Source organism: Schistocerca cancellata, chromosome 5 (genome assembly GCF_023864275.1).
Source record: "Schistocerca cancellata isolate TAMUIC-IGC-003103 chromosome 5, iqSchCanc2.1, whole genome shotgun sequence".
In the NCBI taxonomy this organism is placed as follows: domain Eukaryota; kingdom Metazoa; phylum Arthropoda; class Insecta; order Orthoptera; family Acrididae; genus Schistocerca; species Schistocerca cancellata.
In genome coordinates this window covers 200,512,383-200,584,471 of record NC_064630.1, presented here as the reverse complement: position 1 = coordinate 200,584,471, position 72,089 = coordinate 200,512,383, and the positions used below count along the sequence as shown (strand labels likewise).

The 72,089-nt window shown below is 44.1% G+C and overlaps 1 protein-coding gene across 1 annotated transcript; it reads left to right on the top strand.

Annotated features, from left to right (window-relative positions):
- Positions 1-24,132: 24,132 nt before the first annotated feature.
- LOC126188443 (uncharacterized) lies at positions 24,133-53,227 on the top strand. The gene is made up of 2 exons (XM_049930048.1): positions 24,133-24,315; positions 52,562-53,227. The coding sequence occupies exons 1-2, from the start codon at positions 24,133-24,135 to the stop codon at positions 53,225-53,227; spliced, it is 849 nt and encodes a 282-aa protein (XP_049786005.1).
- The last annotated feature ends 18,862 nt before the right edge of the window (positions 53,228-72,089 follow it).

Genomic DNA, 72,089 nt, shown 5'->3' with positions numbered 1-72,089 from the left:
ACATACAGTTTCTACAAACGCTGACATACTGCCAACTGTAATCTGTAATGTAAATGTATGTATAATAATTTATTACTTTACGATAGCCTAGATGCATAAAAAAATTCACAATACCGGTTTCTGCAAATACTTGCCGTCTTCAGATGTGCTTAATCCGCTAAAAAGCTTCGTTCGGATATACAGGGTTCATCATAATTAATGGCGTAAACGCACACGGTGAAAGTATACGATACTGGACACAAAACTATTTGCGAAATAATTGCTACTTTGTGGTTACCAGCCACAACTGGCTCTACACTGTGTAAAAGTCATCCCAATTAGAAGGTAACAATACAGTACAACATTAAGAAAAGTATTTTATCTACCTTCAGCAACTACTTCCCTATTTGTTGAAATAATCGGGAACGATTTGCACATAAGAAATTTTATTCCTTTACAGTTTCAGGCACCTAGTGCCTTTCTTCAGAAGGTTATAACCATCGCATCATTTGCCAGCGTCAAACGTAAATTCTTTGGTCCCACACAATTACTCCTAGGGTCTGTGCTAATAGCTTCATTTCCACTGCCATTACATTCTGTATCTTTTTCGTTTCAGCTCTAGTTTGTTTGGCGTAAGTCAAATCAAGACGCACTATTCTTTTATATATTTTTATTTTCCTCTCAGTTGTCGTAAATTTGTTTCTCCGTACAGTATTTTGCAGGCATCCGGCTATCCTTTACTACCTTTGTCACTTGATTTTTCACTACCACGGTTAAGTCTTTATAGCTGGTGATAATAGTCTCTAGACAGGAACAGATGTGTCGACAAGGCAAGACTGTGGAATACAAAGTATGAGTAAATGGATGAAGACGACAAAAAGAAATTAGAAGGATCATGTGGAAAGGATGGGCCCTTCAGGACTAGCTAAAATTTGAAAACATGGGCGGCCGCAAGGGAAAACGACTGGGTAGACGACGACCCAACAGGTGGGACAATAGTTGTTCGAGTACATCCACGGAATGAACTTGTCAGCATTAAAAAAAATCAAACATAAGTAGATGTAAGCTGCTTACATCTGCTTACGTTTAACGCTCGCAAATAATGCGATAGTTACTCGTATAACCTTCTGAAGACGGGCACTAAATGCCTGAAACTGATAAAGGAATAAAGTTTCTTCTCTCTGTATGTTGATCTTTTCAGAGATGGGTGCGGGATTTCGGCTGTTCAGTTCAGAATGTGAGATCAACAACCATGCAGCTATCTAATTTGCAAACTGTTATTTTACTGGGCTAACAGTTTCTGCTATGTATTACGCTGTCTTCAAGTCCCGCGATTGACGCGTCGGAAGATTTCAACCTCGGTTCCGGTCAAAACTATTTTTTAAAATTTTATTTTAAAGTGGAGTCGACTATCTTTCTCTGTGTATATATATATATATATATATATATATATATATATATATATATATATATAACCTCTCTCTCTCTCCCCCTCCCTCCCTCCTAGTTGGTGGAAAATATAAGCAATCGCAGAAGTATAGCAGATGCTTCCAGTACTATCAAAACAAAGAAAAGGTGAACGCATCCCTCAGTAGTAAAAGAAAACACGTGAAATAGCGAAAGAACAGTGATACGTGAAATGGCGAGAGGACAGTGATGCTTCCCAACGCAGGAATGTTAATGTGTTAATTGCAGTGACAGTGGTGTGTGCAAAAACTCAATAATACATGGAAAACTAACAGGAATGTAATAATAAACTGTGAGTAACGAAAAGAATAAAGACTAGTTATGATAATAAGAAAAGAATGTGAACTGTTAATTATCGTAACAAATAAAATTGTAAGAGAAAAAAACATGTTGTTATAGTGACCACTGAAGATGCTTTAAAATAAACCAAATCGCGTCTGGTCTTAATGAGACTGTTATTACAGTTCCTAAACGTGTCAGTTAACCTATACAACTTGATCGTTAGACACTCGAACGTTATGAACATGTCTTCGGGCTGAAATTTTACTGGCTAGAATTCAATTGTCTTCAGTAATGAATTCCGCTCGAACAGAGCCCTGATGACAAGGAACGATACTTCTGGAGACGCCTCAGACAGCGGTCGGATACCAACCTGACTGTCGCCTGCTATGTGACGCGTCAACCACGAGTGATTATCTGGGATGACATTTCTTTTCATAGACAGACCTCTTTGGTTGTCACCAGCCTACCCTTAGAGCATAGCATTGCGTAGACGGTATTCTACGCCCCGTTTTGTTGCCTTTCATGGCAAGCCATCCTGGCCTTAAATTTCAGCAAGATAATGCCCACCCACACGCCACGAGTGTTTCTGCTGCTTGTCTTCGTGCTTGCCAAACCCCAACGTGGCCGGTAAGGTTCACGGATCTTTCCCCATTTGAGAATGTTTGGTGCATTATGGGATTTTCAAGATCCAGTGCACCAATTGGACAGAAATTGGCACGATATCCCTCAGAAGGACACGCAGCAACTCTGTCAGTCAGTGCGATGCCGAATAACAGCTTGCATAAAGGCCAGTGGTGGACCAACGTGTTACTGTCTTGCTCAATTTGTGAAGTTCTTTCTCTTGAATAAATCATCGATTTTTTTTCTGAAATTGCGATCATTTGTTCGTCGTTACATGTACAGCACATGTACCGACTTCCATTCGGATATTTCCTTCGTGGTGCGTCTTTTTGTGTGTGTGTGTGTCCTAGAATGTAGCGTCCATCACCCCGTTTTGGAGAAGGTTTCGGGAGATTTTCCTCAGCTGTAAGCCAAATGCTGGAAATGGAACTCTACTCTCAAACATTCCCTGCGCCACAGTACGAAAAGTGCCTGACACTACAGTGAATGAGAAGTCGAACAAACCGCGTTGCCTAGAGAATAATAAGAATGATAAGCACTCACATTTCTAATATGAAAGTGGAAGATCGTAAACTAATTTTCCAAGGTAAATGCAAATCTGGAACCAGAATTTCGTTTTCAAGATTACTTTAGGGACACTTCACAGGGAAGGAGACTTCTCATAAAAACGTCAAATGACATCTCAGTTTTGTTGTTTCCACAATGGAAATAAAATGTCCTCTTTCGCAACTGCGTACACCAGCTCGACTTAAAATGTTTACGAGTTCTTAGGAAGTATGTTAATATCATTGCAATGCACTGAAAACGGAGGAATAACGCTTGGCGACTTCAAAGTAATTGCAGTGGTAGGGCCTACTGGGAATACAAGGGTTCACAGAGTATGCACGTTTATTTTGTGAGATGGGATTCATAACAAAAAATTTGGCTATGTGACAAAGAAGTTGACTAAGTGAAGTTGGAAAATGAGCAAAAAGAAACGTACCCATTTCCTACCTCTACCGCTTGACACTAAATTTGGCGTAATGAAATAGTTCACATTACCATTCACCGAACAGGCAGACTATATGCATATCTAGCGGACACAGTCGCCCATCCTTCAGCTGCAGAGATAAAGGAGTCCGCGAATCGATGATCCCGCATTTCCACTGCTCTCGACCCTCGGCTGACTGCCTGATTCTCAGTGCCTCAGTGGTCAACCCTGTATCAGTCACTGCCTGAGCGCCGCCGTAAATGCTAATGGAATACGAGTAGCAGTTCGACCCTCCACTTCCTCGGAGCGCGAAAAGCTTTGCGTGCCCGGTTGTCAGCAACACACGCGGCGGCGCTACGCGACCACTAAATACGAGCAACCGTTTGCGTTAAATGACCTATACAGTACTAAAAAAATTATGATATTTTTCCAAACATGGGACATCTTTATAATGTTACGATATATCATAGTATCTTTGACACTCATATGTTTGTAAGCACTTTGTATGTATCAGAACATGTGGTGCATGTTAGAAGTCTATTCTGTGACAAATCTAAAATGTTCAGTGAGAAAAATTTACGTGTGCAACGATAAGAATGCAGTGGGAATGTATTCACATCTGTTGGACGAAAACTATGAAAACAAACACTCCAAACCGACATTTCACGTAAGTCACATCCAATGCAAATCTATAACGCAACCATCTGTGTGGCGTGCGTGTATTATTTATGTTTTAGGACAATTAATCTGTAAAAAAAACGCACCACATGTTGTAATGAAAGCATGAAAACCGTCTGAAGATGAATCGTAATGATTCGAAACCGGTAGCGGTACCTTCTGAATAAAGGAACTGAAAATTTTGTGGCTGGTTGCTGTCTCAATACCATCAACATTTGTCTTCAGATAACAGCCACGGTCTCCAAACATGTCATCATGTGACAAAATTGCATTATTATTCGTGTTCTCACTATTACCAAGTGATCCACAAATGACTATCGAAATCCTTCGATGTGCGAAAGCCGCAGCCAGTTCGTTCCCCCCTGCTGGCCGGTACCTGCCAGACGCGGGGTGTAGGTGTGGAAAGCGGCGACCCCCGGCCTTCCCTCCCCGGTCACGCCAGGCGGCCATTAGCCGGGCTGACAAGTGGCGCCCCTAATCCGGCTATCGCATGCCGGCCGCCCGTTTCCGCGGCCTTGGCCCTGCCTCCACTTCGCGCCCGGCTCACCCCAAACTACGCACTCCCGAGGGGATTACACGGACGACCGAACTCGCTTCCGAGCTCTCTGGTCCGGCGTCCGCCCACCAGTCGACACCGACTCTGTACATCACCTGCCCGCATACCTGCAAAATTTCATATTCTGCAGAGCGTATTGCCTTCGTAATGCGCTTCACGCATCAGTTTTTATAAGGCTTTCAGTACTGGTGTCCAAATTCTGTTTTATCCTCGTGTATTTTCCGAACCGAAGCTCGACTTCTTACTTATGGAAATACAGGCGCTTTCACGGGCAAACACAAATGTTGTGTGTGGCGTTGCGCGGGAAGCTATTACGAGAAAATACACTACTGGCCATTAAAATTGCTACACCAAGAATAAATGCAGATGATAAACGGATATTCATTGGACAAATATATTATACTAGAACTGACATGTGAATACATTTTCACGCAATTTGGGTGCACAGATCCTGAGAAATCAGTACCCAGAACAGTCCACCTTTGGCCTTAATAACGGCCGTGATACGCCTGGGCATTGAGTCAAACAGAATTTGGATGGCATGTACAGGTACAGTTGCCCATGCAGCTTCAACACGATACCACAGTTAATCGAGAGTAGTGATTGGAGTATTGTGACGGTGAAATGTAGGGTTTCGCAGGGATCGAATGAAAGGTAGAGCCACGGGTCGTAACACATCTGAAATGTAACGTCCACTGTTCAAAGTGCCGTCAATGAGAACAAGAGGTGATCGAGACGTCTAACCAGTGGCTCCCCACACCATCACGCCGGGTGATACGCCAGTATGGCGATGACGAATACACGATTCCAATGTGCGTTCACCGCGATGTCGCCAAACACGGATGCGACAATCGTGATCCTGTAAAAAGAACCTGGATTCATCCGAAAAAATGACGTTTTGCCATTCGTGCACCCAGATTCGTCGTTGAGTACACCACAGCACGCGTTCCTGTCTGTGATGCAGCGTCAAGGGTAACCGCAGCCATGGTCTCCGAGCTGATAGTCCATGTTGCTACAAACGTCGTCGAACTGTTCGTGCAGATGGTTGTTGTCTTGCAAACGTCCCCATCTGTTCACTCAGGGATCGGGACGTGGCTGCACGATCCGTTGCAGCCATGCGGATAAGATGCCTGTCATCTCGACTGCTAGTGATAAGAGGCGTTGCATCCAGCACGGCGTTCCGTATTACCCTCCTGAACCCACCGATTCCATATTCTGCTAACAGTCATTGTATCTCGACCAACGCGAGCACCAATGTCGCGATACGATAAACCACAATCGCGATAGGCTACAATCTTACCTTTACCAAAGTCGGGAACGTGATGGTACGCATTTCTCCTCCTTACACGAGGCATCACAACAGGCAACGCCGATCAACTGCTGTTTGTGAATGAGAAATCTGTTGGAAACTTTCCTCATGTCAGCACGTTGTAGGTGTCGCCACCGGCGCCAACCTTGTGTGAATGCTTTGAAAAGCTAATCAATTGCATATCACAGTACTTTCTTCCTGTCGGTTAAGTTTCGCGTCTGTAGCACGTCATCTTCGTGGTGTAGCAACTTTAATGGACAGTAGTGTATGTTCCGATCGTCACAGAAGGTGCTGTTCGTTTCTCAGAGTCTGGGAAGTGGTGCATCAATTTCAGCCGAAATGGATGAGTTAGAAGCAGCCCTGCAGAGAAGTCTGAGAAAATACAGGGCTATTCAAAAGGAATAAACAGGTTTCAAGTATTCATTGCTTCCAAACTACAAAAGATAGAAACTCAATTTCAGCGTTCCTGGAAAGGGATAAGTTCAAATTGTTATGCATTTAGTATGAACACCATACGTCACACGACAAATATCAAAACGGTGGATCTTTTCCTGCCACACACGGAGCAGCTGGTCTCTCTTTATCGAATTCACAGCCTCAACAAGCGAGGTCGGAGACTTTCAAGAGTTTCAGGCATAGGGGGAATGAAAACGGTGTCTTTTACGTAACCCCACGAATAAAAGTCACAAGGTGTGAGGTCTGGAGACCTGGGAGATCACCGGCGATGAAGTTCATCTTCTGCTCCTCCTCTTCCAATCCGACGTTCTGGAATAGTGTCATTCAGATAACGTCGGACGTGCTTAGAGAATTTCTCATTGTCAAAGCTTCACCCTCCAGTACCAGTATTGGAGGGTGAAGCTTTGACAGTGAGAATTTCTCTGTGCGCGTCCGTCGTTACCTGCATAAGAAATTGAACTTTTCTCGTCCCTTGAAACGTTGAAGCTGTGTGTCTATCTTATGCAGTTTGGAAGCTATAAATATTTGAATCTGTTCCTTCTTTTTGGATATCACTGTAGTTACAAACTGAAGTGTTAGCAAAATCGCCTCACAGAGCTAATTTGAATCTGTTCCTTCTTTTTGGATATCACTGTAGTTACAAACCGAAGTGTTAGCAACATCGCCTCACAGAGCTGTGTAGGGCCTACAAACTGGAACTTAGAAATGAAGGTGGATATTCGAATTAACAATTCAGATGTTTTTGCTCGACATCAGTATTGCAAGTGGCTCGTGCAGTTTGTGGGAGATGGAAATAATTCTAAGATGCTTTTTTATACCACGTTTTTGTTAGGATACTTTCTTCTCTGTCTGTTCGGCGCAAATTTCTCAGCTTATTTTAAACTAACTTCCCAATGGGTTAGACGCTTGAAATTTTAAACATAACCCAGAAATGGATGACTGTGTAATATTAACTCGCTTTCTTGTCGGTCTGTTCAGAAGAGGTGGGAGTAGGGGTGGAAAAGGTTGGTACACCTGACACATAGACTGCCCAGCACGACTTGCATGTTTATGCACAACTGCTGTTTCCCCTTTTTCCTGTTTCATTCGCGAATGATTCATGGAAAGAACGAAAGCTGGTAAGCGTCTACGTGAGCTGGAATCTCTCTAATTTTTACCTTCATGGTCTTTACGTGGGATATGAATAGGAAGAAGCAATGTATTGGTTGGGTCAGCTGAAGAGAAACTGAAATATATCTGAAATTTACCACATGTTTCGTCCGCAGCTCGTGGTCGTGCGGTAGCGTTCTCGCTTCCCACGCCCGGGTTCCCGGGTTCGATTCCCGGCGGGATCAGGGATATTCTCTACCTCGTGATGACTGGGTGTTGTGTGATGTCCTTAGGTTACTTAGGTTTAAGTAGTTCTAAGTTCTAGGGAACTGATGACCATAGATGTTAAGTCCCATAGTGCTCAGAGCCATTTGAACCATTTTTTACCACATGTTTCTGTTGTGTTCTCATCAAAATTTTCGAAATAGGTTCAAAAATTTTACATACGCAAAACTAAAAAGCAGAAACCTGTATGGGGTTAGGAGGAATTATTTTATACTTTTTAGGCCGATTGAGAAACATGGTAAATAAAAATTTATTTTAATTTTAATGGTTGTTTCTGTGGTACGTCCACACGCAGAACTGTCGACACTGGAGAGTTGAAAATACTGAGCAATCAAATCAGGAATCTCTGTTGACATGAGAAAGGACTGTGGTGTGGAACTTTGGTGAAGACGAACTGTTGAAATGATCTTTTTTGCACCAAACTATAGCTTCTGATAGGCGCGTGAACAGAGTGTTGCAACCTTTCTTTAGACAACTGACAGTGACAGTTCCTTTCATCAAAATCGCTTCATAACAGTGTCATAGACGCACTGGCTGTGTTCTGTTGCACGTTCTGCGTGGAGTAGCTGTAGTTTTAGGTAGTTTGTGATATATTCGCCCGTAGATGTCAGGCAGCCAGCATACAATGACCGCACTCTGAGGAAGGAGCTCGACGCCCTCTGTGATAGGCACGTACCTCTTGCAGAGAGGAGTCCTACAGCGCGTCACACAGCTTCTGTTGTACGTGAGGAGAATAAAAACGCTTCGCGCCCTACGAGCGGGCTGTCCGCCATTGAGAAGTGAGAAAAGGGTGCGGACTCTGAACACATTGTCAGGCTTTAGATAAGAAGACGTATATGTATGTTGCCAAGGGAAGGAATGCTTGCTATGAATGGCTTTTTTAATGTTACTGCGTGATCTTCTGTAGTTAGAATTGTGGGATCCATATACACATTGTCAAGATGGATTGAAAGCAGCTGTTTGCAGGTGCAGGGGTAGAGGTGGCGGTGATTCGGCAGGACGCACGACGTCTACTCTTAACTGACAGTGCAGTTTGACAGGCGAGGGAAAGCTGTGCGACAATAATCCTGCGTGAGTTTATTTAACAAGAACGTTGAACAGTAATCTGATTGGCTGGTACGTGAACATGAGGTGGAAAATCGGGCGTATCTACATCTACATCTACATGGATGCCCTGAAAATCACATTTAAGTGCTTGGCAGTAGGTTCATCGAACCACCTTCACAATTCTTTATTATTCCAATCTCGCATAGCGCGCGGAAAGAATGAACACCTATATCTTTCCGTACGAGCTTTTCCCTTATTTTATCTAGGTGATCGTTCCTCCCTATGTAGGTCGGTGTCAACAAAATATTTTCGCATTCGGAGGAGAAATTTGGTGATTGGAATTGGGTGAGAAGATTTCGTCACAACGAAAAACGCCTCTCTTTTAATGATGCCAGCCCAAATCCTGTATCATTTCTGTGACACCCTCTCCCATATTTCGCGATAATACAAAACGTGCTGCATTTCTTTAGACTTTTTCGATGTACTCCGTCAGTCCTATCTCGTTAGGATCCCACACCGTGCAGCAGTATTCTAAAAGAGGACGGACAAGCGTAGTGTAGGCAGTCTCCTTAGTAGACCTATTACATTTTCGAAGTGTCCTGCCAATAAAACGCAGTCTTTGGTTAGCCTTCCCCACAACATTTTCTATATGTTCCTTCCAATTTAAGTTGTTCGTAATTGTAATACCTATGTATTTAGTTTAATTTACGGTTTTTAGATTAGACTGATTTATCGCGTAACCGAAGTTTAACGAGTTCCTTTTAGCACTCATGTGGATGACCACACACGTTTCGTTATTTATGGTCAACTGCCACTTTTCGCACCATTCAGATATTTTTTCTAAATCGTTTTTCAGTTTGTTTTGATCTTCTGATGACTTTATTAGTCGATAAACGACAGCGTCCTCTGCAAACAACCGAAGCAGGCTGCTCATATTGTCTCCAAAATCGTTAATATAGATAAGGAACAGCAAAGGGCCTATAACACTACCTTGGGTAACGCCAGAAATCACTTTTGCTTTACTCGATGACTTTCCGTCAATTACTACGAACTGTGACCTCTTTGACAGGAAATCGCAAATCCAGTCACATAACTGAGACGATATTCCATAAGCACGCAATTTCGCTACGAGCCGCTTGTGAGGTACAGTGTCAAAAGCCTTCCGGAAATCCAGAAATAAGGAAACGATCTGAAATTCCCTGTCAATAGCACTCACCACTTCATGTGAATAAAGAGCTAGTTGTGTTTCACAGGAACGATGTTTTCTAAACCCATGTTACCTGTGTGTCAATAGACCGTGTCTTTCGAGGGAATTCATAATGTTCGAGCGCAGTATATGTTCAAAAAACCTACTGCATATCAACGTTAACGATATGGGCCTGTAATTTAGTGGATTACGCCTACTACCCATCTTGAATATTGGTGTGACCTGTGCAACTTTCCAGTCTTTGGGTACGGATCTTTCGTCGAGCAGCCGGCCGCGGTGGCCGTACGGTTCTAGGCGCTCCAGTCCGGAGCCGCGCTGCTGCTACGGTCGCAGGTTCGAATCCTGCCTCGGGCATGGATGTGTGTGTGATGTCCTTAGGTCAGTTAGGTTTAAGTAGTTCTAAGTTCTAGGGGACTGATGACCACAGCAGTTAAGTCCCATAGTGCTCATTGCCATTTGAACCATTTTCGTCGAGCGAACGGTTGTATATGATTGTTAAGCATGGACATAATGCATCAGCATACTCCGAAAGAAACCTAATTGGTAAACAGTCTGGACCATAAGTCTTGCTTTTATTAAGTGATTTAAGTTGCTTCAATACTCCGAGGATATTTACTTCTGCGTTACTCATGTTGGTAGCTGTTCTCGATTCGAATTCTGGAATATTTACTTCGTCTTCTTTTGTGAAGGCATTTCGGAAGGCTGTGTTTAGTAATTTTGCTTTGGCAGCACTGTCTTCGATAGTATTCCTATCGTGCAGAGAAGGCATTGGTCACGCCCAAGGATATAGCTCTGGAGAAAGGAAAGATAACGTCCTCGAAGACACTTGTCGTGGAACAGGCAAAGGGGACAGTTGGTGTTCGGCGTCTGAACGGCAGCTGGCTGTGCGCCGCCAGACATCCAGCGCAGGCGACTGACAGGGAGGGACGCTCCGCCCGCCGCGTGCCACCGCCGAGACCTGGCCACCCCCAGCACGCGTGCCCGCTGCCTTCACGGTTCACACCGCTACAGCTTGAAGCTAACCGATTGCAGCGCGTCTACAGTTTTGCCACCAGCAGCCCGGTCATCGCCCGATAAAAGCACTACAACTTCCTCATCCAAGTCCGTCCGACAATTCATCTACATCTACGTGATTACTCAGCTATTCACAATAAAGTGCTTGGCAGGGGGTTCAAGCTGTCTCTCTACCGTTCCACTCTCGAACAGCGCGCGGGAGAAACGAGAACTTAAATTTTTCTCTGTGAGCCCTAATTTCTCTTATTTTATCGTGATGATCATTTCTCTTTACGAAGGTGGGAACCAACAGAATGTTTTCGTAATCGGAGGAGGAAACTGGTGATGGAAATTTCATGAGAAGATCCCGCAGCAACGAAAAATGCATTTGTTTTAATGATTGCCACTCCAATTCACGTATCATGCCTGTGGCACTATCTACCCTATTTCGCGATAATACAAAACGTGCTGCCCTTCTTTGAACTTTTTCGATGTCATCCGTCAGTCTCACCTGATGCGGATCCCACACCGCACAGCAATACTTCAGAATAGGGTGGACAAACGTGGTGTAAGCAATCTCTTTGGTAGACCTGTTGCACCTTCTAACTGTTCTGCCAATGAATCGCAGTCTTTGGTTTGCTCTACCCACACCATTATCTATGTGATCGTTCCAATTTAGATTATTTGTATTTGTAATCCCTTTGTATTTAGTTGAATTTACAGCCTTCAGATTTATGTGACTTATCGCGTAAACGAAATTTAGCGGATTTCTTTTAGTACTCATATTGATAACTACACACTTTTCTATATTCAGGGTCAATTGCCACTTTTCACACCATACAGATATTGTATCTAAAGCATTTTGCAATTAGTTTTGGTCATCTGATGACTTAACAAGAAGTAAAAATCACAGCATCATCTGCAAACAATCTAATAGGGCTACTCAGATTGTCTCCTATGTCGTTAACATAGACCAGGAACATTAGAGGGCCTGCAACACTTCCTTGGGGAACGCCGGATATTATTTCTGTTTTACTCGATGACTTTCCGTCTATTACTACGAACTGTGACCTTTCTGACAGGGAATCACGAATCCAATCGCACAACTGAGGCGATATTCCATAGGCACGCAGTATGGTTAGAAGACGCTTGTGAGGAACGGTGTCGAAAGTCATCTGGAAATCTAAAAATATGGAATCAATTTGACATCCCTTGTCGATAGCACTCATTACTTCACGAGTATAAGAAGCTAGTTGTGTTTCACAAGAACGGTATTTTCTAAATCCGTGCTGGCTATGTGTCAATAAATCGTTTTCTTTGAGGTACTTCATAACGTTCGAACTAAGTAATGTTCCAAAACCCTATTGCAAATCGACGTTCGTGATATGGGCCTGTAATTCATAGGTACGGAACTTTCTGTGAGCGAGCGGCTGTATATAATTGCTGAACATGGAGCTGTTGTATCAGCATACTGTGAAAGGAACCTGACTGGTATACAGTCTGGACCGGAGGCCTTGCCTTTATTAAGTGATTTAGGCTGCTTTGCTACACCGAGTATATCTGCTTCTATGTTTCTCATATTGGCAGTTGTTCTTGATTGGAATCAGGAATCTTTACTTCGTCTTCTTTAGTGAAGGAGTTTCGGAAAACTGTGTTTTTAGTAACCCTGCTTTAGTGGCACTGTCATCAGCGATTTCACCGTTGTTATCGCGCAGTCAAGATACTGATTCTATTTTCCTCTTAGTGGTCTGTACAGTAGTTTCTCGCTGTCGTCGGTCATAGTCTATATTAAAGAGTGGCACCATTCCTATACTGAAAGTGTTTTGCGAAGTGCAGTATGAGTGAGGTACAATGCTCCATTTACTTTAAAAGATTAAAAACTGGTGGATGCACAACAGACTGCCGAGATCAGATGAAGAGAAAATTAAAAAAAAGAAGCTATTCATAGTTTAAAATAAAAGTAGAAAGTAGTCTGCTGCCTGTGTCTACATAATATGCCTTTCTGTGCTTGTAATCCCTGAAAACGGACAAATTAATACGAAGAAAAGAGTTCTTCAACCTCAGTTTTCACCCTTTAGTGCTGACTATTCCTAACGCCAAAATAGTGTTGCGATCCTCAGTTACAATGATTATTGAGCGGAGTTTCAAAAAATTTGAATCAGCAAGAGAATACTGGTGACTTTTTGTAGTATATCACCTTTTACCACTTTTACAAGAAGAGAAGAACCATGGACGGACTATTTTTCTCTTTTATTTGCGTATTTAATGTAATATTTTGATCCTATGTATCTTGAAACAGAGGAAGTCAAAATTTTTCAACCTTTGTTCGATTTCTGCATTTACTACAGGGGAATAAAGGAAGGAAGATAGGGTTTAATGTCCCGTCGACATCGAAGTCATTATAGACGGAGAACAGGCTCGAATTGTGTCAAGAGTGGGGATGGAAATCGGCCGTGTCCTTTAAAAGAAATCGTCCCGGTATTGGGCTGGAGTAATTTTAGGGAAATCACGGAAAACCTAAATCTGGGTGGCTGGACGCAGGTTTGAACCGTCGTCCTCACGAATTCGAGTCCAGTGTGCTAACCACCGCACCATCTCGCTCGGTAATAAGAAGAATTAAAATAAATAAATAAATAAATAAAAGAACGAAAATCATTTACTTCAGAAACTATTATTATGGGCCATTTTAGCAGTCAGGTGGAACTGGCTTTGAAAAAGCGGATATAACCTAAAACCGGTTGTTTCCGCATTAACTGTCATCTCTACCGTACAACGCACCACCGTGGTTTAGTAAGGTTTCAGTTTTAGCGGTGGACAGCTATGAAAGTATTTCCTGCCTGCCTGTAGTGTTAAATGTGTCAATGATTTCCTCGAGCTTCTTTCCAAATCCACCTCTAAGGTGACTCCAGTATAAACGAACGATAAAGAACTAATTCACAAAATTACAGACCAGCACCCTTAACGCCAGTTTGATGCACAGTTCTCGAACATATTCTGAGTTCGAATAGAATACATTTCCTTGAGGAAGAAAAGATTCTGTTCACAAATAAGCACGGACTTAGGAAACATCTCTCGTGCGAAACTAAGGGTTCACTTTTCTCGTAAGACGTCTTGCAAATCATGGATAAAGGGCATTACCATATTCGTAGATTCCTGGAAAGAGTTTGACACAGTGCCCGTCGCACAATGTTAACTAAGGTGCGAGCATACAGAATAGGTTTCCAGATATGTGAGTGAACTGAAGACGTTCTAAGTAATGCAAACCAGTATGTTATCCTGGACAGCGACTATTCATAGACGAGGTTAAGCAGCAGTTTGAGTGTATGTAAGAGGATACTGGATGACTTCGACATAGTACAGGGCTATTACAAATGATTGAAGCGATTTCATAAATTCACTGTAGCTCCATTCATTGACATATGTTCACGACACACTACAGATACGTAGAAAAACTCATAAAGTTTTGTTCGGCTGAAGCCGCACTTCAGGTTTCTGCCGCCAGAGCGCTCGAGAGCGCAGGGAGACAAAACGGCGACAGAAGCCGAGAAAGCGTATGTCGTACCTGAAATGCACTCACATCAGTCAGTCATAACAGTGCAACGACACTTCAGGACGAAGTTCAACAAAGATCCACCAACTGCTAACCCCATTCGGCGATTGTATGCGCAGTTTAAAGCTTCTGGATGCCTCTGTAAGGGGAAATCAACGGTTCGGCCTGCAGTGAGCGAAGAAACGGTTGAACTCGTGTATCTGGACATGCTGGAAAATTGGCTCATGCCACAACTGGAGACCGACAGCGCCGACTTCATCTTTCAACAGGATGGTGCTCCACCTCACTTCCATCATGATGTTCCGCATTTCTTAAACAGGAGATTGGAAAACCGATGGATCGGTCGTGGTGGAGGGCATGATCAGCAATTCATGTCATGGCCTCCACGCTCTCCCGACTTAACCCCATGCGATTTCTTTCTGTGGGGTTATGTGAAAGATTCAGTGTTTAAACCTCCTCTACCAAGAAACAAGCCAGAACTGCGAGCTCGCATCAACGATGCTTTCGAACTCATTGATGGGGACATGCTGCGCCGAGTGTGGGAGAAACTTGATTATCGGCTTGATGTCTGCCGAATCACTAAAGGGGCACATATCGAACATTTGTGAATGCCTAAAAAAACTTTTTGAGTTTTTGTATGTGTGTGCAAAGAATTGTGAAAATATCTCAAATAATAAAGTTATTGTAGAGCTGTGAAATCGCTTCAATCATTTGTAATAACCCTGTATTATTTGACGCGATGACTGTCAGCTTGCTCTAAATGTGGTAAAAGTGTAAATTAAGGATGGTGAATAGGAAAAATAACCTTTTAGTGTTCAAATACAGAATTAGTGCTGTGGTGCTTGTTAAAGTCGCGTCGTTAGATTGTTGCAAAGCGTTATGAAATGGTATTAGCACGAAAGGGCGATTGTAGGGAAGATGAGTGGTCGATTTCGGTTTATCGGGAGAATTAGTATTACGGAAGTGCTCCATTAACTCAAAAGCTAATTTCTGGAGGGAAGAAGACTTTGTTTTCACGGAACAGAGTTGAGAAATTTTAGAGAAGTAGCATTGGCGACAGACAGCAGCGCGATGAGACTTCCACCAAAATACATCTTACGAGTGTATTAGCGTTCTGTTTAACATACAACGCACCTCTCATTGCCACAAGCTCCCCTAACTGTAACTCACTCACACCCACTAGTCCATCGCTGTAAGTCGTTCATACCCATTCACTCGCACTTGACGATTCTCACAAACTCATTCAGCCCAAATCACTATCACTACCTCTTTGTGTATCCGTGCACTGTCTCCACGTCACAGCCACAGTGCCATTCCTCATGCCCTCCTAGTACTGTCTCCTCTCATTGTCACTGTCTTCCCCTTGCTCTCTCGTTCTGCTATCTCTTTCATTCCTTCCCACTTCTGCTGTCTCTTCTCAGTGTCACTATCTCTCTCTTCCTCGTTGTCATATTAGATGAAGACGAAATGGGAGATATGATACTGCGTGAAGAGTTTGACAAAGCACTGAAAGACCTAAGTCGAAACAAGGCTCCGGGAGTAGACAACATTCCATTAGAACTACTGACAGCCCTGGGAGAGCCAGTCCTGACAAAACTCTACCATCCGGTGAGCAAAATGTATGAGACAGAAGAAATACCCTCAGACTTCAAGAAGAATATAATAATTCCAATCACAAAGAAAGCAGGCGTTAACAGATGTGAAAATTACCGAACTATCAGTTTAATAAGTCACGGCTACAAAATACTAACGCGAATACTTCACAGACGAATGGAAAAACTGGTAGAAGCCGACCTCGGGGAAGATCAGTTTGGATTCCGTAGAAATATGGGAACACATGAGGCAATACTGACCCTACGACTTATCTTAGAAGCTAGATTAAGAAAAGGCAAACCTACGTTTCTAGCGTTTGTAGACTTAGAGAAAGCTTTTTAAAATGTTGACTGGAATGATTGGAATACTCTCTTTCAAATTCTGAAGGTGGCAGGGATAAAATACAGGGAGCGAAAGGCTATTTACAATTTGTACAGAAACCAGATGGCAGTTATAAGAGTCGAGGGACATGAAAGGGAAGCAGTGGTTGGGAAGGGAGTGAGACAGGGTTGTAGCCTATCCCCGATGTTATTCAATCTGTGTATTGAGCAAGCAGTAAAGGAAACAAAAGAAAAATTCGGAGTAAGTATTAAAATCCATGGAGAAGAAATAAAAACTTTGAGGTTCGCCGATGACATTGTAATTCTGTCAGAGACAGCAAAGGACTTGGAAGAGCAGTTGAACGGAATGGACAGGGTCTTGAAAGGAGGATATAAGATGAACATCAACAAAAGCAAAACGAGGATAATGGAATGTAGTCGAATAAAGTCGGGTGATGCTGAGGGAATTAGATTAGGAAATGAGACACTTAAAGCAGTAAAGGAGGTTTGCTATTTGGGGAGCAAACTAACTGATGATGGTCGGAGAGTACACAAAATGAAGACTCAATGGCAAGGAAAGCGTTTCTGAAGACGAGAAATTTGTTAACATCGAGTATAGATTTAAATGTCGGGAAGTCGTTTCTGAAAGTATTTGTATGGAGTGCAGCCATGTATGGAAGTGAAACGTGGACGATGAATAGTTTAGACAAAAAGAGAATAGAAGCTTTTGAAATGCGGTGCTACAGAAGAATGCTGAAGATTAGATCGGTAAATCACATAACTAATGAGGAGATATTTTTTTTTAATAGAATTGGGGAGAAGAGGAGCTTGTGGCACAACTTGACTAGAAGAAGGGATCGGTTGGTAGGGCATATTCTGAGGCATCAAGGGATCACCAATTTAGTACTGGAGGGCAGCGTGAGGGGTAAAAATCGTAGAGGGAGACCAAGAGATGAATACACTAAGCAGATTCAGAAGGATGTAGGCTGCAGTACGTACTGGGAGATGAAGAAGCTTGCACACGATAGAGTAGCATGGAGAGCTGCATCAAACCAGTCTCAGGACCGAAGATCACAACAACAACAACAACAACACCCACTTCCGCTTCCTCTCTCTCTTTATTCCTCGCCACTGGCAGTGTCTCTTTCAACTCTTTTCCTAGTAATGTACCGCCACTGTAAAATATATTCCACTGCCACTGGGTCCCTCTCGTTCTCTCACACTGCCACTGTCTCCTTCGCTGTTTCTAAATCACAACCACTGTCTACTATGTCCAGTATTTATTACTTTTTCGTCTTCTTGGGTTCAAATGGTTCAAATGGCTCTGAGCACTATGGGGCTCAACTGCTGTGGTCATGTCCCCTAGAACTTAGAACTACTTAAACCTAACTAACCTAAGGACATCACACACATCCATGCCCGAGGCAGGATTCGAACCTGCGACCGTAGCGGTCGTGCGGTTCCAGACTGTAGCGCCTTTAACCGCTCGGCCACTCCGGCCGGCTTTTCGTCTTCTTGCCACTGCCACTGTCTTCTCTCTCATCATGAGAAATCGTATGTATGTTCGCGTGCTATTTGTAGAAAAATTTTTAAAGGTGCTGAGGAAAGCAGATGAGGCAGCTGGACCCCACTTTTCACTCAGTATTTTAAATAACCAGGAATATATTCGCATTTTTTGCGTTCCGATAGGAGCGTTTTTCCTCTGCTGGAACAGATAACGTAAATCAAATGAAAAGAAATGTGTTGCTTAGTAAAACGTAGATACTTTTCTGAGAGCTCTGCATATGCTTCAGTACTACAACATGGAGTTCCCAGATAGTAAGTGAGACATTTTACAGCACATTTCTCCGTGCCTCATCACTTTATCAACTACATTCTTATCTCACACCGGACGTAAAGTGGACATGTAGGATAACTTTGAATCTATGCGTCTCGGAAATGGATAAAGTTATGAAGAATTTTCAAGGTTGTTCGATATTGGGGACTTAGGAATACATCGTGAAAATTTCAACCATTTGTTGTGCATAGCTTCTTTGAATACTCGGCTTGGTTTTGTTCCACCGGTGACGGAGAAAACATATTAATAAAGTCCTTTGTTGGTGGTTTTCCGAGGAACTGCCTATGAAATAATGGTGCCTCCATAATTCCCATGTAGCCCACCGTAGACAACATCAAATTCAAAAATTCTGTTTCATTTGCCTAACCAGAAGGAAGTGTGTAATATTTGTGCTTTGACCCTACACTGTAGGATTCTGATACCAAAACGATTTGTCTGTTCAGTAAACAAGTGGTCCCTAGCCCAATGGGCATCGGAAACACTTGATACTACCTTTTTATCACCTATAGAACCTGAGGAATGAGCACTGGAAAATCCCGTTTTTATGCCCGGTGTTTTGGATCGTATTAGGTACGCACGCTGCCGCATGCACAGCAGCAGGAAGAGACTGTGACTATCAGATTTTTCCTGGAGTGCCTACTTATCCACAACGCTTGATCGCCAATATCACTAGTGGCCCGTATCTAATTAATAAATGGTTCAAATGGCTCTAAGCACTATGGGACTTAACATCAGAGGTCATCAGTCCCCTAGGCTTAGAACTACTTAAACCTAACAAACCTAAGGACATCACACACATCCATGCCCTAGGCAGTCTAATTAAGAAGTAGTTGACACTCTGGGTGCTTTAAAGTGATACTGTCACTGACGGAAGTACCAGCCTGAATCTTGAAGGCGCTAGGGGCATCGAATGTGTTCAGGGAGATGTGCACGACACGATGTTACTGATATGACGGTAGTAAAAACGTTGGGCCAGTGGGTAGCCGTGCTGGAAGAAGTGCCTAGTCAGCACGTTTCTCTGATATCAGAGATGTCGCATTTCCAACCACAGTTTCATTACTCGGAAGTGATGGACAGCGACCTCTTCCCCCCCCCCCCTCCTTCCCCCTGTCCCCCTCCCACAGACACTTTAACGACGGTGACACATGTTTCTGTCCTCGCCGTACGGGAGCAGGCTGTAGGCGCTGCAGAATAGTAGCGGCCCTGACCAGCTGCCAGCCGCCCGCGCGTTATAAAGTGCCTCCTCGGGGGTTCCCCGGCGATACGTCGGCGCGACGACACTCGGCGCCCTCTCAACTGCGGCGCGGGAAAGCTTGGCGCAAATAAAAGTCGCTATGAAGTTATAACGCAGGTATTAACATTTCAGCAGCGGCGTTGGCGGCGGCTCGTAAAGCGAGCGCTGTAAAGCCGCCCCTTTACGACGCCGGCCAGGGGAGTTGCGGTGCGGTGGCAACGACTGCGCCGCTACTGCCGGCCGTGGCGTAGGGGGCAGCCGGCTGCGTGCAGGCCGGGGGCGGGGGCTGACCACCGCGCTGCCAGGCGTTGTTAAGCACGTGACACGAGCGTCTTCGTGCCGGTGTTGAAGGACATCTTCGTGTTTCACTCCCAAATGGCCGTGGCAACAAGTGTATCCTGCAGCCGAACTACTCTACTGGCTATTAAAATTGCTACACCACGAAGATGACGTGCTACAGACGCGAAATTTAACCGACAGGAAGAAGATGCTGTGATATGCACATGATTAGCTTTTCAGAGCATTCACACAAGGTTGGCGCCGGTGGCAACACCTACAACGTGCTGACATGAGGAAATTTTCCAACCGATTTCTCATATACAAGCAGCAGTTGACCGGCGTTGCCTGGTGAAACGTTGTTGTGATTACTCGTGTAAGGAGGAGAAATGCGTACCATCACGTTCCCGACTTTGATAAAGGTCGGACTGTAGCTTATCGCGATTGCGGTTTATCATATCGCGACATTGGTGCTCACGTCGGGCGAGATCCAATGACTGTTATCAGAATATGGAATTGGTGTGTTGAGGAGGGTAATACGGAGCGCCGTGCTGGATCCCAGCGGCCTCGTATGACTCACAGTCGAGATGACAGGCATCTTATCCGCATGGCTGTAACGGATGGTCCAGCCACGTCTCGATCCCTGAGCCAACAGATGGGGACGTTTTCAAGGCAACAACCATCTGCACGCACAGTTCGACGACGTTTGCAGCAGGATGGACTATCAGCTCGGAGACCATGGCTGCGGTTACCCTTGACGCTGCATCACAGTACATTTCAGCAGGATAATGCACGACCGCATGTTGCAGGTTCTGTACGTTCCTTTCTGGATACAGAAAATGTTAGACTGCTGCCCTGGCCAGCACATTCTACAGATCTCTCACCAATTGAAAACGTCTGGTCAATGGTGGCCGAGAAACTGGCTCGTCACAATACGCCAGTGACTACTCTTGATGGACTGTGGTATCGTGTTGAAGCTGCGTGGGCAGCTGTACCTGTACACGTCATCCAAGCTTTGTTTGTCTCACTGCCCAGGCGTATCAATGTCGTTATTACGGCCAGAGGTGGTTGTCCTGGGTACTGATTTCTCAGCATCTATGCACCCACATTGCTTGAAAATTTAATCACAAGTCAGTTCTAGTATAATATATTTGTCCAATGAATACCCGTTTATCATCTGCATTTCTCCTTGGTGTAGCAATTTTAATGGCCAGTAGTGTATACAGCGAGGATGCGAGAACACGACATTGGTTCAAATGGCTCTGAGCACTATGCGACTTAACATCTACGGTCATCAGTCCCCTAGAACTTAGAACTACTTAAACCTAACTAACCTAAGGACGTCACACAACACCCAGTCATCACGAGGCAGAGAAAATCCCTGACCCCGCCGGGAATCGAACCCGGGAGCCCGGGCGTGGGAAGCGAGAACGCTACCGCAACACGACATTCCTCCTTCCCCCCCCCCCCCCCTTATCGCTCCCTGTCTTTTCAAACCACAACATTACACAGTGAATCACATTTGAATAGGAAAAAAGTGACAAGACTGACAGCTTTTAAAAGACAATCCATGTATAGATTACAAATACAGAACGCAATACTTATCTGTCTGAATGGATGCATATTCACAGTCTCCAGCTAAAAAGATGGATTGATTTTGCGTTTTTAGCATCGTATAGTGTGTAACTTCCCCGCAAAAATTGTAAATGAAAATGTGAATGTGAGCCATCGCCGGCAATGTATACGTCTTTCAAGTGTAACAATTCTCTCGATAAATTCGTCTTTTTCACTTAACTGCCAATAATATTTTGTAGGGAGCACATTGTGCTCATGTGGGAGCGATCTAGGTGCTTGTCAAACAATAAACTGGTAGCCGAAAAAAATGCTACGAATGCAAAACACTACGTATGTATTATCTGAACTCTCCTGAGCGAGCGCGCCAAGTTTCCGTCACTTCCGACAGACAGCGTAGCTGCAGGACAGTTTCAAAATGGCATCTGTAGGTGACGTACGTTGCAAGCAACTTGCCGTCATTGAATATCTCGATGCAGAGAAAGAAACTGTGGGGAATATTCACAAACGCTTGTGCAAAGTCTATGGAGCATCAGCTGTCGACAGAAGTACAGTTAGTCGATGGGCACGGAGGGTGAGGTCATCAGAAGGCGGTTCGGCGGAGCTCCACGATTTGCAGCGGTCGGAGAGACCATCCACGGCTGTCACACCTGACACACCTGACCTTGCTCCCTCGGACTTCCAGTTGTTTGGGTCATTAAAGGACGCCATTCGTGGAAGACATTTTGTGGACGATGAGGATGTGATTCATACCGTGACGGACTGGCTCCGGCACCAGGAAAAGGAATGGTACCAAAAGGGCATAAAAGGTTTCGCGCTAGAGGAAAGCCCTAGAACGGGTTGGAGATTACTTGGAAAAATACGATGTTTAGATAAAACACCATTGTTTCGTGTGTGTAATTCTCATTATGTTCAATAAAGAATTGTTGAAGAAAAAAAATGCGGTGCATTACTTTCTGAGCAACCCCCGTAGTTATGATTTTTTAAAATTCGGATGATTCTTTTTGATACACGTATATTTGTTTCTCCCTCTGGGGTAATCAAGAAACGTACGACCATAAGGATTGTAAACCCCGTGATATATGGAGGTTTGGATCTGTGCTGGAAGCTTGCTTGGATAGCCCAAGTGATTAAAGTGACATTAGCGATAAGCGGAAAATACAGGATCGACTGCCGACACGGCATTCGTCACTTATCACAAATTGTTGATGTAAATCCGTATCTTGCCAGAAGAACTGATATAAGAAGATCTGCGGCAAAGTTTGTTCTAAGATTGCTTTAAGACAGTCAGAATTAAAATCGTGTGAAAAGAGCCACAAGACGATCGAAACTTACTTTCAGGGGTTGTTATTGTGATGAAAGTTGGATTCATGGCTACGACCTTGAAACTAAGCAGCAGTCGTAGCAACGGAAGAGTCTTTGTTCATTTCGGTCAAATATAGCTCGACAGGTCGAAAGTAACAGTAAGTCCCCGTTGACCAGTGTTGTCCTCATATCGACCGGATTTTTCTAGAGAGGTCGAATGTCGTGGTCAAATATTTAAAAAGAGCTCTGTCGAGATGTTCTGAAACGTTTGAGGAAGGATATGAGAGGAAAGGCCCACAAAAGTGGCGTAAAAACGACTGAGCACTCCACCATGCCAGTGTACAAGCACCCGTTGCCTACATTACTCAGGAAATTTTGACTAAAGATGGGATGACAGTTGATTCATACCCGCAGTAGTCACTACACTTCGTGTGACCTCGTCTTCTTCTGCAAGAAGAACAGTCAAGTTATCAAAGATGTGGTACAGTGGACGGTATTCCAGCGCATCCGTAAAGGGCACTAAACACGAACAAAGACAAATTTCAAGTATTCATTTCAAAATTGGCAGAATCGTTGGGATTGGTGTATTCGCTCCGAAAGTGTAAGTTTTGAAGATTGTGGTGCACAATAAGATCTAGGTAAGGTGTAACAATTTTAATTAACATATTTCAGGAGCTCTAGGATACCACCTCTTATCTGGAAGGAAGTAGTATGTTGACTGAATATTTTGACACATGCCCCTTGTATTTTAATAGTATACCTTTTCTTGAGGTACTACGTCTCTTGCTCTTGCGTTTGCCGCTGAAGTTTGTGGAGCATAACAGTGTTACTATGGCGCTGAGTAAACAGACCCGTAAAGCGAAGTATTCCGCTCCTATTTGAAGTCTTTCAATCTCAGGAAGTTTCAGTGCAACAGACACTCCGCAGCATAGTGGAGGTTACATTTAGGGAAGTCCAGGATCATTCGACAACTATTTTTTTCTTTTTTTTTTCGAATATTATCATTACGGAAATTAGGTCAGCTGGCGCCGTTGGAAAAAATTGGTTCAAATGGCTCTGAGCACTATGGGACTTAACATCTAAGGTCATCAATCCCCTAGAACTTAGAACTACTCAAACCTAACTAACCTAAGGACATCACACACATCCATGCCCGAGGCAGGATTCCAACGTGCGACCGTAGCGCTCGCGCGGTTCCAGACTGAAGCGCCTAGAACGGTGCCGTTGATTTTGACTACTCTGATGCTGGTAGTGTTGCACAGCAGCAAAATAGAGGAAGTGCGGCACGTGCTGGCTTGTACTCATTTCGCAGGGGCGCAGTGCGCGCTCTCATTTGTATGCAGGGGTAGAAGGTCCGCGCAGAGTTACCGGACGCGATACTGGCTCACGAGAATGGCACCGCGTTACCCCGCAAAGAGTCCGCACAACTCACAACAGTGAGCGGGCCCGCAGTAATCCATTAGCCCGCGCGCGGCTGCCCGGCCACCCGGCTACCTGCGTGATTAGATGGGCAAGTTACTGGCGCCAACTTGCGCGCCAGCTTTAAATTCCCCGCCGGGCGCCTGGGCGCGCTCGCGTCTGTGCGCCTCGCCTTCTACAGGGGCCGCCGGTAATTATATTTGCAGCTCCGTGCCACTTCTGGACGGACCGGGCTTTCCAATTAACGGTGAAAAATGTCAGTTGGCTCAGGTAACGCAATTGCAACGAGACGAGGTAACTCAACGGCCACACCTTACCAAACCGGGCGACCCTCTGCGTTACTGCGTCCCCTTTCGTCCTTCGCGAAAGGAGCGTAATATCAGCACGACACCTACGACTGCTAACAGAGCATAGGCGCCTATGGAAACCAGACCAGTTCGTCCAAGTGCAGTTGACAAAATGCCGCACATGTTACGGTTGTCCATCGATGCTTCCAGTAACAGCATATGTATGATCCATGGGCCAGTTTAAACAGCTGATAGAGGTGACGCAATGGTTAAGGTTCTGGACTTCTATTCGGACGGAGCGGAGTTCAGACCTCCCAGGCTATCCCGATTCGCACGACAGTGAGTCAATAAATAAGTCGCAAGAGACAGAGTACCGCATATCGCTTTAAATTTGGCACCTATACGTATCTAGAAGATGGCAGCAGATGTCGCGTGGACAGTAGCCAATACAAAGCGTTCCGCGGTAATTGGTTACTGATCTGCAATCAGCTTAAGACGGCAGATGAGCTACGAGTATGAATCCGACTAGAACACCGCGACTTTTGCGAACCGAGGGACTGTCCACAGAGCACGTCCATCGTGAAATTCGTCCCACGTACTGTTGTAACCGTATTTCAAGGTAATATGTGTTCAGTTGGATACAGGAATTCCACAAAGGACAAGAAAAAGTTACAAACGTCTTTGCCACCTGGGTTATCCAGTCTAGGGAATTTGGACACATCGATCTTGTGGGCTGCAGAGATTTAAGGAACCAAATAAACCTGTTATATCCCGATATGCCACTCGTTAGATTCGAACGCTTTCAAAAGAATTCTATGCTGCAGGCTTTCGACGCCTTGTCGAACGGTGGGTGACTGCTCAAGTTTACAAGGGAAGTATGGTGAAAATAAATTTCAGGCTCATTTCCATGGTCTGCTTATGTCGCTTAAGCCGAATATCCTGACAGTTCGATTGAAAAGGACACGACCAATGTTCCGTCCCTCTTCATTGTTTTCATGATGGATCTCGTGAACTCCGCGGCCGTTGATAACGCATCCAGCTACAAATACTTCCAAAAAAGCTTTATTTCAGTGCCGTAACTAGTTTCGGACTATCACGCCCATGACCAGTGTTTACGATTACACTAATATTTTCATCAGCAGCATGACGTCCGCTCGTGCACTGCACAAGAATATTGGAAAATTTAGCGCCACTTTGGATGTTTTTTCGACAGTAAAAAAACCTAACGTGTCTGTATTGGATTACGTGTATAGTGGAAACAGTTGTATGCATTTACATATGTTGCAGCTGACGGTGCTTTGTACGCATTCGTCCACTCAGTTTTTAACACTGTTTGATAGCACCACATTTCAAATACTTCCAGTTTCTTCTTCTCATTTCTAGATGCCAACGGTCTTACCGTAGTGATAACACCGGTTCCCGTCGGATCACCGATGTTAAGCGTTGTTGGGGTTGGCTGACACTTGGATGGGTGACCGAGCGCTGTTTGCAAGCAGGTCCTTGTGGGGCCAGTTGAGAAGTAATTGCAATTTCAGCAACTTCTTCCCTAACCATTATCAGTTGCCAACAGCACTTTTATTGAAGAAAGCTTTCCTGGCCTGTGTCATGTAACTCCGATACCTTTCTTGAATCTTGTCTATTTCTGTTTACCAATTTTGATGTAAAGCAAGTTGTCCTCCTTTTTACTATTCTTCCTCGCTTTCGTCTTTCCTGTGTTCACCTGTGAGCATTTCCTGTGCTCAGTATGCTGTCTATTCCTCTCGACCGGTCTTCTAAATTTTGTTTACAAATGAGCCGTGTCGTGTCGTCCGCAAAATTCAGCGTTGCTGTTCTTACTCTCACATTAATTTTGATCTATCCTTATATACTCACAGAATGTATTCTTCCTCCATTGAACTTCCTAGCCATCAGATCGTTACAGCCTTTTCTTCCTTCCTCCTTGTCACTTATTTCTCGTATGCTACATAATTGTCCTTACGGAGACCAGCTTGGTGGAATATTTTCTCTTGAAAATGTTAATTTTTGACCTTGTTTTATCGATAAACTGGATATAACTAATGTTAATTTGGGTGAAACTGAACCACTACGGGGTACTTTATATTATTCTTTATTCTTATGACAGTAAATACAGCAAATGAGTTCACTATCCTGGATTTCGTATTTTTTCGCTAGTCGGACACTTTCAAAGCGTCTAGGACTGCGTGATGTGTCGGCGGATAATTCGTGCAGATCCTAGTGAACTGGTTTTTGCATTTGCATTTGGAATTTTATCGATACCAATGGTTTTCTAGTGTCCATTAAGATCTTACGGCACTGTTTCCAGTGAGCCGAGGGCCATTGGAACCACTTTCACTGGTTTACGCCACAGTCGCCCTAGTTTGATTTTGAAGTCTTAGTATTTGGCAAATTATTTGTTTCTCGTCGATTCTGCTGTCACATGGGATGGCAGTGTCAACGATCCACAATTTCTTTCAAAATGGTTCAAATGGCTCTGAGCACTATGGGACTTAACATCGGAGGTCATCAGTCCCCTAGAACTTAGAACTACTTAAACCTAACTAACCTAAGGACATCACACACATCCATGCCCGAGGCAGGATTCGAACCTGCGACCGTAGCAGTCGCGCGGTTCCGGACTGAACCGCCTAGAGCCGCTCGGCCACCGCGGCCGGCACACAATTTCTTTGTCTCCACAGTTGTGATGTCGGGTGTGTTTGTGTTCCAGCATTCGATCTGTCTGAAGTCAGAAGTCCCATTTGGCATGTCCGTTTTCGAGAACTTTCTCTGGCTTGTGGTCCCATCAGTTTGTTACCACACGCAGATACTAAGTTTGACATAAATTGCGGAGGACTATTCGTGACACATCATTGTATCTCTGCTTGTAATCAGTCTGAGCGCTATTTTTGCACCAGTCAAGATATGGTCAATTTTTTCTCCAGCTTGTTAGCAGAGCCTGCACTTTGAGTCTTTTGCTGATTTCTTGATGGCGTTCTGATGGCTTGTTCCTGTGCAGCAAAAATATGCCTTTTAGTTTCCTTCCTTAGGATTGCTTGGTCAACCAAGACGAGATCGTTTCCTAATCTGTATTGCCTTCAATCTTCTCCAAAAACTGCCCGTGCGATGCTTTGTGGCGCAACTGTCAGTCTGGCACTGGCGTACAGCTGTCCTGTATTGATTCTTAGTTTGCTATACCTTGAGAGGATTACTGTTGTTGATTTTTGTCAGAGCTGATTCTTTGATGTTTTTCACATAGTCTGTCAATGTATGCTTATCTTCTCCCCATCACTGCCTCACTTGCAAGAGTTCTGTACAGTTTGCTGTTCTGTACAAGTACAGAATGTCATCATCACCGCGAGGGGAAGTACAGGGTGAATTGTCATGAGTTTCCTTGTTTTCCTGACAATATTATTCAGCTATACTTATGTACAGTCGAAAATGCCTACAGCGTGTCTGATCAAGGGAATGACTCAGGTATTGAGTGCCTTGATGGTATTAACACGATTTAGTTTGATTTTCGGAATTTTTCCAACCCTTTGTCTGTACTCTTTGCTGACCACATTTCTTACGTGCCCATGCTTGATATTGTCCTAATTGTAAAATTCCTAGGTATTATTATTACTAAAAATGCTTAGTTTCAATTGCTCCTGAATGTGTGAAGTAGTGTGCATTAATCTGGTGCATGGTAGAAAATTTCGATCCCTTCAAGCATTAGGAGTAAATAAAAGTCATATTCCTCAATATATCTTGTAGAATATAATACTTCACGGAATAGACACAGAGTGCGATTGGAATAGGCATTAAATAAGGTCTCATCTTTAAAGTTAAAAAAGGCTGATATTTATTGAATGACGAGCGTCCATTTGTAAGCTCGACTTCGTGGAACAGAAGCGAGTGAAACGGTACATTATTTAATATGCCCAGAGTGCACTAAAATGTGATGGAATTTACTGTCAATAATACTTACTTGAAATTTAAAGCAAGCTTATACTATTTCAATACGTTTTTTGGATTTAATTCTTTAAGTCGAGTTTTCTCAAGTGTTGCATTTTTTATTTGTTTCGCTGTTCTCGCCGGGGTGGCGTAACGTTTAACTGTCTTCTGGCCATCAGCTTAAGTTCTGCAGTTTCCCTAAATCGCTGAACAGGAATGCCGGGCAAAGGATACAGCCATTTTCCGTCTCCAACCCAGACTGTGGTCTGCCTAATGACATCGCCGTCGACAGGACTTCAAACGTATATCCTCCTTCCTTCACACAACCGAAACGCTCATCGCAGGCATCGATAGCGCGGCGGAAAAACCGGCGTCATAACTCGCCGCCCGCAACACGCGTCGGCTGGAGCCGCTCTCCAATTACGGCGCTCACGGCCGCTTCCAGGAACGGCGCGCCCTTATCTCCCTCGCTTATTAGCCGCCGTAGGATGCGGCGTTTTTCGTCGGAAGTTCTTTCTAGCACTTTATTTCCGGAGATAACTGTGCGTGACTGTTTGCCGTTCTTCATCTGCTTCCGAGAAGTGGCACGTGTTAGTGCGATAGGCGGCAGAAGTAATCCGCGTTACTGCCTCCGAGCGGTGAAATTTAATTTAGTGCCGAACATCATCACCGCTCTCTCCGCCTTCCGTTACGCTATTACTGCTTTAAACAACGTATTCACTTACACGCATCTAAGGTAGACCTAAATCATGACTCCCCAATCGTCGGCTGACTTGTTTTGCTTCTACAAAAGGAGACGTTTCCTTGCTCAGTTTCTAAGTGTGTTTCCATAATGTGTATCTTACCTTCTGCAGTAGTATTCCAGTTATTTCGTCCGACAGTTGCTATACATTTCTGGAAAGATCCTATTTTACAGCGTGAGGCGCGTTTTTTATTTCGCATAAACAGTTTATTTAATTTCATTTCCAATTAACTAATATGACCCACTTCGGAATTTTCAAACGACATCATGCAGTGTGTATCATGAACCGCAACAACCAGAGTTGTTGGGCATTGCAACAGTTGCCCGATGTTGGACTGCTTGGGAACGTGAGGCCATGCGTATTGGCCGTCGAGGTTCCAGTCAGCCACGTCTGATTACCACAAGGTGGGTGACTTCACCGCGCCTGCCATTTGAGAATTGTAATGAAACGTTCTGTGTCATCCCGTACCATTGGTGGAGGACTAGCAGCAGCGGAGTAGGGAAACAAAGTAAGAGCCTACGGAATATCAGACCAGCTGTGCGGCTGGATTGAAGAGTTTTTAGCAAACAGAACACAGCATGTTGTTCTCAATGGAGAGACGTCTACAGACGTTAAAGTAACCTCTGGGGTACCGCAGGGGAGTGTTATGGGACCATTACTTTTCACAATATATATAAATGACCTAGTAGATAGTGTCGGAAGTTCCATGCGGCTTTTCGCGCATGATGCTGTAGTATACAGAGAAGTTGCAGCATTAGAAAATTGCATCGAAATGCAGGAAGATCTGCGGTGGATAGGCACTTGGTGCAGGGAGTGGCAACTGACCCTTAACACAGGCAAATGTAATGTATTGCGAATACGTAGAAAGAAGGATCCTTTACTGTATGATTATATGGTAGCAGAACAAACACTGGTAGCAGTTACTTCTCTAAAATATCTGGGAGTATGCATATGGAACGATTTGAAGTGGAATGATCATATAAAATTAATTGTTGGTAAGGCGGGTGCCAGGTTGAGATTCATTGGGAGAGTCCTTGGAAAATGTAGTCCATCAACAAAGGAGGTGGCTTACAAAACACTCGTTCCATCTATACTCGAGTATTTCTCATCAGTGTGGGATCCGTACCAGGTCGGGTTGACAGAGGGGATAGAGAAGATCCAAAGAAGAGCAGCGCGTTTCGTCACAGAGTTATTTGGTAAGCGTGATATCGTTACGGACATGTTTAGCAAACTCAAGTGGCAGACTCTGCAAGAGAGGCGCTCTGCATCGCGGTGTAGCTTGCTGTCCAGCTTTTGAGAGGGTGCGTTTCTGGATGAGGTATCGAATATATTGCTTCCCTCTACTTATACCTCCCGAGGAGATCACGAATGTAAAATTAGAGAGATTCGAGCGCGCATGGAGGCTTTCCAGCAGTCGTTCTTCCCGCGAACCATACGCGACTGGAACAGGAAAGGGAGGTAATGACAGTGGCATGTTAAGTTCCCTCCGCCACACACCGTTGGGTGACGTGCGGAGTATAAATGTAGATGTAGAAGTATCGTCCCACGTGTAGGTTGCCGTTAACAGCACAACACACACGGCTGCTTTTGCAGTTGAGCCGTAACAGGGAAACATTGTTTGCTGGTGAATGGCGTCGCATTGTCTTCAGTGATGGCCATCGTCGTCGTTGTCGATGGCACCCTGGGGAGAGGTCTCATTCTTGCAACGTTTTGGAAAGGCAGAACAGTGTTCCTGCTGGTGTCGGGTACGACTGCAGGTCACGGTAGGTAGTGATCGAGAAAACTCTGGTGGCACAACGGTACGTCACTGACATCCTGCGCCCTTATGTGTTACCTCTCACTCGGCAATATCGTAGTGCCATTTTTCAACGGGGCATTTTTCTACATGGCACGTGTCTCTGCGAACTGTCTGCGTGATGATGAGGTAGTCCGTGGAGAGCCAGATCCTCAGGTCTGTTTCCGATGGAACAAGTGTGGGACCAGGTCAGACGTCAATTCCGTCTCAGTGCCAGTGTCCAGGATATCAAGGTCATGTTGCAACAGGTGTGGCGCATTTAGCCTCAGGAGAGGATGAAACGGCTTTAAGACACCTTTCCCAACTCCACAAGTGCATCAGCGCGTCCAGGCCAGAGGAGGTGCAATGTCAGATTTCCAAATGAGCGCATACTGGCAACTTCAGCTTATTAAAATTATCAATATACCGTAATCATGCTGGCAAGTTCCTTGTAACTGTGACTCGATATTGTAGTCACTCCGATAACATCACCTGAGATTTTTTTGGCTTTCCCCTCCCTTCTGGGTGCTTCAGTTCTTCTTTCAGACACTGTACATAAAAACCCATATTCTGAACTTCTGAAGATGGGTGATTACCTACTTGAAACTACACAGTCCAGTCATATTGATGCGACCGCCGCCTATATTCGACATCAGCGTGCAATAACCGCTCATAGAGGGTGGATGGGAGCACTCGCAGTTATTAAATTTTCTCACACGGCTGTCTCTCACTGCATTTGTCCTGTCGAAATATCGGCGGTAGTCGCAGACGTCGCCCGGTATACATTCCCGTAAGTCGTTTGAATATTTTACACTCCGAGAGAAAACTTAAGTTTCATACTAGTTTAGAAATATCTACCGCCTGTGTAATGGTTAGGTGCTCTCTGTAGTTACTAGTTTATTACATTCATACTTCAAATGCTCAATGATTTTGTTAAGATATCTTTTTAACTGTTGTGTACGCTAGTCTTTTAACCGACAGTGAGACACTGTAGCCCGCCAAATAACTACCGGTACTGCCAACAATTTTCTCAGCACCGTTATTGAAACCGACTTCCTCGTCTTCGAGTAATCGTTATTTCAGCACAAACGTATGTCAGCTGCTTCTATCATGGGAGGAGTACCTGCATATACTAAGATTCCGCCTATTTAGGTAGGTCTTTACGTTGTCATTGTTGTTGTTGTTGTTGTTGTTGTTGTGATCTTCAGTCCTGAGACTGGTTTGATGCAGCTCTCCATGCTACTCTATCCTGTGCAAGCTTCTTCATGTCCCAGTACCTACTGCAACCTACATCCTTCTAAATCTGCTTAGTGTATTCATCTCTTGGTCTCCCTCTACGATTTTTACCCTCCACGTTGCCCTCCAATACTAGACTGGTGATCCCTTGATGCCTCAGAACATGTCCTACCAACCGATCCCTTGTTCTAGTCAAGTTGTACCACAAACTTCTCTTCTCCCCAATCCTGTTCAATACTTCCTCATTAGTTATGTGATCTACCCATCTAATCTTCAGCATTCTTCTGCAGCACCACATTTCAAAAGCTTCTATTCTCTTCTTGTCCAAACTATTTATCATCCATGTTTCACTTCCATACATGGCCACACTCCATACAAACACTTTCAGAAATGACTTCCTGACATTTAAATCTATACTCGATGTTAACAAATTTCTCATCTTAAGAAACGCTTTCCTTGCCATTGTCAGTCTACATTTTATATCTTCTCTACTTTGACCATCATCAGTTATTTTGCTCTCCAAATAGCAAAACTCCTTTACTACTTTAAGTGTCTGATTTCCTAATCTAATTCCCTCAGCATCACCCGACTTAATTGGACTACATTCCATTATCCTCGTTTTGCTTTTGTTGATGTTCATCTTATATCCTCCTTAAGACATTATCCATTCCGTTCAACTGCTCTTCCAAGTCCTTTGCTGTCTCTGACAGAATTACAATGTCATCGGCGAACCTCAAAGTTTTTATTTCTTCTCCATGTATTTTAATACCTACTCCGAATTTTTCTTTTGTTTCCTTTACTGCTTGTTCAATATACAGGTTGAATAACATCGGGGAGAGGCTACAACCCTGTCTCACTCCCTTCCCAACCATTGCTTCTCTTTCATGTCCCTCGATTCTTATAACTGCCATTTGGGTGCTGTACAAATTGTAATAGCCTTTCGCTCCCTGTATTTTACCCCTGCCACCTTCAGAATTTGAAAGAGAGTATTCCAGTCATTTCAGTCAACATTTTCAAAGCTTTCTCTGAGTCTACAAATTCTAGAAAGTTGTTTTGCATTTTCTTAATCTAGCTTCTAAGGTAAGTCGTAGGGTCAGTATTGCCTCACGTGTTCCCATATTTCTACGGAATCCAAACTGATCTTCCCCGAGGTCGGCTTCTACTAGTTTTTCCATTCGTCTGTAAAGAATTCGCGTTAGTATTTTGCAGCTGTGACTTATTAAACTGATAGTTAGGTAATTTTCACATCTGTCAACACCTGCTGTCTTGGGATTGGAATTATTATATTCTTCTTGAAGTCTGAGGGCATTTCGCCTGTTTCATACATCTTGCTCACCAGATGGTAGAGTTTTGTCAGGACTGGCTCTCCCAAGGCCGTCATTAGTTCCAATGGAATGTTGTCTACTCCGGTGGCCTTGTTTCGACCCAGGTCTTTCAGTGCTCTGTCAAACTCTTCACGCAGTATCGTATCTCCCATTTCATCTTCATCTACATCCTCTTCCATTTCCATAATATTGTCCTCAAGTACATCGCCCTTATATGGACTCTCTATATACTCCTTCCACCTTTCTGCTTTCCCTTATTTGCTTAGAACTGGGTTTCCATCTGAGCTCTTGATGTTCATACAAGTGGTTCTCTTTTCTCCAAAAGACTCTTTAATTTTCCTGTAGGCGGTATCTATCTTACCCCTAGTGAGATAAGCCTCTACATCCTTACATTTGTCCTCTAGCCATCCCTGCTTAGCCATTTTGCACTTCCTGTCGATCTCATTTTTGAGACGTTTGTATTCCTTTTTGCCAGCTTCATTTACTGTATTTTTATATTTTCTCCTTTCATCAATTAAAATCAAAATTTCTTCTGTTACCCAAGGATTTCTACTAGCCCTCGTCTTTTTACCTACTTGTTCCTCTGCTGCCTTCACTACTTCATCCCTCAAAGCTACCCATTCTTCTTCTACTGTATTTCTTTCCCCCATTCCTGTCAATTGTTCCCTTATGCTCTCCCTGAAACTCTGTACAACCTCTGGTTTAGTCAGTTGATCCAGGTCCCATTTCCTTAAATTCCCACCTTTTTGCAGTTTCTTCAGTTTTAATCTACAGGTCACAACCAATAGATTGTGTTCAGAGTCTACATCTGCCCCTGGAAATGTCTTACAATTTAAAACCTGGTTCCTAAATCTCTGTCTTACCATTATATAATCATCTGATATCTTTTAGTATCTCCAGGTTCTTCCATTTATACAGCCTTCTTTTACGATTCTTGAACCAAGTGTTAGCTATGATTAAGTTGTGCTCTGTGCAAAATTCAACCAGACGGCTTCCTCTTTCATTTCTTAGCGCCAATCCATATTCACCTACTACGTTTCCTTCTCTCCCTTTTCCTACTACCGCATTCCAGCCACCCATGACTATTAAATTTTCGTCACCCTTCGGTATCTGAATAATTTCTTTTATTCCATCATACATTTCATCAATTTCTTCGTCATCTGCAGAGCTAGTTGGCATATAAACTTGTACTACTGTAGTAGGCGTGGGCTTCGTATCTATCTTGGCCACAATAATGCGTTCACTATGCTGTTTATAGTAGCTTACCCGCATTCCTATTTTCCTATTCATTATTAAACATTCTCCTGCATTACCCCAATTTGATTTTGTTCCTCCTGCCACCGAACTTCACTAATACCACTATATCTAACTTTAACCTATTCATTTCCCTTTTTAAATTTTCTAACCTACCTGCCCGATTAAGGGATCTGACATTCCACGCTCCGATCCGTAGAACGCCAGTTTTCTTTCTGCTGATAACGACATCCTCTTGAGTAGTCCCTGCCCGGAGATCCGAATGGGGGACTATTTTACCTCCGGAATATTTTACCCAAGAGGACGCCATCATCATTTAATCATACAGTAAAGCTGCATGCCCTCGGAAAAAATTACGGCCGTAGTTTCCCCTTGCTTTTAGCCGTTCGCAGTACCAGCACAGAAAGGCCGTTTTGGTTAGTGTTACAAGGCCAGATTAGTCAATCATCCAGACTGTTGCGCTTGCAACTACTGAAAAGGCTGCTGCCCCTCTTCAGGAACCACACGTTTGTCTGGCCTCTCAACAGATACCCCTCCGTTGTAGTTGCACCTACGGTACGGCTATCTGTATCGCTGAGGCACGCAAGCCTCCCCACCAACGGCAAGGTCCATGGCTCATGGGGCGGGGGGGGGAGGCTTTACGTCGTGTCTTGCAAATATTGTACGACCCAGCTACGGGCAGTAATATAGCTAGCTGACGGCAGAGTGTAAGTAAATGCCTACTGACTTCACGGAAGGTGCGCATAAGGCCTGAAAGTTCATTTCCTTTCCTTAATTTCTTTCTCAGTCTTCTGTGGTTATGTTTGAGTGGTGTCGCGCGTAAAGATAACTGAGCAGTTATCAATTTGGAGAGCAGATGTCGTAATGGGGCAATGTGAAGGCGATATCGCTTCGGTTGCTGGACTGGAGCGCCCAGTATTACGTGGCAGTAGTGGAGGGTATGCAAGCGTTTGCGGGGGGGGGGGGGGGGGGACGCGGAAAAACAGTGCAGTCGTTACCGTAATGCGGAAACGGAGCGATTTTTTTGACTTCAAAAAGGCAATATGATCTTCAACTTTCGGGAAGCACTTCTGAAACTACTGAATTTGAAAACTTGTTCGCGTGTTGGAATGGTTATATATATCGTGCATAGCGAAATGGTGCTGTCTAGAACTGGCACCGAGACAACTGTGGTACACCGTGGCCGTAGATGAGAGGGGCGAGCGACGGCTGCCGAGTGTGTACGAGCGAACAGACGTGCAGCTGTTGAGCAACTAATTGCTCAGATAAACCATGGGACTACCAACAGTGTTAAAATTCATGGCGAACACTTCAGCTGTTATTTATTTTGCCCAGTTCGCTAGTAGTTTCGGTCAAGCATAGGTGGCATAAACGGCAGGAAAGCCTTACCATTATTATTTTCAGCCATAATGTATATGTTTGTGAACCGTGACTGTGTGGGATAATTATTTATTTCAAGTTTCTGCTACCAGTCACTTTTTATTTTATGCTTAATTTAACATAATGCAACGCGTTTCGAACATGTTCTGTTGATCTTCAGGCGTTTATACATACATACATAGAGAAATGTTACTTAAAAATAAACAGTCTTAATCTAGATTAATATAGAACACTTTGTCCATTGTTTTTTACTGTAGGTGCTGCTGTGGCATTTGCGGGGGGAGCAGGGGGGCAGTGTATGACTAGAAATCAAAATCTGTGATGTCTTCTGCTGGTTTTCTTCTTTGTGGTTGACTATGTATATCACAGCAATTTCATCGTCTTTTTGTTTTTGTGATTGATGCTTGGATTTATATTATGCTTCAAACCCTTATTTAGTAGTGTCATTTCTGTCTGACTGAATTCAATGTTGGTTGAATTTACAACTCTTGGGAAAAATAGATGATGAAATTGCTGTGATATACATAGTCAACCACAAAGAAGAAAACCAGCAGAAGACATCACTGATTTTGATTTCTAGCCATACACTGCCTCCCAGCTCCCCCCGCAAATGCCACACCAGCGCCTACAGTAAAAAACCATGGACAGAGTGTTCCAGATTAATTAGTTTAGGACTGTTTATTTTTAATTAACATTTCTCTATGTATGTATGTATGTATGTATAAACGTCTGAAGATGAACAGAACATGTTCGAAATGCGTTGCATTATGTTAAATTAAGCATAAAATAAAAAGTGACTGGTAGCAGAAACTTGAAATAAATAATTGAAGCTATACCATAATTTGAACAAAAGTAATTTTCTCTTTTAAGCCCACCATAGTGCGTAGAAAATTTCTCACAATAATAACTGTGTACGATAATTTTCGTCGAGAAGCAAGTCCACATCGACAGCTACTTACGCACTATATTACTAGCTGTAACACACTGTGTTACTAGCTGTCGATGTGGACTTGCTTCTTGACGAAAATTACCGTACACAGTTATTACGGTGAGAAATTTTTTACGCACTATGGTGGGCTTAAAAGAGCAAATTACTTTTGTTCAAATTATGGTATAGCTTTCGTGCCGTTTATGCCAACTAAGCTGGGTAATGTTCACTGACCTAAACTAGTAGCGAATTGTACAAAATAAATGACAGCTGCAGGTTTCAGCATTAATTTTAACAGCTGTTTGACGGCTGAATATCCCCACCTGCAAACACACATATACTGCCAACAATGTCTCCTTAACGACCGTTCAGGTGACTGTTTCTTGCACCAGTACTGACTGCTGTTTATCGGCGACGAGGGCTGGCATTTGTATGCAACTGGACGTCCACTGTGTGGGTACAGGTGGCCTTTTCAGATGACAGATGGCCGTTGGAGTGTACGGTGTGAAACGTCTGAAAACAAACACTCCCGTTCTAGGCGCTTCAGTCAGGAGCCACGCGGCTGCTACGGTCGCAGTTTCGAATCCTGCCTCGGGCATGGATGTGTGTGATGTCCATAGGTTGGTTAGGTTTCAGTAGTTCCAAGTCGAGGGGACTGATGACATCAGATGTTAAGTCCCATAGTGCTTAGAGCCATTTGAACCATTTTTGAACAAACACCCTGCAACAGTCGTAGGAAGATTCCAGGCCGGAGGAGGAAGCAATATGGTCTGGTGAATGTTTTTCATGGCATTTCCTGGGTGACCTTGTCGTTCTGGAAGGCACAGGTGGATCAACACAAGTGTGCATCTCTCCTCGAGGATCATGTCCACCCATACATGCAGTTTGTGTTTCCTCAGCATGACGACATCTACCAACAGGACAATGCAACTTGTCACACAGATGTCAGTGTACGAGCATCATTCGAAGAACAGCGGGGCGAGTTTACCGTACTACACGGCCACCAAATTCCCCAGATTAAAACCCAATCGAGAATATGTCGAACCACCTCGACCGGGTTGCTCACGCCGTAGATTCTCAGCCTAGAAACCTATCGCAGCTGGCCACGGCGCTAGAGTCAGCATGGCTCCACATCCCTGTCTGACCCTTTCAGAACCCCATTGACGCTCTTCCTTCATGTCTCGCAGCGGGCCGCGCTGCAAAAGGTGGTTATTCAGGCTATTGACAGTTGGTCACATCAGTGTGACTGGATAGTGTAGTTACGCATTGTAAATAAAAAAAGAGAAGTCAAAATTAAGTGCCAGCTGAAGTTACATTAATACGTAAAATACAAATTTAGTTTTTCCGGCCGATTTACAGCCCCATCTTTGTCCGGTCTGTGCTTCGTCTCCAATAACACCATCGCCAACTTGACGTTAAACCGTACTTTCCTCTCTAGAGCACAGAGCACATCACTAAAACTTGCGCATCCTTCCTCTGGAAGACTGGTAGCCTCCGTCTCCTTTCACCGAGCGTTTCTCGAATAACGACCATCCCTCCAGCGTGTAAACTTAACATTATGGCCGTCCGACTCGCGTAGCAGAAACAGTACGTAGTGTGCGTTCAAGATCGGTAATGCTCTCCTTGTTTTAGTGGAGCAGCTAGGCGATAGATTACGTCGAAAGCTTTCCCGTACAAGCTGAAGGTTACACTCCCAGCACCTGTGTGGCAGCGGAGCCGGGCCCCCATTCCATTTATTCATGGGAGCAGTGCCTGCAAACAGCACGGTCCCGCCTTTACAGGTAGGCAGCCTTTGTCCCCGGTGGGACTGCAGACCGAATCGATGCGGGTCGCGCCTCTACGACTTCAGCGGGCAGACATCCTCGCTACTGCCACGTACGGAAACTGCGCGCTCCAGTCCGGCAACCGAGGCGAATCGCCTTCACGTTGCTCCGTTATGACATTTGCTCTCCAAACTCATAACCGCTCAGTTACCCTTGTTACGACACCAATCACACATGAATACAGAAGATTAAGAAGGGAATTAAGGAAAGGAAATGAACTTTCAGGTCTTATGCACGCCTTCCGTGAAGCCAATAGGCATTTAGTTACACACTGCCATCAGCTAGCTATATTACTGCCCGTAGGTGGGTCGTACAATATTTGTAAGACACGACGTTAAAGACCTACCTACATAGGCGGAATCTTAGTATATGCAGGTACTGTTCCCATGATACACTACTGGCCATAAAAAAGGCTACACCACGAAGATGACGTGCTACAGACGCGAAATTTAACCGACAGGAAGAAGATGTTGTGATATGCTAATGATTAGCTTTTCAGAGCATTCACACAAGGTTGGCGCCGGTGGCGACATCTACAACGTGCGGACATGAGGAAAGTTTCCAACCGATTTCTCATACACAAACAGCAATTTACCGGCGTTGCCTGGTGAAACGTTGTGATGCCCCGTGTAAGGAGGAGAAATGCGTACCATCACGTATCCGACTTTGATAAAGGTCGGATTGTAGCCTATCGCGATTGCGGTTTATCGCGACATTGCTGCTCACGTTGGTCGAGATCCAATGACTGTTATCAGAATACGGAATCGGTGGGTTCAGGAGGGTTATACGGAACGCCGTGCTGGATCCCAACGGCCTCGTATCACTAGCAGTCGAGATGACAGGCATCTTATCAGCATGGCTATAATGGATCGTGCAGCCACGTCTCGATCCCTGAGTCAACAGATGGGGACGTTTGCAAGGCAACAACCATCTGCACGAACAGTTCGACGACGTTTGCAGCAGCATGGACTGTCAGCTCGGAGACCATGGCTGCGGTTACCCTTGACGCTGCATCACAGACAGGAGCGCATGCGATGGTGTACTCAACGACGGACCTGGGTGCAAGAATGGCGAAACGTCATTTTTTCGGATGAATCCAGGTTCTGTTTACAGCATCATGATGGTCGCATCCGTGTTTGGCGACATCGCGGTGAACGCACATTGGAAGCGTGTATTCGTCATCGCCATTCTGGCGTAGCACCCGGCGTGATGGTATGGGGTTGCATTGGTTACACGTCTCGGTCACGTCTCATTCGCATTGACGGCACTTTGACTCTACCCGTGGCTCTACCCTTCATTCGATCCCTGCGAAACCTTACATTTCCGCTGGATAATGCACCACCGCATGTTGCAGGTCCTATACGGGCCTTTTTGGATACAGAAAATGTTCGACTGCTGCCCTGGCCAGCACAGTCTCCAGATCTCTCACCAATTGAAAAAGTCTGTTCAATGGTGGCCGAGCAATACACCAGTCACTACTCTTGATGAACCGTGGTATCGTGTTGAAGCTGCGTGGGCAGCTGTACCTGTACACACCATCCAAGCTCTGTTTGACTCAATGCCCAGGCGTATCAAGATCGTTATTATGGCCAGAGGCGGTTGTTCAGGGTACTGATTTCTCAGGATCTATGCATCCAAATCGCTTGAAAATGTAATCTTGTGTCAGTTCTAGTATAATATATTTGTCCAATGAATACCCGTTTATCATCTGCATTTCTTCTTGGTGTAGCAATTTTAATGGCCAGTAGTGTAGAAACAAATAATGACATACCTTTGTGCTCAAATCACGATTATTCGAAGACGCGGAAGTCGGTTTCAATAACGGTGCCGATAGAAATGTAGGCAGTACCGGTAGTTATTTGGCGGGCTGTAGTGTCTCAGTGCCGGTTAAAAGACTAGGTTACACATCAGTTAAAAGGCACTTTAATGAAATCATTACGTATTTGAAGTACGTGTGTAACGAACTACTAAATGCAGGGAGCACCTAACCATTGTACAAGACGGTAGGTAATCCTAAACTGACTATGAAACTCGAGTTTTCCCTCGGCGGGTAAAATACTGGAACAACGTATGGGAATGCTGCGGGGTGATGTCTGCTGCGACCGCCTATATTTCTACAGTACAAACGCAGTGAGAGACCGTTGTGCGAGGAACTTTAATACCTCGTTAGGACGGTCTACGCCGGCCAAAAAACCATAATGCACCACATACAGAAAGGCAACACACACACACACACACACACACACACACACACAAAACATCGTAAACTACTAGCGTCAAGACAACCAACTTCAGAAGTTATCGACTGTGAATATTAATGACCAACGCGTAATCTAGAACTCCGTCCCTCTGTTGTCTGACCAGGGAGGGAGCAGGATTTTTGTAGAATTTAAGCAGAAACCTCCGTCTCTATTTATAAGATCACTTGCTAATCTAATCTCAAATGGAATGAAATTTTCACTCTACAGCGGAGTGTGCACTGATATGAAACTTCCTGGCAGATTAAAACTGTGTGCCGGACCGACACTCAAACTCGCGACCTTTGCCTTTCGCGGGCAAGTGCTCTACCAACTGCAAGATTCGCAGGAGAGTTTGTGTGATGTTTGGAAGGTAGGAGACGAGGTACTGGCGGAATTAAAGCTGTGAGGACGGGGCGTGAGTCGTGCTTGGGTAGCTCAGTTGGTAGAGCACTTGACCGTTACATTTTCTGTATGTATTTTGGTTTCATCTCTAATTTTTTGTACTGTCGAATTCTGTCATAGTCTGCCACAAATAGTTTCTATTAAAACTGCCAAAGGCTTTTTTGAAATTAACTTGAACTTACACTCTTCTCTACAATATATCCATCTATTAGCAAATTAACTGTTCTCTTAAGTCCCAGGATATATTCTGTCAACCTACACATTCCTCCCTTCTCTCCCCCCTCCCCCGCTCCCTTTCTCCGGCCTCCTCCTCGCAGTACGATAAAGAGCCTCTTCATTACTATCCTACCAGCCAAGTCAATCTTCAGCACTTCAGAAAAAGACTTAATAATATACTACTTAAATTTATATTCGGTGTTAACGTTTTTCTCATTGACACAAAAGCTTTTCTTTATGTTGTGTCTGGATTTTACTTCTTTATTTCTGTCGTCTATTGCTTTCGTGTCCAATTAGCAAAGCTCGTCTACTATTTTTAGTCATTTCCTAAACGTATACAAATGAAATTGCTCTCCGTGTGTAGATGGAGAATTTTGTCGAGTCTGTCCGCCTTCCCACTCCTACTTCCTGAGAGCTATTCGCTAGCACCCAGATTTCACGCTCTGCCATTATATGATTATGTACACAGAGTGGGGAACTTAAACGTTTGAGCGCAAATGTCCCTGGAACAACAATAGATATTGAAAAACGGCTTTCGCGGGTATGAACGTAAGGCACGGGCTCATGAAAGTAAGTATCATGAGACGTTCTAAAACGTAAGCAAATATTATTTTCAACGCAAACTTATGATTTTTAAATAGACACCAGGTACTATTTCTTATGCAATCAGTAATTTGAAAAACCACAAAAAGAATGGTGTCGGTTGCAACGCAAAGCGTCAATTACCTCCCGAGAAATTGCAAAGTGAAGTTGACGCTTGAAATAAACAAAACGCGCCGCAGTTGCACATTCCGAGATGCAAGTTTGAAACCTACGTCGCTCGTAATCGCGATGTGATTGACGTACTGCTGTTGCACATCCCGATATCCAAGCGTGAACCCTACGTTGCTCGTAATCGCGATGTGATTGACATATTAGTGGTTAATATCACAATTTCAAAGATTAATGTAGCTGCGAGATAAATCATTGAAAATGTGAAATGCTGTTTCATTAATAACCTATGTAGCCGCCAGAATGCTGAATGCAAGCGTGCAAACGGGCGTGCACAGTGTTGTACAGGTGCCGGATGTCAATTTATGGGATGGAGATCCGTGCCTGTTGCAATTGGTCGATCTATTCAGGTACGATTAATGCTGTTTGCGGATGAGACTGGAGTTGTCGTCTGATGATTCCTCTTATGTGCTCGACTGAAGACAGATCTGGTGTCCGAACAGGCCAAGACTCACGTCGACACCCTTTAGAACATGTTGGGTTACAACAGCAGTATGTGGGCGTGCGTTATCCTGATGGAAAAACACCCCACGGACAGCTGTGAATGAATGGCAAGACAGCAGGTCGAATCACCAAACTGTCGGGATGTGTGGGGTAACCACGAGCGTTCTCTTGCTGTCGTACGAAATCGCACCCAAGACCATAACTCTAGGTCCAGCTTGTCTAGCAAACAGACAGGTTGGCTGCAGGCTCTCGACTGGTCTCCTTCTAACCAACATCACTGACACCAAGGCAGAACCAGCTTTCATCAGAAAATTCAACAGACCTCGATCTTGCCTTCCAATGAGCTCTTGCTTCGTTCCAATGTAATCGCAAATAGCGATGGTTTGTGGTCAGTGGAATGCACGCTACAGGGCGTCTGACTCGGAACTCTAATCAAAGTGATCAATTTATGACACTTTGTTGCGCTCAGATTGCTGCTACAAATACTGCACGATGCGCCAGATTTGTCTGCAGAACACGATGGTGTTCCATCCCGGAAGCCACATGTCCTTCCGGCGCCCAGTCTTCTTGCGGCGGTACATTTCTCGTGACCACCTCTGCGACCAATCGTATACAGTGGTTCCATTCCCGCTAAGTCTTTCTGCAATATCGCAGAAGGAACATACAGCTTCTCCATCTCCTTCAAGCTCAGTGAGGTGTTGATTGTTACGTCTTTGTAGCCTTGAAGACATTCCTGACTAACGTCAACTCACCACGTCCAATCTCAAAGATAACTAAGGCTCATGACCGTTAGACCGTGTTTTTAAAGCAAACTTCATATGCACTGTCATAGTGGCGTCACGAGCTCCGCTCTTATGCGACTGGCCTGAAATTTGAATAGACGTCATCTTTAAGTTGTAGAAACACTCCTACCAACCGTCGTTTATGTTGGACAACTCCTTCTTCGTAGATCCCCTCGCTTCTAAACTGATACTGTTATTGCTCAGCTTAGCCGCGTGTCCGTAGAGGGTGGTATATGTGACGTACAGTATGACTAGTCAGCATTTCCACCCGGAATTTGCGAGTGTAAGTCGGACATTCCTTGATCCGCTTTGGTGGGTCGTGTTGTCGGATTTCCTCCTACCTGTGCGCGGTGCAGCTCTCGTAAATGTCGTCCCGTGCAGATTCTTCATTGGCGCATTGGATGTCTCTGACGGTGGAAGGTAATTATCTGAAATTGCTGTCGATCAACTTTGGGGTATCTATTTACACGAAATTAACATTCAGAACGCCGTAATATCACTTTTATTCCTATCAGATCAATAATGAAACACTCATGTCACAAACTACTCGTAACCGAGAGCATGGCTACCATCGAACAAGACAGGAAGAGCTCTTAATGCCGACTGCTGACTTTGGCGCGCAGTCCGTATCTCTTGCTAGTTTCGTTATAGTTCTTGGATTTCCGATGAAGTTCGTACTTACTAAGATATGCATTTGTTAATGAACGGGTGTGAATTTTAACGAGGCAAAATTATTATAAATAGTATTAAACATCCATTCATGTTGTCATAAATAACTTTAATTATTAAATATAAATAAACAAAATCAGTGACTTTGGCGCCAATATGCCGGTACTTCCCGTCGTGTATATTTGCCAGGCTAACGCTTGTTGGTACGGTCCAGCGGCGCCGAGCCCCACCCCACTACGCGCGACATATGGTCGATTCGTCACCTAGCCAGCCAGCGTGGGAAATGCTCTCCGACTCATGGCCGGCTATCGTGAATACATCAATAAGAGACAATAATTTATTAAAACTGGTAAAAATGTCTTCCTTATCTCACCTGACATCCGATATTTCTTTTCGTCAGTGTATATCGTGGCAAACTGACTGTAATTTATATTGCGACCACAAATTACAGCTGCAGTATCCATCTTGGAGATAGCAGGCTACCGTCAGACGTCGCTAGATCGCGGAACGAGAGCTCGAGCATTTAACACAAACATGATTCCTAACTCTTATTTATTGATTAGTTGCCATTGTTCTACATGACATGTACCCTAGAAGATATTTTACTCCGTGTTTAACTGTTAATCTTATCATTAAATTCCACAGCGCCATACTAACACTGAGGCAGGTCGTGGATATAGTACCAACACAAGCCACTAGATCGCCGTCTCATCAAAAGATCGAACAGAACCCGAGATTTATCGGACTATGACGTAAACTGTTCGAATAATCGAGTCGTGCTCAAACACAAACCTAGTGAAAACTGAGCTGAAACAGTGGGAGACGAATTGTCCGAAAACTCAATGAGATACTTATCGCAGAATGTAACAACAGATGACGCAACAAATCATGTTTTCACACAGGTCGTCGCTTTCTGTTGACATCCAGTGATTCAAATATGCTCTTCTATTTTATGCGACTGTAGTCTTCCACGCTGAAAGGCATAATCAGTCTTAAATGATGATGATGATGATGATGATGATGATGTAGTCTTCCACGCAGCTTACATTTGCTGTACCAAGGAACAGGGCCAATCACTTTGTATGGCAGGTATTTAACCTCCCAGGTGACGACACAGCAGCTGGTGCATAATAAAACGAAAGTGATTGCAGTCACACGTTTGGTACAAATAAACATCGTCTGCAGGTGGTATACGGGAAATGGCTAACCAGCCACGGTAGTACCTTTCTAGAACACACAAATCCAGGATTAACCAGAGCGTACAAAGATTAATTACGTTATAAGTCAAACTCTCATGAATATACGTTTAAACAGAGGATACGACTAGTTTTTACGGAGAGGAGGAATATGACTCACCATCTAACAGCCCTGTCAGCTGCCGAGAGGCTGAGAGACAGTTTGGCAGCTGCCGCCAGCATCAACTGCAGAACGCGGACTGATTTATGGCCGAGCCGCCATTTAGATGCGGCACGAACGACGCTACCTCCAACGTCGCTTGATAATTGCTAATGACTCCGCCGGCTCACCGATGCTGGACACTGCTTTAATGCGAGAGTAAGAGCTACGCTGAGGTATGACGAATGACTGGGGCAGCAGTTAAGGAGCGAAGCAGGACGTAAATCACGGCGTGGCGCCGTGTTTTGCTGCCGCCGGCTCCTGTACCACCTGACGTGTAGGGCAGGCTGGCCTCTTTGTCCGGCTGCGAGTGACAATCGGCCTGCGCAACTGCGGCAGCACCAGCGCGCTCTATTAGGGTACGCACTAGCACGAGCTGCACCGGGCTCTCTCCGACGGTCTTCACGTTTGTGATCGTGATGACAAAGGAAATGGCTTTGCAATACGTATTTAAATACACTTAATGTTATTTGGAAACTTACGTCTTTCCAGATATCTATAATCTGCAAGGTACCTTAAAGCCGTCCATTCACAGGCTGATCGGTGCTACGACGCGCTAGCCGTCCCGCGTGACTATGTGCGCGACGGCGACTGCTTGGCGGGTCCTACCTGCTGCCTGCACTGGTGGAGTGTGGGCTAGCAGGTAGCGGTTCCGCAGTCAAGCGGACGCAGCCAAACCACGGACCCGACCGCTAAAATATCGGATGCCGGACATTTGCCACGCAGGACATTTGCCACACTTGCCCTTTCGCCAGGTAGCTTGAGTAGCGATCCGTCAGGTAAGGGACGCCCTTCCTCGTACTTCTTCTGTCCGCTTTCAAACCGCCGTCTCCACATCTTACTCGATACAACCAATACGTAAGGTACCTTCTTCTTCGACATCTTGGCCAAATACAGATATTTGTAACTTTTGGGAAACGAAAGCAATACTGACGATTATGTCAGTATGTAATTAGTTCTGCCAAGTATAAATATAGATCCCTCTGTCTGTACGGTAGCTTGACTTATGACCACAGCAGTTGAGTCCCATAGTGATCAGAGCCATTTTGTACGGTAGCTTCCTTTCACGCTTACTGATTGCGATAGAAACAGTCCATGGCCATGGGAGCAGCAAGAAAGGAACGATGTAAAGAGAATGCGAATGTACGCTAATCATTTCTTTTTGGCCACTGCATTTGTGCCTACTTTAATTACTACAACTGCATGCCCAAAAGACAATAAGGAAAGAAGAAATGGGTATGTGAATGTTCGGAAAGAAGAACGACATACTCAATATTAATTTACTCTGCAAAATGCGATGTCCCTTGCGGCGAAACATTAGTTAATAAATTGTAGCGGGACAATGTTCAAAACATGACTGAAAATATGTTCACTAAATAGAGATAAGAACATCTATGACTGACATGTCATCGAAAGTCGACGTACAATTTTAAAATGTTAAGAATAAGGAAATGAAGTAATACAGAATGCTATGCTTGTAACGTACGTTGTTGTTCTACATTGTATAGCTCTGGTATTTACAGGGTCACAGAGAAAGCATTCTAGGTTTTGGAGGGAAAAGCCGTAGTTGTAATGATCTACACTACAACAGAAACAAGAAGCACAACTTAAGGAAAAATAATGTAATGTGTCTTCCAGCTCACAAGCGAAATTGAAGCAGATAGTTCCTATGACTCAGTATAGGCAGAGGTTATATTCGACAACCGGAATAAATTAATAACTGGCTCCTTTTACCGACTACCGGTCTCAGATGAAACAGTTGCTGAACAGTTCAAAGGAAACTTGACTCCTATCACAAATAGGTACCCTACTCCTACAATTATAGTTGGTAGTGACTTCAAGCTACCTTCCGTATGTTGACAAAAATACATTTTCAGACCGTATTGTAGATAGAAAACAACTTCCGTAATTGTTCTAAATGCTTTTTTAAAAATTATTTTGAACAATTAGTTCACGAGGCCATTGAAATTGTAAATGGTTACGAAAACACTCTTGACCTCTTAGCCACAAATAATTTTGAGCATCACGACGGATACAGGGATCAGTGAACACACAATCGTAACGAGGCTCAATTCCGTAACAAAGAAATTCACCAAAACTAAACGCGAAATATATCTATTTATAAAAGCAACTAAAAATTCGGTTGACGTCTTTCTAAGAGACAGTCTCCAATCCTTCCAAACTATGTAAGTGAAGACCATAAGTGGCTTAAGTTCAAAGAAATAATATCAACAGCAGTCGAGAGATTCTTACCAAATAAATTAATAAGAGATGGATCTGATCCCCCATGGTACACGAAACACGACAGAAAGCTGCTGCAGGAGCACCGAAAAAGGCAAATATAATTTAGAGGAACGCAAAATCTCCAAAATTGGTGAAGTTTTACCGAAGCTCGAAATTTGGTGCTGATTTCAGTGCGAGATGCATTCAGTAGTTGCTACAACGAATCTCTCTCTAGAAATGTGGCGGAAAATCCAAAGAGATTCTGGTTCTATGTTAAGTAAACCAGCGGAAAAGCTCAGCAAGCGATGAGGAGGGGGAGACAAGGGACCCAACCCTTCGGAGCAGGTAAAATCGTGGCAAATGTCCGGCGTGGCAAATGTCCGCACACCAAAATATCGCCCACACACAGGCGTACGGGTCGGTAGACGCGCACGGAAGTGGGGGACGGCCGACTAGTCGGCCTATGTATGGGGGTCTTTGCAGTGTGTGTCTGCCAGTCTAGCTCAGTGATCAGCACGTCTGGCTCCTATGCGGAGGACCGGAGTTCGATCCCTGGTAATTCCTCGGTGGTAGGGCTGGAACGAACTGCACTCGGGCCTCGTGATACCAGTAGAGGAGCCATTTGAGTGAGAAGTAGTGGCTACGGACGGAAAAGCATTTTACTAAGCCCATGCCTCTACACACCAATGACTCAACTGGCTCAAGATGGCACAGAGGCCAGTCCCAATTCGATGGTCTGGGCCAGAACGCAGAGCTACCTTGCAGTGTGTAGCCGGGTGATTAAATAGTAGCTGTACACACTTCGTGAGAGTAATGTATGCAATTAAATAAGAGTAAAACGTTAAATAATGTTTTGTCTGAACTTTCTTTATTTCAACATTATGCAGGAGAGCAGGGATCACTAGTGCAACATATAGAACACAAAATTAACTGTTCTCCGAGAACAATGACGTGAAAGGATCGGAAATTCAACTCAACCCTGTACTGTGCATTTTGCCCTGGACATGTTCGGAATGATGTCCATGTAGACAGTGGCAGTGATGTGCTCGACTTCTTACCACTCTCGGAATGTTGCAGGCTCCGTTCATCTCATTCTGCACAGCTGCACAGCTGTTTTCAGTTCACTGCTGTAGTTGTGCTACATTCTCATCTGCAACACCATACATGGTCCCCTTCAGACGGCCCCAAAATTAGAGATGCAGGAGTTAAGATGTGGAGATCCTGCAGGCCAAGCAACTGGTTCTTCATGACCTGTCCACTTTGAGATGCTCTCTTGCATCCCAACTGAAATGTGCAGGTACACCATTGACAGAGTAAAATTTGTCGATATGCAGGTGAACATGACATGCCAAAAGCCTGCACTGGCTCATGACTTAATGCCTACCACAAATAATATTATATATATATATGCGTTGAGACCCTATAGGAACCCACAGAGCATTCTGCCTCCTTTGAGCATGCTTGCTTATGTTCCACGATTCTCTGATTTTTTTTTCTCTCCACGGAGTCTCTTTCTTTTCTCAGGCCACTTTGTCCCTGGTTCCTGTGGGACTACATTCTCTGACCAAACATCCCATTTGTATAGTTTGTCTCTGTATATGTTCTTCTCTTGAACTTGTGCTGGATGGATGTGTGCTTTTTCTAGGTCGAGTTTGACTTCAGTGAGTCATTTTGTTGTTGTGTTGACTCCTTGTGTTCAAATGGTTCAAATGGCTCTGAGCACTATGGAACTTAACTGCTGAGGTCAACAGTCCCCTAGAACGTAGGACTACTTAAACCTGACTAACCTAAGGACATCACACACATCCATGTCCGAGGCAGGATTCAAACCTGCGACCGTAGCGGTCGCGCGGTTCCAGACTTAGCGCATAGAACCGCTCGGCCACTCCGGCCGGCACCCCTTGTGTATATGTCAGAATTCTGTTGGTGTGTCTCTTTGGTGGTAGCCTGCCTGTCTACACATAGAACTGTAACCTTCTTTTTCTGACATCTTCTGCTAGGTTTGACATCTTCTCCGTGGTTTTCCTAGAGTGTAAGCTTTGGGCAGAGAATTTTTCTCGTGATTTTGCGTTCTTCCTTCGGTATACTTCCCATGTCGCATTTCGTATGGAGTGTTAGTGCCTCACTTCCATACTGTATTTCAGGCTTCGTTGCTGTGCTGTAGTGTCTGATCTTTCTTTGAACAGACATGTATTTCTTATGTCTTGTGTCCTGCCATAAGCTCTCTTCATTTTTTGTAGTCTAGTCTTCTGTGAGATCTTTACTCCTCTTGTAGATTCGAGGTTTTCAACTCTGTTTTCCTTGCCGTATTTTGCGTTTAATTTTTGTATGTTTAATTTTGAGCAGACGAATTCAAACTTCTGGCAATACTTTTACAGGGGACTGATGACCTCAGACGTTAAGTCCCATAGTGCTCAGAGCCATTTTTGAACCAGAAAAAAAAAATACTTTTACAGGCCATCTTTTTCTGCACATTCTTTTAGTATTTGTGATTGTTGGCTGCTGTAGCTTCGTTTTCCGAAAGTATGGCCACGTAGTCGGCGAAAGCTAGTTTTGTTTTGTGACGTGTTCCCCATCCTACAAGGATGCACAGAACGAACAGTGTATCAAATCTAATCTATAAATGTCGCTGACATGATTTTCTTCACACCTGAACGTGTCCAAGGGGACATCTTGCGGTGTCTTGTGGTTTATCACTGGCCATAAGTCAACTGCGTGTTCCACGAACGTGTGACGTCGCTTCATGCAGCACATCGAGCAACTCGCACCATTCTTCTGCCTGAGGTGTACCATGTGGGGAGGTACAACACCCGAATGAGAAACACTGTCATGTTTAAGGTGACGGTGATGACTGTGCAAGGTGTTTATAATCACATTTTCGTCCCTTGAAACAGTGTTATATGGTAAACTAATTATCGCATGAGTACCAATCTGTATGGGAATGATATTCAGGCTGCGCGCTGTAGGATTTGCGTTGTTAGTAGTGTCAGTGTCGTGATTTGTCGTTAGGTGCCGGTGCTAGCACGATGACGAAGGGCCGAAACACGAGCATCAGCGTGCATTACAGTTGCTCGCACTCAGCACAGGTCTGGACAAGGTGAAGAGGGCTTTACTCATAAAGCTGTTTTATCACAACAACAGCAGTTGTGCTGTTGCTCTTCGTGAGAATCGACGCATTTAAGAAATACGAAGTGGTCCTCTTTTTCGCTGCGGGGTTGAAGAAAAGGATTCGGAAGTTCAAATTAACTGGCGATGTGGGATCTGCTCCTGGGAGGAGCCAACAACCAATTTCGCCACAAATTGTTGAAGAAGTTGGTGTCGCCATGGCGGAGAATGCTGGGCGCAATGTGCGATCTGCGAGAATTGCACGAGCTGTGTGCCCCCGTCCGGGTTCCCGGGTTCGATTCCCGGCGGGGTCAGGGATTTTCTCTGCTTCGTGATGACTGGGTGTTGTGTGATGTCCTTAGGTTAGTTAGGTTTAGGTAGTTCTAAGTTCTAGGGGACTGATGACCATAGATGTTAAGTCCCATAGTGCTCAGAGCCATTTGAACGAGTTGTGTGTTTCGAAAGCTAACATTCCATGGTACACCGTTTGAAAAGCGGTGCGAACAGTTGTGCAATGGTACATGTAGAGCAGTTCGAAAATGTCGCGTATGCAGTTCGTCGTCACATTGACCAACGTTTGTAACCTGGAGTATAGACATAGTGTGCTGTTAACAAATAGTTCAAATGGCTCTGAGCACTATGGGACTTAACATCTGAGGTCATAAGTCCCCTAGACTTAGAACTACTTAAACCTAACTAACCTAAGGACATCACGCACATCCACGCCCGAGGCAGGACTCGAACCTACGACTGTAGCAACAGCGCGGTTCCGGACTGAAGCGCCTAGAACCGCTCGGCCACAATGGCCGGCTGTTAGCAAATCTTACCCTCTCATGTGGAAATTGAAATGTGTTTCTTTCGATGGTTTATTCGTTATTTCTCTTCTGCAAGTGCATACAAGTGTGTCCTCGAAAGTTTCATTGTTCTACGATCACTCGTTTTTCAAGGGAGCCCTCTCAACTAGCGGAAGTTTAATTACAATTGATAACTACCCCGTAGATTTCAGTTTGTCTGAATGACGATCTGGGTGGTCTAAACGGCTGAACTATGGGAAGTTGGCTATTTTGCAAATCAGTCTGTGTGTCATAGTAGTCCTGGACTGTGAGCGATGCCTAGGGAGAGTAGTGCGGTTTTTGTGGTTTCCAGATATGATGACCGCGTAATAGTGTACTGCTTTCTGGATCACTATATATTACACCAGTCGCTGAAACGAGTGCCACAAAAATTTTTCCTGTTTTTGAGGACCACCTCGCTTCAGTGACTGGAACATTAGCAGATCCGTTCATTTTCTGATATGTACCACTTCTTCGGCAGTATCCTCAATTTTATGACTATGAAACGACCAGTGTATGTGATTTAGTCGGAAAGGTAATCTTTGTGGCCACAGCGCATGCTTTCTCTAGTTGGTCGTTTTATTGGTAGTAGTGCCTGGCACTAGCTGTCTTCATCATCAAAATTGCACACGGAGAATTAAGAGGCGGAGGCAGCACAAAACAGGCAGCGCGCAGCGCCCATTGCAGCTGCTGCACCGCTCCCATCTGTTCCAGGGGAATCGACTGAGGTGGTGTGTGGTCTTTGTCTTGTTTCAGGTGAAGATCTGGTTCCAGAACCGGCGCACCAAGTGGAAGAAGCAGGACAACATCAGCAACGCGGAGGCCGCCGAGCACAAGAACCAGGCGACGGGCAAGCCAGAGGGCGGCGCCGCCAAGCCCAAGGAGGGCGCGCCTGCCAAGCCGGCGCAGCCGGGGGCCAAGGCGGCGCCGTTGGCTGCGCTGCCCGGTGCCAAGCTGGGGGCGGGGGGCGGCGCCGCGTCAGCTCCCGCGCCGGCCACCGGGGGCGGGGGGCCCGCGGCCGCTCCAGCGTCGCTGCCGTCGCCCAGCAGCGGGGAGGACCACTCCAACGCGTCCGTCTTCACGGCCGGCGACGGCTCCGCCTCCGAGTCGTGCTTCGGCGACCCCACGCAGCCGCCGCCCCCGCCGCCACCGCACCACGTGCTGACGGTGAGCGTGCAGGACAGCAGCCGGTCGCCCACCGTGTCGCCGCCCAAGACGCCGGCGCTGGCGCCGACGCCGCCTTCCGTCGCCGCCCCCGTGCCCATGGTGGTGGATCCCCTGCCGGCGCCGACGCCCCCGACGCCGACGCCCGCCCCCGCCGCCGTCTCGACGCCGCCCCTCGCCGTGCAGATGCAGATGTCCGCTCCGCTGGCGCAGCCCGAGCTGATGGAGGCGCCGCGGCCCGTGTCGCCCTCCAGCTAACTACGCGACAAGCAGCGCCGACAAGCAGGACTGCAGGCGCACCGCGAGCTCTGAGCGCTCACTCCCTACAAAACTTGTGTCTTTGTAGCTCCGAGGAGGGTCCTTCCCGAAGCTCGCCAAAGCTGGAGGAATTTGCGACGGCAGTGTTGTGCCACGCTTGTGACGAAATGACTCAGGACGGAGCGTTTCAGGTCCCGTACGGGGGACAGGACATGACAGACGTGTGCCATACGTTTACGATGCTATTTTTCCTTACGTTCTCGTTACAGTGTTTGTTACTACAGCGCCCACCTGTCAGGGCAGGTAAACTCTTTGTACCGCGCCGTCACCAATCATTTTTTGCTTTTATCGGATAACGATCCAAATTTACGGGAATAGTTGTTTCTTTTGCCAACATATTCAGTAAGCCACCGTTAGTGATAGTTAAAACTGGGCATGTCAGATGCTTACTTTTTTTTTTTTTTATTCTTAGCCCAGTGTCTCCCAGGACACTTAAAATGAGGGGGGTAAACGAGAAAACGGGAGGGGGAAAATGAAGGGGAAGGGTATCTCGCAGCGATACGTCGGATGCCAAATTATTTATACTGTTGGTCCAAACTGTAATCTAAGTGTAGGCCTTATTGGAGGTAGAATCATCTTCTGTGTTGATCCTTCTGGTCCACGGTACTGCGTCAAGCTCCAAAAAGCAACAGACTTCTCTCTCGGACTTCGAATTTCCTTGAGCATTCGTTGAAAAAGGCGTTTTAATTAGGTAAAGTCCTTTATTGTACACGCACGGTAGCGCAGGGACGCACGTATCTATGATGGTTTTTTTTTATCTACGACTTTTCTGTTTCAGTCCAGTGTTTCCAAGTCCTTCGTGCAGTAATTTTCATCCCGTAGCTTTGTCAGAGCTTAGACTGGTGGCCGAGATCCCGTGGCGTTGAGCGGGGCGTGTTTTCTCTTTACGACGACCCTGATCAGACGACCGGAAGCTTAATTTCGCAAATATGGATGAGACAGCGGCGGTGCGGCGCTGCTGTCGGGGGGAACTAAAACAAACTCCGGCGCACGCGGCCAGCCACGGCCAGTGTACACTGCGAGGGCGGGGTGGCACACAAAGGGGGCGGCTCTCCCTCCCCCGCTGACCGCCCACGCGCGAGGGCCAGCGAGTCGGAAGGGCCGGCAGGTTGGGCGAGAGCGAGCGCTGGCGCCGCAGGCCGCTCGGACACTTACCGCGACGCTGTTGGCTCTGCTCACGTTCCACTCACAAATTTTATTTTATACGCTAGAGGCTCACAGCGTCACGACTCTAGAATTTGTAGGCGGCCACTGTGTTGTCACAAATTTGACATCTCTTCCGCTCTGCCAAACTGACCTGAGTCGTCTTCTCTACGTATCAATAATAAACGAGCACACAGCAGTCCGGCATAGTCGAAGTTTGTACTGATTGAAAAAATATATATATATTGAAACTGTTCAACAAGCTATGTTGGAAACAAACATTTGGTATCGGTTGTAATAAAGATAACTCACAGCAAAAAGAAAGGTGCTGCACGAGCACTGTGAAATTAACAAATGCTTACGTCACGCAAGAGAGATACAGGTAATAGAAACGAAGTTCTTTGTTAAGACAAGAGATAGTGAGCGAAGGAAACCTCTCTGGTGACACGAGACTGATACCATTATTCACAACTGAAGGTGATCCAAAGAGAGAAGAGGAAAATATTATCGAAAGAAAGAGATAAAGATGGTTAAGGCATTACCGAATCGAGAATTTTAAAGAAGAGGTGCCAATGTAGGAATTTTGTTGACAAGGATGTGCGAAGGAGAGACCGGGCGAATAGTCGGGATGCAGAAGAAAAATGGCTGTTTGTTGAGACGAAATGTGTCAACAAGAAAATTGCTAAAGTGTAAAGTCAAATGAACGCCGAACAAATAATCCGTTTCGTTAGTACTACGGGTACATTAAAAGCTGCGAAATAGAACCAAGCTTTTCAGTAACGGCTGGAAAAGGTTTCTGTTGTTTTATTCGGGGAATGTTTCCTGCTACATGGGGAAAAATTTGGCAGAAATTGCTGTGTATGTGAAAACGAACTACGGACGAAATATTGTACTGTTTTTGTAAATTCCTGCTAGTAAAACTGAATTTTTGCTGTTTAAATGGATGTATATGGCTTATGCGTCCCTTTTCCTATTGTCGCAGAAGTCTGCGACACTAGAAAAGTCATATTTTGCCATACTCGTCCAATAAATTAGTAATCTTCATTTGACTGAGCCCGGCGTTAGCATAATTACCTTGCTGAAGGACATCATTCTCACTTTTGACTGATTAGTACCAATCACCAAGACTGCAGCTTCGTTTTTATACTGATTTTCAGTAGTGAACGCATTTATATAAACGTTTAGAAATCTTTTGAAATATAGAAACATTTCTTGCCATAACCACACCCACACACACAGGAAGATTTTTACACAGTCTTATTGTGGATTCCGTTGTTAGAACTAGGTGAAATATCAGCAGTAAATGTTTATTTACGAAAAAATATTTTAAATTTTTTGAAAAGGCAGGAAATGTTGCTCTTGAAAATGACGATTGCAATGTTGTTATCGACAGAGAGTCAACGATGAAAATGTTGGCCTTCAAGAATTCCTACACCACTATGAATCTTGCCTTGTGTTTGGATGTTTGCTGAAAGGATAAGTAGCCAGCAAAAATTCGGACCTACGTATCTAGTGTGCGCCTGGAAATTATGTTTTACGCGGATGAAATGAAAGGCAAGACAACGCTCACTTTAGAGACTATGATAGCTCAGCAATTGGGATGTATAGCTTTAGAATTGTCCTAATGTGCATATGAGTACAACGACTGAAACATGTTTATGGAGGTCCTCTTAAGCGCACGATTCTCGCTTCGTGACATTCCTCATTACAACAATGGTACTCTGGGAGCCTTATCATTTAATTACGAGCCACTCTGTAACTCAGAGCCATTTTAAATCGCCGCTGTCGCATTAGAACGGGAGCCTCGTATCTCTAGGGCAGGAGCCACTGCCGCAACATCTGTGCCCTATCTGTAATTTGTTTAACGTCACGCTAAGTAAATTATTAAGTATGACGTATCGGGCGGGGCAGTAAACATCGCATCGGCGCTCTTACAGTCCCAGCCGCACACAATTCACCGCCCTAATCTCCGATCGGCGGCGGAAGCGGCCGGCTCTGTGGCCTCGCCACTCGATTATATCGCACTTAACGACAAACGTATGCAAATCGCTGTCATAAATATCGGCATTGTGAAACAAGATGTAATCACTTCCCGGCCCATAACTGTCGCGCCAGACGAGCTCCGGAGTTCCAAATACGGCCGTCGGTAACTACGTCGGTCGCCTATTAACCCTTCATAGCCTACCCCCGGCCTGATGCTCTAGACAGGGCACGGGCAAATGCGCCGACACTGATACGAGATTTCGTCAGGTACTGGCTGAAACTAGAAGGAAGTTAGCACACGGAATCAGCAGAAGGCACGACCTGAAAAAAGTTCTGTGTAGAAATGTGAAAAATTTAAATATTTTTTTCTTAAAGCAATTCCTAGAGTAAAACTCTGTTTCCGGAATACGGAGGGCGGGGAACTTGTCGCAAAGTACCGTGGACCACTCTCGCAAACTGCACACAAGCTCAAACGAGTCTGTTTTTTACGATATTGTCGTCGGAGTGTTACAGCTTAGAATTTTGTCGTCCCAGTCACTTAAAAATACTTATTACGTATGATCTGTTCTCTTGTTCGGTCACACGATTGTCTTAGGCTGTGTCCATTATTGTGGCAAAAAGTTTCTCTAATATATTTAATTTGTGTTTCGGTTTATTCTTTATTATGATAAAATATATACAATAGAAAAGAAAAATTACTAATTTGTAAATAAATTAAATTTGAAAGATGTCTTCTCTATTTGTTGTTTTTTTAAATCGTATTTCCCTGTAACCAGTGTTCCTTGCCGCTTATACAGTGCAGATAAAACGGGCAAAAAGTTATTCGCTTATCATTGTTACAGGATGATATGTTTTATAGCATATACCAACCACTAAATTGATGACATGGCTTTTTTTAAAAAAAACTCAGCATGTTAAAACACGTTTTGTCAATGTGAGACGAAGTTGTTCATCGTCCAAGTGCAAATGGTTGCCAATAAAATTTTAACTCGAAACATACGCGACTCTGCTGACAAAAGCTCGTAATACTGTGATAAGTATATCAACGCCATGATTTGCACTACACAAAACAAGCAAGTTATCAACAATAACTGGGACACTTTCAATGACACCATCGCACCAAAGAAAACACAACAACTGGTAAGTAGCTAGCCGTGTAAATGCAATGCAGTCACATTATGATGGCCAAAATGTTTTGAAACGGTAATGGCAGAGAGTAAGCTACACACACACACACACACACATACACACACACACACACACTTCTGTGTTCCATGTATTTTTTTTTACGTTTCTTCTTTTGTTTCCTGTAAACATAGTCGATTTTTGTATTCCCTCCATGCATGTCATTCTATACAGTATTTCAAATTTATTATCCGACGCACATCTCTGTTCCTTGGTTCTATAATCGCTGCTTCTCCAATGGCGAGTCTGGCTGAAAATCCTGCCATTCGATCTCTTTAATTCCAAATGTACGAGCTTCTTTTTCTGATGTAAACTTTCAGTTTGTTTGTTGTGATAAAGTCTTTGTTATGTTTGTATCCGAACTCAGAATCCACTGATCATACAGTGAAGGCCTTTACAAGCGGATGTCTTAGTTGCTAGTGAATCTTCCGGGTTGTGTGGACGTGGTCCAAGAAACTTTTCGGATCCTGACATTTCGCCCAGAGCTGCTCTGGACATCTTCGGAGGTGCTCCTGGGGTGATGCTGAATCTTGCCGATTGACGAGTCGGAAGTTGGAGAGCGACTTAAACACTGTGTAAAATGGGCGTGGTCTAGTTTACATATGATCAGCAGAGATAATCCACGTCAGAGATGAAATTTAATTACCGATTATCGCCTGTCAATGATAAAACTTATGTATGTATTCTGCAGAGGCATTGTCCATATATCACTAAGTGTCATTGCTCCTTCTGTTCTGTGAAGTATACAAGCATTGGCATAATTTTAACAGAAACGAAGAAGCCATGAAACTTAGTGATATATTGCTAGTGGTTCTGCATAATCGATAGACAAGTTTTTATCCTTGACATGTGGCAATCGATAGTTATGTTTCATCACTGACAAGGATTCTCTCTGTCGATCACATGCAAACTAGACCACGCCCATAGTACACAGCTTTTACTCACTCTTCGACGGCAAGACTCAGCACCGCCAGGAGTACCTCCGAAGATGTCGAGCGCAGCTCGGGAAGAAACGTGAGAAATCGAGAAGTCTTGGACCCCAGCCATACAACCCGGAAGACTCACCAGCAAATATCACAATCCACTGTTTTCGGCGAGTCCAAGACATTTCACATTTTAATCGCCCTTTACTTCACCGCTTCCAATTTTTCTGACACATCTTTAAAATGTCTATTGTGAATAATGTATTGAAATTCGGAAAACCTTCTTGCTATTGCTTTTATGAGATGGTTACCTAATTTCATTTTTCTTCTTGCTTTCTTTTGAAAACATGACGCACTAATTGGGTGTCAAAATTTTCCACTGTTATGCGATTATCATCGATATGTTACACTCTCACAATTCAATATTTTCCTTTGGAAGAATATTTCAGCTATTAGGATGTGGTGTAAGCTACGAATATGGTAATGGCGTCTCCAATGAGTTAAATAAGTTTAAAATGATATGTCACACTATACATAGAACACCAACCAACAAAACCAGTAAAGACACAAAAAAAATTCTGCCAAGTAATGCCAACGCCAGTGCTCACATGCTGGAAAATAACTAAGAAAGATCAAAGAAGTATACAGTCAGCTGAAGTGACATTTTTGTGGGGAAGTCAAATGGTATATTCTGTGGGACCAAATAAAGAATTCTGAGATAAGGAAAAATTTCAATCCATTTTGCATGAACGAAAGAATATAAAACGGGATAACAAAATGGAAGAAGCATATTGAAAGAATGGGGGCAGAAAGGATAGGCAGAAATGTAATAGATTATAGATCTGCAGATAAGAGAGATACAGGACGAGGGAGGGAAAGGTAGCTTCTTTGAAGACGGAAGAAGCTTGATATAAGCCTACTCCTTGACGCGAAGAAGAGGAAGACTGTTTCCATTGATCATAAGAAAACTACTGATTTCAGAACAAACGTAATGAAGCTGAATTCTAAACTTGTGTCTTTTTGAGGCAGCTGCTTAAATAGTAAATCCAGAGCGTTTCTTTGAATGTTCTAGCTACACAAACCACGTTGCTAAACTATCACAACTGCAGTTTTCGGTAAGCATTATCACTATTAATGTCAAGGTAGAAAAAAGAAACTGCAGCTACCAGCGAATAATCTTTAACCCTGATGATGAGGATGAAGACTGAGAACTCGTTGTGATATAGTGGAAATATTAGCTTGCACACAAAAAACTTGCCGTCACCTAAAATTCATATTCAACATCAAAATGGTTTGTAAAATTTTATCGATAATTTATTAAACGTAACAACAATAATAGTAGCCTAAGATTATTAAAGATATTTAAATCCGTCATTCAAATTACTACTTGAGAAGATGGTTTCTAGATGCCTACAATAACTGTAATGCAACTACAGATAACACGGCCATACAAATGAAGAACATAATAGTACAGTTTGAGATTCGCATTTCATATAATAAGAGCTCGAGCACATAAACTGCAACATTGATACAGATTACATTGTCATCAGGTTGGATAAATGCAGCATCTGGGTAACAAGGAGTTTCAAAACAGTATATGCTAACTAATGACATTTATTCTACGTCAATAACAGCAGATAACACACTTACGTCCCTGAAATTTTAGAAAGCATTCACTATAACAACGTGACTGATATGTGGCTGGAAAGGATTTCTTCTTCGACCCTACAGCTATCTGCCCCAGGTAAGTGGCCATCCTTACACTAAAACACGATACCACTACTTTTACATCCCTCCTCTCACGTTGAAAGTATTGTTCCTGGGTTAATACACATCCTTCAGTTTTACTAATTCAGTAGGCAGGAAGGCCATAGATGGTAAAAAATTTTCATTAATGAATGAACTTCCAATGCTCTTATAATGAAGCCTGGATACTCGGAGGAAAGAGACAAATCATTGTAGTAACTGAAAAGTTGCAGATCCTTCCATTCAACGAAACCTCCTACCACACAAACACGCCGCCTTACACACTCCAGGCTATCTACCTTTTTAAGAAAGCACGAAGCACACGCAATACAATCAAAGGTCGACAGTCGGAAGGAAATACAATTAGGTCCATTGAGCGACGACGAACGATGGACACTGAATGGGACCTTTCCAAAGGTGAGTAAATCACTTTTTATTATTATCTGTTGTCTCACAGTGCTCAAAAACATTTACGTTATACAAACGATGCCACAATGACTCGAAGGCGAAATTTCACCTTTTTTTACTTTTGAAACAATGTAAACCAACAATAATAATAATATCTAAATCCTACGGTTTGAAAAACTGGCAACCGCATTTCCAAGTAAAAGCTTTAGAAACAAATCTGAAATTTACGAACGTAATTCGCAAATAGAACATGTGCAGACTTGCAACATGTATTATTTTCAGGGAATGCACTGACATTAATCTGGAAAAGAAGCTCCGCAAAGTTTATTCTTTAGATCTTTAGACGAGAGCAACCCACTAAAACTAAAACCTACTGTTGAGTGCTGAGTACATGAAGATTGTATACTAGCTCGTTCACCACAGCAAGGAGAGGCAGGCTTCGGAGTGGTGCGACAACTGTCGTCCTAGGGAGGTTGGACAGAAGTAGAAATAATTAGCAAACGAGTTAACACAGCAAGCAGAAGATTTACTTAACTTGTATTTCTCCAAGCGAACGAAGACTCATTCAAATAACGCAGCGAAAAAACAGAGTCCAGCTATCATAATGTTAAGAAGGATGAGGCTTGCTGTACTAACCACGACAGTGGGGTCGTAGCGATGAGACCCCAAGTGCAAGTGGCTTGAATGGCTGCCGGCGGCCGTGCTGTCTCGCGGTGGCAGAGGACGCTACGCCATGCTAGTGTATGCAGCCGCCCGGTGTGGCCGAGCGGATCTAGGCGCTACAGTCTGGAACCGCGCGACCGCTACGGTCGCAGGTTCGAATTCTGCCTCGAGCATGGATGTGTGTGGTGTTCTTAGGTTAGTTAGGTTTAAGTAGTTCTAAGTTCTAGGGGACTGATGACATCAGCAGTTAAGTCCCATAGTGCTCAGAGCCATTTGAACCATTTGAACTAGTGTTTGAAGCCACTGGAGGCATGGCTCAGTGTGCGCGCACCATTCGGTCTGCCAGATTCCACGCGACCGCTAATGGCGTCGGACGGAGACTTGCAGTTCCGTTACCAACTTCGCGACACCCGTGGGTTGGTATGAAACGAGATACCAGTTGGCAAAAATTAACGGAGGCACCGCTGAGTGACTATAAAATTTAGTTTCACAGCGACTACTCTTCACGACCATCAAGAACACACAGAATAACGACGAACTGCTGCAGCAGACACAGTCCAAAGAATAAGTAAACATCTTCGAGAATGTGGCCGTTTGTTTCGAATCCAACAGTTCCTTAAAATTTATGGATTCGAATAAGGTCTGAGAAGCTGGAAAGGCATTCAACCGATGCTGCATGTAGCGTTTGATGTTAATTCAGGGGCGTTATTATGGAGGGACTGTTGTTGCTCATTAAGAATAGACAAATGGCTTCCTAACTGCGGAAGAGGGGTAAAGATAATTGAGGATCTATTACATGGCGAATATTTTGGCTTTCGGAGAACTATGGACACCAAAGAGGGAGTTCTGACGCTGCGGTTGCTGACGGAAGCAAGACTTAAGAAACGTCTACACAAGTCAATAGGATTTGTCGACTTGGAGTACGGCTTCGACATTGTAAAATGGTGCAAGGTGTACGAAATTCCGACAAAAATAGCAGTAAACTATAGGGTGAGACGGATACTACACAATACATACAAGAACCGGGAAGGAACAATAAGAATGTAAGACCAAGAATAAAGTGCTTGGATTAAAAAGAGGATCAGGCAGTGATGTCTTTCGCCCCTACAGTTCAATATATACAGTGACTTCAGGGGTGAGATTAAATTACAGGGTGAAAGGGTCCCAATGATAAGATTTACTGATGACAAGACTGTCCTCAGTGAAAATCAAGAGAAATTACAAGAACTATTGAACTGAATGAACAGTCTCATGAGTACAGAATTTGGACCGAGAGTAAACTAAAGAATGACGAAACCAATGAGCGGTAGCAAATGTGAGATTAACGATAAACCTGACATCGAAATTGCGAATCACAAAATGTATCAAACATCAGAATTGATCAGAGAAATAAATTTGTGAGAATGTACGTTATGGTAGTGAATCATGAACTGCAGAAAACTGAAAAAGAAGAGAACCAAAACATTTGTAGTATGGACTTTGCCGAGGTGGGGTGATTTGCGTGGCTCAGTGACAGAGATAGCCGTACCATAGGCGCATCCACAGTAGTGGGTATCTGTTGAGAGACCAGAAAAACTTGTGAAGAGGAGCAACACCCTTTCCAATAGTTGCAGGGGCAACAGTCTAGATGATTGACCCATTTGGCCCTGTAACATCAGCCAACGAGAACTTTCTGCGCTGATACCGCGAGTAGGCTGAAATCAAGGGGAAATTACGGCCATAACTTTTCCTGAGGGCATGCAGTTCTTTTGTATGGCTGAATGATGATTAAATCCTTCTGGATAAAATATTCTCGAGGTAATGTAGTCCCTTGGATCTCCAGGTTGGGGACTACTCATGAGGATGTCATCGTCAAGAGAAGCAAAAAAACAAAACTAGCTTTCTACAGGTTGGAGCGTGCAATGTTAGATCCCTTAATTGTGCAGATAGGTTAGAAAATTTAAAAAGAGAAATGGATACGTTGAAGTTAGATACACTGATCAGCCAGAACATTGTGATCACCTACCTAATAGCGTGGAAGCAATGATGCCTTGGCAGAGTGCTCGAGGGAGCTGGGCACCACATCTCCACACACAAGTCACCTAATTCCAGTAAATTCCGTGGAGGGGTGTGTGTGTGGGGGGGGGGGGGGGGGGGGGCGTGATGAGCTCTCACGTCACCTTCAATCACATCCCATATCCAGATGTGCTTCATTGGTTTCAGATCTGGTGAGCTGAGGAGCTAACACATCAACTGAAACTTGTAGCTTGGCGGACTGTGTTGTCGAAAATGCCACTGCCATCTGGAAATATGATCGTCATGAAGGGGTGTACACGGTTTGCAACCAGTGGACGATACTCCTTGCCCAAATAAGAATGCGTGTAAGGTACTAGAACAACATAATGAATGCCTTACCATTGCTAAGATAGACATAAAGTCAGCACGCAACAAGTTTATATTCCAGCAAACTCCGCAGATGATGAAGAGTTTGAAGGAATTTATGACGAGATAAAAGAAGTTATTCAGATAGTTAAAGCTAACGAACATTTAGTTCTGATGGAGGACTGGAACTCGATAGTATTAAAAGGAAGAGATCGATAAATAGTAGGCGAATATGGACTAGAAGAAAGGAATGAAACAGGAAGCCGCCTTGTAAAATTTTGCACAGAGAATGACTTAATTATCGTTAATTTTTGCTACAAGAATCATAAAATAAAGTTGTTTACAATGTAACAGCCCTGGAGATACCGGAAGGTTTCGGATGATTATACAGTGCCAAGGCGGAGATTTCGGAACCAGATTTTAAACTGTAAGTAATTTTCAGGGTCAGATGTGGAGTTTGACAAAATTTATTGATTATGAACTGTGGATTAAAACTGAAGAAATTTCTAAAGTGTAGGAAATTAAAGAGTTGGAGCCTGGATAAGTCAAAAGAACCAGAGGTCATTGAGAGTGTCAGAGGGAGAATTACGCAACGATTGACTTAATCCGGGGAAAGGAATACAGTAGTAGACGAATGGGTAGCTTTGAGAGAAGAAATAGTGAAGCCAGCAGAGGATCAAATAGGTAAAAAGACAAGGCCATAAGTCCTTGGATATCGCAGGAGATACTGAATTTAGTTGATGAAAGGATAAAATGTAAAAATGCAGCAAGTGAAAGAGGCGAAAGGGAATACAAAGTTCTAATAAAGCGAGATTGCCAAGAAGGGCAAAATGGGTAAGCAGGAATAGCTAGAGGACAAGTGTAAAGATAAAGAAGCATACCTCACTAGGGGAAAGAGAAATGTCACTTACAGGAAACTTAAAGAGGCCTTTGGAGAAAAGGATGGATATGGTGTTATGGGCGCTCAACAGTGTAGTCTTTAGCGCTGTAGAAAAGAGCAGACTCTGTATGAATATAAAGAGCTCAAATGGAAAACCAGTACTAAGCAAAGAAGGGAAGGCTGAAAAGTGGAAAGAATATACAGAGGGCCTATACAAGAGAGATAAACTAGAGAGAAACATAGAAAAGAAAGAGGATCTAGATGAAGATGAGATGGAAGGTATGATTCTGCAAGAAGAATTTGACAGAGAACTGAAAGACGCAAATCAAAACAAGTCACCGTGATAGAAGACATTCCGTCAGAAATACTGATATCGCTGAGAGAGCCAGCAATGACAAAACTATTCCACCTGGCGGGCAAGACGTATGAGACAGGCGAAATACTCTCAGACTTCAAGAAGAATGTCACAATTCCAAATCCAAAGAAAACACAGGCTCTCGGGTGTGAATGTTACAGGAGTATCAGTTTAACAAGTCGTGGTTTCAAAATACTGACACGGATTTTTTACGAAAGAATGGAAAATTTGATAGCATCTAACCTCGGGTAAGATCGGTTTGGATTCGTAAGAAATGTTGAACATGCAAAAAAATAATGGAAGGTAGTCGAAAGAAATCGGGTGATGCTGAGGGATACGTTAACAAAAGGCAAACCTACATTTATAGCTAATGTAGACTTAGATGAAGCTTTTGACAATGCTGAGTGGAATATACTCTTTGAAATTCTGAAGGTAGTACGAGTAAAATACAGGGAGCGAAAAGTTATTTATAAGTTGTACAGAACACAGATGGCAGTTATGAGTCGAGGAGCACGAGAGGTAAGCAGGGGTTGAAAAGAAAGTAAGCAGGTGTCTAACGCACTGCTTTTCAGGCGGGAAAGCTTGCCGATTTGCCGGTCCGGTGTGCCGGCCAGTCTGTGGATGGGTTTTAAGGCGGTTTTCCATCTGCTTCGGCGAATGCGGGCTGGTTCCCCTTATTCCTCCTCAGTTACACTATGTCGGCGATTGCTGCGCGAACACTGTATACACGTATGCGTACACCATAATTACTCTACCACGCAAATGTTGGGGTTACACTCTCTGGTGTGAGACTTTACCGGGGGGGGAGGGGGGGACTGGGAGCCCCCAGTTCAATTGCATTTACGGGCCTTTAAGGCCTACAGCAGAATAAAATGGATACAAACTACAATATAAAAGGAATACAACAAAATTAGTGCGAAGGTACACATTGCAAAAAAAAAAAGGTCACAGTCTCAGTGCAGGAGACATATATTGCAGATGGCGGTCCATCGCTGTCGGTTCCCAGCCTCATCCTCTACCGCTGACGGCTTCATTTGCTTGAGTGTGGCCAAACCACTGTAACCTCTTCTACTCCAATATCTGGCCGATTTGTGGCTTTCCATACCGCTGGTAAAGGGCTTCTTTTGTTTTTCGTTCCCATTTACCTTCCACGGTATCGTAGACGGGTCCACACATCTTTCGAAGTACCTTTCTCTCGAACGCACAGGTTGCTTCTTCAGTTGTTGCCTAAGTTGCCCAGTTTTCACAACCATATAAAAGTACCGGCCGTACTAATGTCATGTATAGCCGAATCTTGTTTTCTAGCGATACAGCCGGGATTTGAATAAATTGTTTAGGTTGATGAAAACGCGATTAGCGTTTGTCATTCGTTGCTGCATCTCTTTCGTCACTTCACTTTTTTTGGTTGGTATGGATCCCAGGTATCTGATTCTCTTATCGTTCGAAGACGTGCCTGTCAATAATAATGGACGAGAGGAGGAGCTAGATGTCGCGAGACAAAGAGATTTTTTGTTTTACTCTCGTTTACTACCAGCCCTATTTGTTTCGTGTTGCCAAGGATCGCAACATCGTCAGCAAATGCCAGGATTGTGTCTGTTCCCACCATCTCCATTTCTCTGTTTCGACCACTGTCGCGGCTTACTTTTCCCAAGGTCAAGTTGAATAGTATTGACGCCAGTGGATCTCCTTGTCGCAATCCAATCTGAATACCAAATAGTCGCCGGTTCGAATCCATGCCCGGGGTTCGAATCCTGCCTCGGGCATGGATGTGTGTGATCTCCTTAGGTTAGTTAGGTTTAAGTAGTTCTGAGTTCTGTGGAACTGACTGATGACCTCAGATGTTAAGTCCCATAGTGCTCAGAGCCATTTGAATTTTGAACCTTACTTGGCAAGTTGATTGGGAGTAGCAAGGTGCTATTAGTCGGATGTACTTAGGTAGAATGTCGAGTTCGTCTAACGTTTTCCATAGCATGGAGCGTTCATTGCTGTCGTACGTTTGTCTAAAATCAATGACGATCAGGTGAACTTCCCGACCAAACTCGTAGAATTTTTCTGTTAGCTGCCACAAGGTAAACAGGTGATCAAGAGTCTACCATCCAGAGATGAAGCCACATTGATAAGGGCCTATAATTTCTTCAGCCAATGGTTTCAACCAGTTTAGGAACAGCACTGAAAATACTTTGCACTCAGTCTCAACTAGGGAAATCCTGCGTTAGTTGGATACCTGTGTGGCATCTCCCTTCTTGAAGATGGGACATATAATTGTGCCCTTCCATTCTTCAGGAATTTTTTCCACTGTCCAGATGGTAGATCTTAACCGCTTCAACGCCTCTATCAGTGCTTCGCTCCCCAGGCGTAGCATATCAGCTGTGCTGTCACTACCACCTGGAGCCTTGTTGTTCTTGTAGGCCTTTAGTGCAACATGGATTTCTTCCTCTGATGGTTCAGGGACTTCCTCTCTATCAAATTGGACCTGTATCTGAGTTGTTAACACTGTTGGGCTGTCATGGTTCAATAAACTCTCAAAATGTTTTTAAATAGGTTTTCCTGCTCTAGTGGTGGTACCACTTCACCAGTCTGACTCATTAAAGCCAACGTACGTCGTCGGTAGACACCTCTGGGAAATCTCGAGGCCAGGAAAAAGAAATGTGTTGATGACTCTGACTCTTCGACGGCTATCAACAGATTTTTTGGTGTTCCCGTTTCTTCCTACTTCTGAGCTGGTCTGTGTTTCTCATCGCCCCACAATAAGCGATTCTTGTATCATCTGAAGGTCGCTCTAGCCACTTCAGCCTCCTGGCTGATTTGGTCTCTGCGTATTTCCGACATTCTTCGTCAAATCAAGGTTTAATTTTACGTTTTGGAAGACAAACAAGCTCTTCATTTGCGCTCAGTAGCGTTGCATTCCACAGTGCCAGCCATGCGCCTTCGACGTTGTTAGGGTTTTCCGATGTTGTGAGATGTTCTGCAATTTTTTCTTGGTAGCGCTGTCTCACTGCTACATCTTTCCTTGTCAAAGCGGACAGTCCTTTCCGCAATATATCGCCATTTGGTGGACAGTTACAAAGGTAGTTTTGCTATAACCAAAAAGTAGTCGGAGATCATATCTGCCCAGTGGAAGGTTTGTACATTCTCGACACTTCCGTGATGCCCTCGGTCAACTAGAACATGATCGATCTGGTTCTTCGTACTCCCGTCTGGGGACATCCAGGTAACTTTATGTATTCTCTACGTGGGAAGTACATCCTTCTGATGGTCATTCTCATTGTTTCAGCGAAGTTGATTAGCCTGACACTGTTCTCATTGCTTGTTTCATGGCTACTATCAGTGCCAATTGTTGGACGATACTCCTTTTCTCTTCCCACTTTGGCATTGAAATCTCCTATTACCGGTTGGATTGAATGCCTAGGTAGTCCATCTACTACATTTTCTAGCTCGAGATAGAAATGGTTTCTTCGTCAGCATCCTCTGATAGGGCATGAGAGTTGACTAAGCAGATCTTAGATGGTTTAGCATTTAATATCATTCAGCAGATGCGGTCATTTACTGGAGACCATTTATTGATAGCTGGTGTCATTTTATTAAGGAGAGCAAATCCAACTCCCGAAGTCCGGCCGTGACTTAGCTCGTTGCTGCTGAAGAGCGTGTGCGTATCTCCAGTCTTCATGACTCCCTGAGATAGTCTTGTTTCTCGAATTGCTGTCACTATGCATTGATATTTACCGAGTGTTTCTCCAAATTGTTTCATTCCCACGGTCATAACTGACTTTACGTTCCATGTTCCAGTTCTGAGTCCAGAGAATCCATTCACATATCCGGTTTTGTCAACGTTTTGATACATCCGGTTGTTTCTTTTGTCTTTTTCTTTAACCAGGTTCTTTTTTTACAGAAATGAGGAGGTTGGCCCATCTTCTAACCCCCCTCCTTTCTCATCTGGGCTTGGGACCGGCAATGGCGGAGTTTTATATATATAGGGTGGAGTAAAATTGTGTCACGAAATTTTAACCCTGGATAGCTGATGCCAGTAGGAACCAAAATTACTAATGTTGTGTAGGTCGATAACGCACAATTTTTAAGTATGTGTGGAAGTGAAACATGGACGATAAACCGTTTAGACAAGAAGCTTCTGAAATGTGGCGTTACAGAAGATTAGATGGGCAGATAACGTAACTAATGAGGAGGTATTGAATAAAATTGGAGAAGAAGAAATTTGTCAGACAACATGACTAAAAGAAGAAATCTTGATAGGAGACATTCTGAGACATAAAGGGTATTAGTATTGGTAGGAAGTAAACCGTAGTTGCGTATAGTAAGGAAATTCAAAAGGATGCAGGACGCAATAGTTATTCGGAGATGAAGAGGCTTGCACAGGATACAGTAGCATGAGAGTTGCATGAAATCAGTCTTCGGACTGAAGAAGGCAACAACAACAACATTAACAACAACAGAAGGATGTTGAGAATTAGGTGAACTGATTAGGTAAGGAATGAAGAGTTTCTTTGCAGGATCGAAGAAGAAAGGAATATTTGAAAAACCATTGGCAAGAAGAAGGGATAAGATGATAGGACATGTGTTACATCAGGGTACTAGAGTGAGCTGTCGGGGGTAAAGAGTTCAGTGAAGACAAAAATTGGAATACATACAAACAATAACTGAGGGCGTGCGACTGTGAAATGAAAAGGTATTCACAAGAAAGACAACTGTGACGGGTCGCATTAAACTTGTCAGAAGACTGGTGACTCGAAAGAGTGGGGAAGGCAATTCCAGATACATGTGTCTTCAATAAGCCTAATGAAATAAGTGTGGTAAAAACACACACTTATTTTGAAAGAGTACATGAAAAAAGTTTCGATATGAGCGAAAGTCATCCTTCAGCTGTTAGAGGTTTTTACTACAGAAAACACAAAATTATACACGAGACCACACTTAATATAGAAAAGTGTAGCGAACATTGTGCTGAAATGATTTCTGTTCTTTACAAGCAGATGAACCGCTTTCACAGAAGTAAACGACTGGAATTTTATAAATGTTAACTGCCAAATCGCAGTTAATTCCCTTACTACCGACTGCCTGCTACTGAGATTCATCTCTTTCCTGACAACTATGAGACCTACAACTGACATCGTATCATTGCCCAAACTAACATCACCAAGACCTTCTTGAAATAATGCTGTAAAACAATGGCGCAGATTAATTTGTTTCATTTTAAAGTGGAGTGTGTGGTTGACGTTGTCGAATCATGTTGTGCAGCGAGCTGCCGCTATATTATGGAAGGAGCACAGTCGCGCAAGAGAACAGAATTTCATTTTATAATCACAAAGCAACCACCCTTTCTTTTGTTTACATGATGTACTGGGTGCGTTACAATAAAATTTCGGTGTGGTAGTAGCCTTAATAAGATCACAAAGCGTTGGTTGCCCTTGTCCCCGTAGAACTAAATAAAGTACTAAAATGTTTGAGTCCTGAGAATTCCCTGTGGATATGCAGCTGCAATGTCCTACTCTTAAGAGTAAGGCACCCTCTCAGTTAAAGCAACGTCGTGGTCCAGAAACAAATTTGGGACAAACACACACACACACACACACACACACACACACAACATTTACGTCTCGTACACATGAACATTTACATACTGATATGCAATTTCAATTTTCTCTCCTGCATACAACGAATATACAAGGATTATTCGGAAAGTAAGGAACGATCGGTCGCGAAATGGAAACCACAGTGAAAATCCGATCAACATTTGCACAGGTTTGTTGGGCAGTGTCTCTAGTATACCAGTCGATCGCGTTACGTCGTTCTTTTTAGTTCTGATCACGAAGGGAGCACATAAAGATACCTAGAACAGTAGTGTCTCCCGCCAAGTACGGGTGCCTGGTGAGAAATTTCGCCTGAAGATATGCAGCCAACATTACATAACTGTCGTGCGGTTTCTTCTTCAAGACAATTCTCAGCCGCATTCTGCAGGGCCAATGAAGATGCTCCTGCATCGTTTCAATTGGTAATGCTTGATTAGTTTCGTCTCTGCTCACATGAACCGCTGGCTATGAAAACAACATTTTGGCACAAAGAAAGAGCTGTAGGGTAGCGTAGAGAATTGGCTGAAAGCACTGGCGGCTGCCTTCTATAACGAGAGTACTGGAAAGTTGGTACAACGCTACGACAAACGTCTAAGTCGGATCGGCGACTATGAAGATAAGTAGCTGAAAGTTATAGCTAACTGTTGCTAATTCAACAGTTTTTGATTTTCACTGTGGTTTCCATTCCGCGAACTTACTTTCCGAATAGCCCTCGTAATTGTTAGCCTAGCCAAGGGTTACAGAAATTTAAGTAGATTTCGTATCAGAAACAGACTGCATATCAATGATTTTCTTCCCTGCATACATCGAACATAATTTTCCTTGCTTGATGTAAATAATTTGAAGCATTTAATGATGATGGTTAGGCTGTGGATCAACGTTAGGAAAACGTATTTCAGTACAATAAAAGCTTTTAGTTAAAAAAGGGGGATAACTTTTTTGACTAGTACTCAAAACGACCTGAGGCCGGTGTTTGAACATAGGCACTGCTTAAATTTCGAATAAAAATCATCTATAACGGCCGAAGACTTCCAGCAAAAAGAGTCGCCCACGTTCTGCCAACGGCCTTGTCAAAGAAGGCGGAGGGACGTAGAAAGGATTGGGACACCCTGTTGTCCCTGGGACAGGCAACTACCTTTAAAAGGCGGATGTATCAGCAATGATCAACGGCTTGAGGCAACAGAAGCTACTGCATTAAAGACACACCATGTTTTTCGGCAACAATTGGCCTGTAATTGGAAAAGTGTCAAGATGATCTCTCCATTGCAAAAGATACCGTACAACTCCTCCATTCGGATCTCCGGAGGGGGTGGCGAAAGGGGAGGTGACGATGAGAAAAAGACTGAGTAACCACCGAAAATGTAACATACTACTCGTCGGAGCCTGGAATGTCAGAAGTTTCAATGTTGTAGGGGAGTTAGAGAATCCAAAAACAGAAATGTAAAGGCTCAGTCGGGACGCAGTGAGGGTTGAGAAATTAACTGGAAAGCAGATAAGGATATCTGATTGTACAAATGTATGGCACTATCATTTAACGGAAATAGGATTCATCATGAACAGGAAGGTAGGGCGG

What these genes read in the sequence shown, in the direction of transcription:
- LOC126188443 (XM_049930048.1), top strand. Translation starts at nt 24,133, where the DNA reads ATGGGCAAGTTACTGGCGCCAACTTGCGCGCCAGCTTTAAATTCCCCG. An exon ending in AAAAATGTCAGTTGGCTCAG is followed by an intron (nt 24,316 to 52,561) that starts GTAACGCAATTG and finishes GTCTTGTTTCAG; the next exon opens with GTGAAGATCTGGTTCCAGAA.